Source organism: Rattus rattus, chromosome 14 (genome assembly GCF_011064425.1).
Source record: "Rattus rattus isolate New Zealand chromosome 14, Rrattus_CSIRO_v1, whole genome shotgun sequence".
NCBI lineage: Eukaryota > Metazoa > Chordata > Mammalia > Rodentia > Muridae > Rattus > Rattus rattus.
This window is the reverse complement of record NC_046167.1, coordinates 18310342-18382430: the sequence shown is the minus strand read 5'-3', so window position 1 is coordinate 18382430 and position 72089 is coordinate 18310342. Positions and strand designations below refer to the sequence as shown.

Genomic DNA, 72089 nt, shown 5'->3' with positions numbered 1-72089 from the left:
ACAACTGTTCTTTGCCCTCCCCTTTGCAGGGAGAGTTAATATCATCTCAGATCTTCTCAGAAATACCAATCCCCCTAAGTCCATTGGGAGTTCAATCTAGACAGTGCTATGGAACTAAACATAGTTTCAGCAATGATGTTTGGTACTGACCATATTTTGTCTCGTGAACTTCCCAGCGTGCAGTAGGAAACCAGAATGATGTCTTTTGACTTACAATAGTCCAGCATTTTGCTCTGGTTGAGATAAAGGTGACATTCCACCTGACAAAAGACAGTCAGATTACACGAAGCTTTGTATTAATACGAAATGGAAACACCAAAATGAAAGAACTCGAATTCTTGAAAAGCAAAATATGAAATTTGAAGTAAAAAAAAAAACATTAAGTAGCAATCACTTTAACAAAATGAATTTAATGTGTCTTTCTTGTAAAAAGTTTTGTTTTTAAATATTTACCTGAGAAGAAACAATTCTGTGGACCATTACTTAGATTCTAAGTAATCATTTACTAGTCAATATCATCACAGATCTTGTCAGAAATTTAAATACCAACGCCTCTAAGCCTGTTGAGAGTTAAATCTAGAAAATTACTGAACTAAACTTAATTTGTTTAGGCTTGGCATATTCCAGGGTGGGAACAAGGAAAATATTCTTGCAAACTTGTATAGTATACCACAGTAGAGGCAACACTTCGGCCAAAGGCCCATAATAGCACGTGTGAAGACCAAAGTGATAGCACCCACATCAATATAAGAAGTCCATAAGTCAGCCACAAAGAGGAGAAAAGAGAGTACACAAATCCCTTTGCTCACCTTTAGTTTGGCGCTTTAGTCAGAACACCAGTATTCAAAGGCAAACTACTAATGTTTACATTAGCTTATATAGAAGTGAGTTGGATCTTACATGTAAAAAAAAATTATATATAGCAAAATATCATGTAAGAAAAATAAAAGGAGCTGGTGCAATGGCAGATTAAAGCACTTGCCATCAAGTGCTGATTTCAACTCCTGTGACCCACATGGTGGAAAGAGAGAACCAACCAATTCTTACAAACTTCCAGATATGTGCTGGTCTGTGTGTGTGTGTGTGTGTGTGTGTGTGTGTGTGTGTGTGTGTGTGTGTGTGTCTGTGTCTGTGTGTGTCTCTGTGTGTGTCTTTGTGTCTATGTCTGTGTGTGTCTGTGTGTGTCTGTGTGTGTGTGTGTGTGTCTGTGTGTGTGTCTGTGTCTGTGTGTGTCTGTGTTTGTGTGTCTGTGTGTGTGTGTGTGTGTGTGTGTGTGTGTGTGTGTGTGTGTGTGTGTTTGTGTGTGTGTGTGTGTGTTTGTGTCTGTGTGTGTGTGTGTGTGTGTGTGTGTGTGTGTGTGTGTGTGTGTGTGTGTGTGTGTGTCTGTGTGTGTCTGTGTGTGTCTGTGTCTGTGTGTGTGTGTGTGTGTCTGTGTGTGTGTGTATGTCTGTGTGTCTGTGTCTGTGTGTGTGTGTTTGTGTCTGTGTCTGTGTGTGTCTGTGTGTGCTTGTGTGTGTGCTGTGTGTGTGTGTGTGTGTCTTTGTGTCTGTGTCTGTGTGTCTCTGTGTGTGTCTGTGTCTGTGTGTGTGTGTGTGTCTGTGTGTGTGCATGTGTGTGTTTAAACAGTTGATTTGCTGTTAGAAAGCAGAAAGGAATCAACTCAAAGTGCTTTGCACAAAATCCCCCGATACGGTTTCATCATAACCAGATAAGATATCTCACAAATTCAGATGAGTCTGATAGCTACCAGTTAATTTCCCTCTACCTATGACTTTGGTTAATCCAACTGAAGTTGAATGTGTCAGGACCAAGGGTGCAGCCATCTAACACGCATGGCTGTGCCTTTGATCTTTCCTTGGACTTTATCACTATTTACTGCCCACACTGTGTTTCCAGGGCCACTCCCCCTGAACACAGTTCCCTCCACAGCACCTTTCTTCCTCCAATCTAATCTCATAGACGGGGAAGAAAAGCAACTTGCTCTCAGAAGTCACACTATAACTGCTGCCTCCTGCCCTTGACAGCATTTCCCTCTTCTCCTTCTTATAACCAGTTGGCCAGGTGGTATCCCTAAGCCCACTGGCTTTCTCACACAGAGTTGTAATGAAGAGATTTTTATGTCCTCTAAGAGACTCCACTCTTAGAATTTCCATCCTAGGAAAGCGAAATGAACAGGACTAGGCAACAAGTCAGTGGTACAGGAAGAAAAAAATTAGGAATGAAAGGCCAAGAGGTGGAAATGGCTCACCTGGTTGCACACAGGCTTGTATTTGAGCCCCGGCTTGTTCAGGATCCTCTCCAGCTGCCTGTGGTTAAAGTTGGATACCCCAATGGACTTGGCCAATCCTGCATCTTTACACTTCTCCATGGCCTGTAGAGAAAGAGAGGGTGGAGGATAAGTTGTGCAGTTGTTCCAAGAAGTAGTGTTAAGAGAGTTTACGAGCAATGCTGAGGGAGCCGCTGGCTCTGACTGTCTAGAGGAAAAGAATTGGTGGAGAAAAGAAAGGGCAGAGGAATAGAAAACAAACAAACGAACAAACAAAAAACGAAGGCCTGAGTCCTTAAGAAATAGCTGACATTACAACATGTGCTTGGAAAGACACTCCTAACCTCAGTTCTCCTCCCCTAGTACTTTCCAACCACAAATTCCTCTAGCATCCCCACAGCACCACTTGTGGAAATTATACAGTTCTAGATCAAGCAAGGTACATTGTGCTCTTACAGGTGGACATCATACCTGATCCTCTCTCCCAGTGTCCCCTTCTGTGCTCTTTCTTCCAAGGACTCACCTCCCATGTGTCACAGATATCCACTGTTTCAAACAACAGTTTTCCATGCTCATCTCGTGGGAAAAATGTATCTCCAGGCTGGAATAGAATCATTCATTTTAGAGACCTCTCTGAAGTCAGGTTACTATACTTAGCCACACTGCCAAGTCCTTCAAAGTCTGGACAATAAAGCCTTCTTGAGTGAGTAGGACATTATTTTAGCTACTTTACATTTGGAGTGACAAGAGACCACTCTTTAAAGATTGGCCTCCTCTAATCTTTTATATTTTCCATATAATTAGAAATGCTTTTTTCCCCTGTCTGATGGTGTCTTGTGTGATTTTTGTCATTATTTCAGCCCCTATACTTCCCTATAAAAAATGTCTCTATATTTTTGGTAAATCAGATAATTACATAGACCATATATCATGTGATAATGTACTATGTTCATGACAGTTCCTTATCATGTCTGTGTGTGTGTGTGTGTGTGTGTGTGTGTGTGTGTGTGTGTGTGAGAGAGAGAGAGAGAGAGAGAGAGAGAGAGAGAGAGAGAGAGAGAGAGAGATTATATCAGGATTAATGTGGCTATTAAGAAAACCAGAATAGCTCTTAAGTTCTACTAACCATGACTCTTGAATTGCCACAAGCCCATATTTTCTACCAATAGCAAATGATAGCCCCATATTAAATAAACATGGTGTAGAGCTACAAGATGGAGAAATATTTCTGAAGATGAGGCTACTTCATGCCTTTAAACGTAGTTGCCATGGCTTGGACTTCCTGGTTATATAACATAATCACTTCCACTGTACAAACTAGCTTAAAGTTTTGGTAATTTTATAGCAAGAATTCTGCATGACACAGTTATTTTGGGCTAAGTGCCATCTACAAAGCCCTACCACAAAGCTATCCAAAGGAATACTATTCGCCAAATCTCCAAGGGCTGGTAATATGAGAACCAGATGTTCTAGTTTTCTTTCTGTTTCTGAGAAAAACACCATGACTGAAAACAACTGGAGAGGAAAGGGTTTACTTAACGTCTTACACTTCTAGATCACGACCCATCATTGAAGGAAGGCAGGACCAGGATTCAAAAACAACAAAAACAAAAACACTGAAGCATTAAAAATGGTGGTACACTGCCTACAGGTTTGCTCCCTTCCTCAGTCTTAAGCTAACTTCCTTATACAGGCCAGGACCGCCTGCAGAGAGACGGCACTTCCCACAGTGGGGTGGGCCCTCTCCCATCAACCCATAATCAAGATCATTTCTCAAAGACATGGCCTTTGGCAAATATGAGCTGAGCAACTGAGACTCCCTCAGATGACTTTGGGCGCTGTCAAAAATGACAGCTAAAACTAATGAGGACACCCAGGGTGTGTAACACCAGATCTGCTCTTAGAGCGCAGTTATGAGAGATGATGTCATCTCAGTATGAAGCCTATGTATGGCAGTTTGATTAATCTCCACAATGCATGTACACACCTTCCAAAGACTAAGGCGGACTGAGGAGATGGCCCAGAGGGTAAAGCATTTGAATTGAAAGCCTAATGACCTGAGTTTAAACTCAAAAAGGTAAAAAGGTAGAGACAGGTGGATTACTGGGCAGTCTACCCTATTCAGAATTCTAGACCAGTAAAAGACCTTGTCTCAAATAATCTTTGGACAGCATCTAAAGAACATTAGTGGCTGTGTTCTGTCTTTTATATCCATTAGCACACACAAGCAATGTGCAGTCACACACACACACATGTGCACCTTCATATACATGAACACCCACAGAAAAATACACACACACACACACATGTGCACCTTCATATACATGAACACCCACAGAAAAATACACACACACACACACACACACACACAAAGAGAGAGAGAGACAAAATAGGGACCAAGACCAGAAGTATGCCTTGAATGTAGCTATTGGGTTTTTTCCAGGTTTCTAATGCAGACGCCAGCTAAATTATTTTCTTTCACAAGCAGAAAGTATGGTTTTGAGGCTTCAAAAATAACATTAGGAAATGGGACTTAGGGATTACTGTTTCTAATTTTCACTGGAACAATGATTATCCATATATTTACTCAAGAAGATGAATCTCGAATTGTCCGATAACTGTTGGTTGTAGCAGCATCACTACTGAGAAAATTTTAAGCATAGCAATTGCTCACCTGCAAAGCCATTGGGAAATGAATAATATAAAGATCCACATAGTCCAGTTGAGTGCTTTTCAGTGTCTTTTCCAAGCAAGTTCGGACCAGCTCTGGTCTATGGAAAGTGCTCCAAAGCTGCAAAGTTAAAGAATGATGCTTTAACCTCAGAACGCATCTACTTTGGTTGGGTTACTTTATCGAATGTGGAGACACTTTTATCCACACCTAAAAACAGCCTCCCTGCTTTCCTTCCTTTTCCTTAGGTTTTTCACATGTCAACTTCCCTGAGTGTGTAGTCCAATGCTATGTCACTATGACATTTTAGGTTACTGTCACATATCTATTAAACATGGAATGGAACGTTTAAGAGAGAGTTGTTTTCTCTAATAATAAGGCTCAGTTTTCAAAGTAAGGCACAGCTTGGTCTTAGTCACTCAAACATTCGAATACACAGGGAAGAGGAATTATTCATTCACAATACATAACTGAAAGTTGTAGAGAACCATCTTGGGGCCGTGTGAGTGTGTGCTGGACTTAACTGTGTATACTTCATCTATCCTTTTTGTGAACAGAAACTCTTACAGAGTGCTTAACTGTTTAGAACTTCAGCGTTGTGGAGAGGTTGGAATGTCACATGTCCAAAGGTTAATTATCTTATCTAGTCGAGCCCTCTGAAACAGCCATTCCTTATCATCTCTGTGTGAACTAGCATCTTGTGACTAATAGATTAAAAAAAAAATCCTTTGAGAATATATTAACTTAAGGGAACTACTAGCTTCCACCAATCTGAAATTTAAGAATGTCATCAATTGCATCTTGGGTCCACAGACAACACGCCCATCTCACTGTACCTGTCTCTCTGACGTACCCATCAATGTGTTTTAAATGTGCATTATGAGTTTCTTTGTTCTGTGAAAATATAAAACTTTCACAAAACTACCATTATGTTGGAACATAGAATTTGGGGTAACCTACATCTAAGTTCCTAAGACATGGTTACTCCAAATGGCTCCAGAATAATCTGTCTCTTATTCCCTTTAAGATTCGAAGTATGGCTCCTGTAGCCTGCACACAATAGATTTTTATGTACTAGCCTGCTGTGTGAACTCTATCCCCACAGAACTTCTTTTTTTTTATTTTCCTGGGGGGGAGTGCCTCTGCCTGCCTAAGAAATGCCTCAGGCAAGACATTCCCTCCTTTTCCCCTCCTCAGTGATGAAACTCAGTGTGCTCAGGGGCATGGTGCAAATACCCACATTTATCCACTGGACCTTGTCTTCTGAGCAAGTCTGGTGATAGTGATGAGAAAGATTCTGCTTTTCGTTGTTTCTCTCCCTGAATTAACTTGAAAGAAGTTCCCCAGAATGCCATGTAAAGTCACCCAGGAACATTATAACCTACAGTCCCCTGCTACTGTTGCTTCTCAAATTCTCCTTCAGTTCCTCAGTAGTGGTCACCATTGGGTCATGGTTGAGTTCGGTCTGACTGTACATTTCATGATGGGCCACTCTGCTTTGACCTGAGACTCCGAACAGTATATTTACATGAAAGTCACACATTCTGACTCCACAGAGGTAACAAAGAGGTATTTATCTATTTTTGATCCTAGCTTGAATGCATGAATGTGTGTGTGGGATGGTTTATATATGCTCAAATCAGGAAGTGGCACTATTAGAAGGTGTGGCCCTCTTGAAGTAGGGTTGTCACTGTGGGAGTGGGCTTAAGACCCTCATCCTAGCTGCCTGGAAGTCAGTGTTCTGCTAGCAGCCTTCAGATGAAGATGTAGAACTATCAGCTCCACGCCTGCCTGGATGCTGCCATGTTCCTACCTTGATGATAAAGGACTGAAACCCTGACCCTATAAGCCAGCCCCAATTAAATGTTGTCCTTATAAGAGTTGCCTTGGTCATGGTATCTGTAGTAAAACCCTAACTAAGACAGTGCATGACTAAACCTTGTAGTATTTAAAAATGATGTAAGAAACAGGTATTGATCCAAACACATATTATCCCTATAGTTCTATCACATTAAATAGTCCACAAGCATCCCATATACAAAATACCTTTGAAGTATAGAATATATCTTCTCTCTTCACAGTGCCGTCTTCAATCTTGCTTCTAATGGCCTGGCCCACTTCCTCTTCTACTTCGTACAAATAAGCAGAGTCAAAATGGCGGAATCCATTATCTATAGCTATTTTAGTAGCCTTGATAACTTCATCCTTAGCAACCTAAAAGAGCAACCAAAAATAGTATCTATGTAATGAAAGATATTTCAAATACAATCAATGTTTCTCCAGTGAATCAACTTCTTCTGTCTTGGGGTTGTTATGTATGTGTAGAGACAAGCTCAGTACAACTTCCCTGGGTCTCTTCCAATCAGTCCTAGAGGTAAGCATTCCCCACAAACATGCTCAGTCAATCACTGCAGTACTGACATTGTCAGTCCTGAGTAGTATCTCCTGATGCAGTCCTTTGATTAAAGGAATCACAGACTCAATTGAGGCAGTATAGAAATATAGGACAACTTATGGAAATGGAATACAGGAAGAGAAAGGTGCCTCTCATCCAGGAATCAGCCTCTTACCAGCTGAAAACCAAGAATACCATATCAGTTAGCAACATATGCTATGGTGGCATATTCAGCTATATTATGTTAAAATAACAATAAAATTGGATTAAGTCCAGACATGTATATGACCTTGAAGAAGACACTGTTTCCTTTCCCATGTATTTTCTAGGCATCTCAAATAAGACTGTTACCTTTGTATACAGTAAAGATGTCCTGTTTGATGGATTCCTGTGAACTAGATTCACCTTACCAACTGTGACTCTGCCATATTCATGAACCACTCTGTGAACTCATTTTGTATTAACTCTCTGAAGATAATAACTTCAGTTAAATAGTATATACAGCTATTACACAATCCACAGACCACATGGAAGCTCAAAAAGAAGGAAGACCAAAGTGTGGATGCTTCAGTCCTTCTTAGAAGGGAAAACAAAATACAGGAGGAAATACAGAGACAAAATGTGGAGCATAGACTGAAGGAAAGGCTATCCAGAGACTGCCACACCTGGAGATCCATCTCATATACAGACACCAAACCCTGTCACTATTACTGATGCCAAGATGTGCTTGTTGACAGCAGCTTGATATAGCTGTCACCTGAGAGGATTGGCCAGAGCCTGACCAATACAGAGGCAGATGCTTGCAGTTAACAATTGGACTGAGAACATGGTCCCCAGTGGAGAAATGACTGAAGGAGCCAAAGGGGTTTGCAACCCCATAGAAAGAACAATAATATCAACCAACCAGACACCCCAGAACTCTCAGGGACTAAACCACCAACAAAAGTGTACACAGGGATGGACCCATAGCTCCAGCCACATATATAGCATTGTCAAGCATCATGGGAGGAGATGCCCTTGCTCCTGTGAAGGCTTGATGCCTCAGTGTAGGGACATGCCAGGGCAGAGAGGAAGGAGGGAGTAGGTGGATGCATGGGAAAGCACCCTCATAGAAGCAGGGGGAGGAGGAATGGGCTAGGGGTTTGCAGGGGGGGAAATCAGGAAAAGGGATACCATTTGAAATGTAAATAAAGAAAATATCCAATAAAAGGAAAAAATGATAATGGGTGATTTTTTCCATGAAAAGCCCATACCTATATTTGTCTGTGTCTTCTTCTTGCTTTTAATAGCCCATGTTTAAATATATGCTTTAAAATGTTTTTTAGGACTAGGCAAACGGTTCAGCCAGTAAAATGCTTGCTGCACAAGATGAGACCCTGAGGTGGACCCCCGGAATTCATGTAAAAACAATGGGTGTAGCTGTGCATGCTTTTGATCCAGGCATTGAAGAAGCAGAGGCAGGCAGATCTATCAGGCCAATTTACCCTGCCTGGTGAGTTCTGGGCCTGTGAAGGATTCTGCCCCAAATAAACAGCAAGGTGAATAACATCAGGAGAACAGCACTTAAGGTCGATCTCTGGCCTCCTCATGCATACATCCACATGCATGTGCATGTGTGCACACACATACACACACATGCATACACACATACATACACACATATACATTCACACATACACACACTTATATATACATACATATATATACACACACATAATTATATACACATACACATATATACACACACATACATACACACATATACACACACATACACACAGAGCTATTGTAAAGAAAAATAAGAAACTATTTTATATCTGTAAGAAATTTTAGATGATTTTCAATGAAGTTACAAAGGTTATATAGCATCTTATAGCTCTCTCTCTCTCTCTCTCTGTCTCTCTCTCTGTGTGTGTGTGTGTGTGTGTGTGTGTGTGTGTGTGTGTGTGTTTTCCCAGGAGTAATTATTTTCAATTCTACAAGACATATAAAGATCATTCTCTAATTACATCTACATTGATACGAACAAGTGGCCAATGGCACTGCATGTCAATGCGTTGCATTCTAGCCCAAGACTCTCTTATGTAGAATAAGTTGTAAGAGGACAATAAAATAGCCATGGCTGCTCATAAAATGGTCCTGCACTGAAGTCAATTCTATAACAATGCTTAACAAAATGTTCCTTTGCTCAGAAAGCTCAAACCTTTGAGTCATGGTCAGAGTCCTCTGTCTATTGATTCAGGATCAGAAAGGGGGGCGGGGAGCTAACAACATTCTTCAATATCTTGAGATTACATTCTGTTGAAAACATATCTCATGAGTGACTGGCATAAACAGGAACTAATTTTAAAAAAAAAAAAAAGCATCTTGTTTTGCTGAATGATGCACCAAGGTGCGTTTTGATCATTGGTTGCAAGAGGAAGTGTGGTTAGAAGTCATTTCCACTGAATCTTTTGCATTAGATCACTGTTAGGGGAGCCTAAAAACTGAGTTATGTGTAAACTTGACTGCTCTGGCTTTATTTATTGACTGAGCAGCTTAGCAATACAGGAATAGCTGGATACAGATGGAGGCTATGTCATGTGTTAATTTGACCTGCATTTGTACAATTCACAAAAAGTGAAGCTGCATCTCATCAACCCCAGAGCCTGGCTTCCCTACACACCTTCTTCTGGCCTCAGGGCCATATGTCCATACTCACACAGAGACACATACATTCACACACCGAAATTAAATCTTTGAAAATATGAGCAAGTCTGATGCTACTTCAAAACTCAATGGAACTCGAAATGTTGCATTTAATGCAAATAAAATTAAATGATAATGCTGTAAATTACTAAGAAGGTTTACATAAGCTAGCAAATGTCACATGGAAATATCTATTCCCATAAATATTTGTTCTGGCTCTGTTGTAAGAGAAATCAGTCTTAGGGATGAAGCTCACATTACCTCTCCTGGATAAAATTGCCTCTAATACCCTTGGGTTTTATGTGGCAGCTTTACCGTCACCATCACTCTTTGTTGTTGTTAATTGTTGTTTTCAGCTCAAAGTAAAAATTCAGTACTTCAGCTATTATTCTCTATACATAATTTACATTCCATAATGTTAAGAAATTCCACTTGTGAAAAATATAACCAAAATGAGTCTGTTTTCAATACAGCATGGATCTGATTCATCTTAACAGCAAAGAAGATAATAAGAATAAAATGGAGGATGGGGAGGGGAATACCCATAGAGAAGGGGACCCGGAGGGGTGAGGGGGATGTTGACCCGGAAACTGGGAAAGGGAATAACTATCGAAATATAAATAAGAAATACCCAAGTTAATAAAGATGGAAAAAAATAAAAAACGAATAAAATGAATTATAGAATTTTTCTAATATTTTTATTATTTGTGCATGCATATGAGTGTGCGTTCATGCATGTGTTCGTGTGTGTGTGTGTGTGTGTGTGTGTGTGTGTGTGTGTGTGTTGTACATCTGGAGGTCTGAGGGAGACCTTTGAGTGGCAGTTCTCTCTTTCTGCCATGTGATCCCGGGAACCAACCAAAGTCAGTTCATCAAAAACCCTACAAAACTTTTCAGGAATTGTTTTCTCTGGTGTATTCAATCTACCTAAAACAGTATAATTCACAGTTTTCCATTCTTTTTTTTAAAATTATTTTCTCTCACGTGTTTTGCCTGCATGCATGTCTATCTGTGTATCCCTCGTTGTCTGCTGCCAGCAGAGACAAGAAGAGAATGTTCGATCTCCTGGGCCCCGAGTTACAGACAGTTGTGAGCCACCATGAGGGTGCCGGGGCTTGAACCCAGTTCCTCTGCAAGAGGAGGCACTCCTCTTAACCACTGAGCTCAAACACTGAGTTCCAATTTAAACAGTTTTCCCTGTGGCCTCTCTTGAGCCCAGCCCTGCCCTTCTCTAAATTGTTCTGAGCCCTACAGATGTATTGAGACTACAGCTGCTGTGATATCTTTCCTCCTTACCTCTCTTTCAAGTATGTATGCTATGAAGTAAAAATTCCTATCAAAAGAGGTCAAAGTGTCTCTATGATCCTGTCTTCTGCAAGAGAAAATCGTGACTCAAGCTTAAAGTGCTAGTCGTTGCCACTCACTGAGGACTAGATCAGAATGGAAAATGTTTCCCAGAACCTCCTGTTGTGTTTTGATTCAAATGTCATGAATAGGAACATGCAGCAAGGGTTTAAGAGTCGCCTTGTTAAAGTAGAGTTCACCTCAAAAATAGTGTTCTATTTTCTTTTTAGGTAAATGTTTGTGAAGCGAAAGTAGGAAAGAAATCCTATTTCAATATAGGTCTGGAATTTGTGCTGTGGATTTAACCCCTGCTCCCCAACTGCTCATTTGACATAGACCACAACTCAGTAAATTCTACCACAAATATTTCTCTCCGGCTCACGTCTACCTGAGAGGAGTAGTTATCTGAATTGCAGAAATAATCCATGTGGCTAATCATTTTGTAACAAAACTCAGAGCAAAGCAGTAGCACTGATTACTTTTCATTTACTGCCAAACAGGCTGAAACTAAAAGAGAAGCAGAGCCCAGAATAAACAACATTGTCCACATGATAAATCTCCAAGGGACAATAACAAGTCTGACTCCTCTATTACACATGAAGAGCTCTAATCTGCAGACCCTGAGGCAAACAGGAGCAGATCTGAAAGCACATCCTTGATCTCCTATAAACCCTTAAGCCCAAGACCCAATTGTTACCTTCTCAGGCACAGTGGTTCCAAACCCCAGTACAGGAATGAAGTTACCATCATTTAGTGCTACACGCAGAGATATGGAATCCATCGCTTGTTACTCATGTAACCAAGCAGGTCTTGGGTCTTCTTTTTGCACAGGATAAAAGCCAGCGAAATTGTTACAGCTCCTTAAATATCTCCTGGAAAGTTAAACAATGGCATGTGGGAGGAGTCAGCTTAAAGCAATAGTCCACAGAGACGAAAACTAGAGGCTTGCATGCATGTGAGTGTGCACGAGTGTCCAATAAATTAATGAAGCATGAAAATGAAACCAGGAATTTCTTGTAGAAGGAAAGGTTCTGTTCACAATCCAGATTTACTTCTGTAAATTGTTAAGGGGAGACTGACGGATTGTAATCAATTACATGTTACCTAAAAAGTAACTTCAGCTACTGGGCTCTGATTTCTCATTTGAAAAGGATATCTCTTCTTCTTTACTTTCTAAACAGTAAGAGTCTCATTGTAACATTTCCACAGACACAATGTTTCTTGATCACCCTTACCTCTCCCACTGCTCCTTCTGTTCCCTCTCTGCCCCCCTAAATTGTCCACCTTCTCCTTTCATGTCTTTTTCAAAGACCAGACACCATCTGTAGGGATGCTTGAACTATTTGCCTTTCTGAGTTGGAGGTTTTATGTTTAAGAAGATGATTTTCACAAAGCTCCATCCATTTTGGTGCAAATGATATTATTTGTCTCTCCCAAATAAAACTCTATCTTAAATAGGTACCATACTTGGCTTTATCCATGTATCCATCGATTGGCACCTGGGCTGATTCCACATCCTGGACATTGTAAAAATAAAAAATAAAAAAGCACTTTCAAGAGAGTGGATGTATACTGTGATGATTTGCATATGCTTGCTCCAAGGAATGGCACTATTAGAAGGTGTGGTCCTGTTTGAGTAAGTGTGTCACTGTGGCTTTAAGACCCACATCCTCGCTGCCTGAAAGTCAATATTCTGCTAGCAGCCTTCAGATGAAGATGTAGAACTCTCAGCTCCTCCTGCACCATGCCTGCCTGGATGCTACCATGTTCCTGCCTTGTTGATACTAGACTGAACCTCTGCACCTGTAAGCCAGCCCCAATTAAATGTTGTTTTTATAAAGCTTGCCGTGGTCATGGTGTCTATACATAGCCATGAAACCCTAACTAAGACACATAGATATTTTTACTATACTGACTTTGATTATTTCACATCTATATGAAGGAGCAGAATATCTGCACCAAAAGGAAATTCTGTTTTTAGCTTTCTGAAGCTAAATTTATGCTGATGTCCATAATGGCTAAAATAATTTACCTTTTTACCAGTCATGTAGAAGGCCACCACCATCTCCCTTCCTCATCAGCATTTATTGGTTCATATTTTTCTTAATGTCAGACATCTGATTGGTAAAGCTGATAGGACAGCTTTGATTAGCATTTTCTTGATTGCTTTAAACAGTGAATAATTTTATATTTCTTTTGGACATTCTAGAGCTGTTTACTTTTCCATTCATGGTTGGCTGAATTATTACTTCAATTATAGATTTTTCAGATCTTTAAATTTTCTAGATATTTATGCTTTAGGAGGGAGTAACTGGTAATGATTCCCATATATTCCATAGGCTTTTCCTTTACCTTATTGATACTTTCCTTTTTCTTATGTTATATTTTTCCATTTCCCCTGTATTTGAAACTGAGATTTGCATAGAAGTTAGGAAAAATATCTCTTCTACTTTAATGTAAGGATTGTATTAGTAGCCAGCATTCTCTTCAAGACTTCTTTCTCAGGGCTGGAGAGATGGCTCAGCGGTTAAGAGCACTGACTGCTCTTCCAGAGGTCCTGAGTTCAAATCCCAGCAACCACATGGTGGCTCACAACCATCTGCAAAGAGATCGGATGCCCTCTTCTGGTGTATCTGAAGACAGCTACAGTGTACTTATAAATGGATAAATCTTTAAAAAAAAAAAAAAAGACTTCTTTCTCTATTCCATTCAGAGAAGAGAAAACAATCTAAAATAACAATCCAGCATTTTTATTTGCATTTTTATTCTCATTTCTTGTGCATTGGTGCTTTGCCTACATGTATGTCTGAGTGAGGATGTCAGATCACTTGGAAGTGGAATTATAGATAGCTGTGAGTTGCCATGTGGGTGCTTGGAATTAAACCTGGGTCCTCTGGCTGACTGGATCAATTCAGCTGTTCTGGTCCAAACTCCTCTCCGAGCTGACTGATTCAAACTTCCTTCTCTGGCTTGTGCTGGTTTTACCTGTTCCAGTAATACTATGCTCCTCCCTCCTCCTCCCTCCCCTCCTCCTCCTCCTCCTCCCCTCCTCCCCCTCCCCCTCCCCCCCCTCCCCTCCCCCTCCCCCTTCTCCTCCCTCCTCCTCCTCTCCTTCTTCTTCTTCTTCTTCTTCTTCTCTCTCTCTCTCTCTCTCTCTCTCTCTCTCTCTCTCTCTCTCTTTTTTTGAGAGTTGGGCAGTTGGTATATCCCATCTCTGACTTATCTGACTCATTTTGAGAGTTGAGCATATCCTATCTCTGACTCATTTTTTCAGTGCTTTCTCTGTTCTGTCACTTTGTCTGCCCCTCAATTAGACGTCACTTGTAAACATGGCTATTTTTTTTTTATAAGCTAACCTTACGTTCATTGTTAGATGTGTACAAAGGCACATCTGTATTCCAGCCACATCCTACTGTAATCCAGGTTGTGCCTGCCTTCCAAGCCAGACCATATCTTTGGATGGGATCCCTTGCCAGAGCAACCATGTTGCTGGATTAAAATTCTGTAGTGAGCCATATTGGATTTGAGCCTGGCCATTTTGTGACTGTTTAGCTCAAAGTGGCTACGTGACTCTTGGCCACACATACTCCTCTAAGAGCCTCTCCCATGAATTTACGGCACAGGAAGATAACATTCACGGGATGCTTCAGCCTAAGTAAAACTCAGTTATCTCCTCAGTCAACACCCGGTGTCTCCACCGCCTGACCTCATTGTCTACCAACTGACCTCTTTGCCTCCAGCTATCACTGCCTATACCCTCATCTCCCCCTCCTTCATGTTTCACAAAGGTCACTCCCCCTACCTGAAAGCCTTAAAAACTGTAACGTTCATTCCAATAAACGAGACCTTGACAACAGAATCTTGCTTGGTCTCCTTCTTCTCTCGCCCCCCATTAGGCCCAAGGGTAGCGCCCCTTCGGGCCTGAATAACTGGGTCCCCGCTGGCGGGGACAAAATTCCTCTACAATGAGGGAAAATTCCAGCGTGACCATCTTTCACTATGTGGCATAGACAGCCATACTTCCTTAACGAATGGGCTATGCTTCATGACTATGGAGGTTCCCCAAAGCAACTGAGGAACTAGATAACAAACTACAACCTCTGAAAGCAATGCACACAGCATGAGATTGTAAGCAAGCTGTGACAGACATTAGCTCTTGCTCTGAGCACTAAGACATGCCACTAAGCTGTTGGCTCAGGAAAAATAAATAAATAATAAAGATGCGCCTGAATAAGAGAGGAATTCCAAAGAGAAAAAGACAGGTGGATACAAGGACTATCTATTGTACAATGAAAAGAGATGACAGTATCCTGAATAGAAATCTAAACTGTGAGGATCAAAGGAGTTGGCCAAGTAGTGGGGAATATAAAACAGGATGATAGCAGCTTAAAAACAAGATCTCATAGAGGTCTTTTGTCAGACCCTCCTGGGCTCCCTAAGTGTTTGCCCCCTGCTGAGCCTTGCTGATGCATGTGGAAACTTTTGTTCTTAAGAAAAGAACATTTTGGCCTTTTTTGTTTGGCTAATGGGCGATGGGCGGTAACACCATTGAGTCAGTTCCTGGGTTTTTTCCTGAGGGCATAAACATGTTTTTCCACTGTGCTTCCTGGGTTTTTCCATCCAGTGGACTTGGGGTATGTATTCTGTGAACCTCAGTAAAGCATTGGCATTCTCATAGCACAAATGAACCGAGTCTCTGTCTTTTGTTAAATCCCTCAGGCCTACGCCCAGTTCTTGGTACCATGGCAGTGTGGGCACCATCAGTCTTTCCAACTTGATACATGAGGCAAAAGCTTATGTATTCACTAGGGTTTAGTGAGTAGAATTACTGCTCATAGTCGGGTTTCAATGGAATCATCATTGCCCAACCTACTGAAAATAGGGCCCACTCTTAGCTGATGAGCTACTGATAGGTGATGGCTGGTTTGGGGAAAGACATGGAGTTTCCATTAAGTGTGTGACCCCTGGTAGGTGAATTATGCTGAGTGTATAGGCAGTATAAACTCTACTCAATGAGTTCCAACATTTTTTAATTAAAAATGAAAAGGAATACATGAAGTTAGGAGAAGTTAGCATGGCTCTAGGAGGAATTAGGGGAAATGGAAGGAATAACCATGATCACAGTATGTAATATGAATTGTGACATTCCCAAAGGATTAAAAAAAAAAAAAAAAACTATATTGCGTTAAAAGAAAGAAAACACAGCCAGGCATAATTGCTCACACCTTAAACCCAGTACTCAGGAAGCAGAGAGAGGCAGATCTCTGTGAGTTTAAGGTCAACCTGCTCTACACTATAAGTTCTAGAGAGAACTCTATAAATCCAGAGCTTTGTAGAGCGACCCTGTTTCAGAAAATGAAGGAAGGAGGGCAATAGCACATACTACTCCCATTCTACCACAACTATTCATTCTTCCTGCTCTTGAGTCTTCTCCAAATAACTGTCAAGAATATTAAAGAGCTGATATTTTAATCTGACTTGCAAACTAATAAAGTAGCTTGATATGTTTTGATATGTATGGCAGTGAAAACTTTTAACATTCTCAGTTAGTATGGTAGTGTGAGTGAAAATGCCCCTAAAGCTCCTAGGGACTGGCACTATTGGGAGGTCTTGCCAGAGTAAGTGTGATCTTGTTGGAGGAAGTGTGTCACTTTGAGGTCTCAGATGCTCAAGCTAGCCCTAGTATTCTAAATCCCTGCTGCTTGTAGGTCCAGAGGTAAAACTCTTGACCTCTCAGCGACCTCTGCAGTACCACAACTTCCTGCATGCCTCCATGCTTCCCACCATGACAACAATGGACTAAACCTTTAAACTGTAAGCCAACACCAATTAAATGTTTTTCATTATAAGAGTTGTCATGGTTAAAGACAAGTAATAGCTTGTTACTCATGACAATATCTGTGGCCAAAATCAGGTCCCTTTTGAGATGGTTCCTGCATCTCTAGTTTCCAGAACATGAAGTGAAGCAATTCAGTGGCATTTGAACACTCAGTGGATTTAGAAGAAAGAAAAAAGCTTTTGAGCATTGGGAACCCAGCTTATTTGCAAGGGATGGTAAGCATAGATGCCCCTTTGACAAGAAGGAGATTTGTTGCTTACTTTAGTAGACACACTTCATATTTCCTTGAAGGGAGCTACAGTCACTACATGCCATGACTGTTCACTATACAAACTTCTTGAACAACTGACATAGAATGTGAAATACCCCCGAAGTGGAGAGACCCTCACTCAAGTCTCAGGATGATGCGATTCCCCCCCCCCAAGAACTCACGAGAGACTGTCCTTGCTGTAATCTCACAAGGTTTATTGATGTGCACGGGGGTCAAGACTCATATCCCACACAGGGGTAGAGGAGTTCGACCCCAAGTAGCTGGGAGAAGAGGTATTTAAAGGAAAAAAAACATAATCCAAGGGGGTAGGGATGGCGTCATTGGAAAATGTCGAGAATACCAGTAAAAAAAAATCACAAGGAGAAACTCCCTGTTTCTCAAGATTGTTCTTTAAGATTTTAATCTAACTTTATGGTCAGCTAGTTCCTGGAAGAGAGTTGTTGAACCAGCTGGTGTAATCATCAGTTATATGGTCAGTTAAGTTCCTGGAGCAGAGTCACTGAGCTGGTTAATCTACATTTTTGACTCTACACTGTTTGCTAGGGGGTCTGAATTTTTTCCTGGTCTTTCAAATGGACAATTGGTCCCTCTGCTTGTCACATGTAAAATAACCTAGAAAATCCTAACAGGTAAAGGGTCACACAATTCTACCTCCACACTCCAGTAGAAGACAACGTATCCAACTTTATTTGACAGCACAAATTGACCTTGACAGTTGTTCGGTATGGTTGGTTTGGTTTTGGTTTGGTTTGGTTTGGTTTGGTTGTATGGCTAAAGAAAGAGAAAGGGATATGTGAAGAGTTGGGGGACTGGTAAATCTGAACACAACTTACACAAAATTCTTAAAGAATTGATTTTAAAAAGGAACACATACAGAAAATAAATTAAAACAAAGACAAAGGAAATGAATTGGTATTTAAAAGAAAAAAATGTAAGAGACCAGGTAGAATTACTATCCAATAGATACCTACTGATTTCTCTGTCTTTTTAAGTGTTGTTTTTACTTTCTAATTATGTGGATTTGGGGGGGGGGGGCTGACTGCTTTGTGTGTCAACTGAACACAAGCTGGAGTTACCACAGAGAAAGGATCCTCCCTTGAAGAAATGCCTCCCTGAGACCCAGCTATAAGGCATTTTCTCAATTAGTGATCAAGGATGGGAGGGCCCAGCCCATTGTGGGTGGTGCCATCCCTGGGCTGGTAGTCCTGGGTTCTATAAGAAGGCAAGCTGAGCAAGCCAGGGGAAGCAAGCCAGTGAGTAACACCCCTCCATGGCCTCTGCATTAGCTTCTACCTCAAAGTTCCTGCCTTGTGTGAGTTCCAGTCCTAACTTTCTTTGGTAATGAACAGCAGTGTGGAGGTATGAGCTGAATAAACCCCTCTCTCCACAACTTGCTCCTTGGTCATGATGTTTTGTGCAGGAATAGAAACCCTGACTAAGACATGGGTCAGGTAGGTTCACATGATTACATGTGCCCATAAAGGTCAACAAAAATACTCAGGTGTCCTAGAGCTGGAGTTACACTTGTATCGCGCCAGTGTGAGTGCTGGGAATCAAACAGCAAGAGCAGCCCACACTTTTAACCTCTCAGCTGCCCCCGCCAGTGGGGACCCAGTTATTCAGGGTTCCGAAGGGGCACTACCCTTGGGCCTAATGGGGAGGCGAGAGAAGAAGGAGACCAAGCAAGATTCTATTGTCAAGGTCTCGTTTATTGGGATGAATGTTACAGCTTTTAAGGCTTTCAGGTAGGGGGAGTGACCTTTGTGTAACATGAAGGAGGGGAAGATGAGGGTATAGACAGTGATAGCTGGAGGCAAAGAGGTCAGGCGGTAGACGATGAGGTCAGGCGGTGGAGACACCAGGTGTTGACTGAGGAGATAACTGATTTTTGCTTAGGCTGAAGCATCCCGTGAATGTTATCTTCCTGTGCCGTAAATTCATGGGAGAGGCTCTTAGAGGAGTATGTGTGGCCAAGAGTCACGTAGCCACTTTGAGCTAAACAGTCACAAAACGGCCAGGCCAAATCCAATACAGCTCCCTACACTCAGCACTCTCCAATACACTCACCCCCTCCCCATTTCTCATTGAATGCTTCTATTTTATTTTGTTCATAACCCACTTATTCTAATAGACTTATATACTCAAAATATTTGTATGTTTCCCAGTTTATTACGAAAACAATGCCTGAAACTCAAAAAAGAAAGTTCAAAAATAAACCCAAAAATAAAACTTCAACAAAGCTTAATTAGAAAAAAAAAATGAAAGAATGTATGTCACTGCCAACTAATAAAATTATCCAAACCTGCTTAAATTAAGTTGATAATATCCATTTCTTCACAATCAAAAAGGTTATTTAAAATAATGTTCAATAACTTGAAGAAAAAAACATTCAAAAAGAAAACAGTCCAATTGTTGAAATTTATTTTAATTTTTGTAAATAAAAAAAACACATGAAACTTGTATAAAAATCAAGGACACTACATCAAATATTTCCTTTTATTTTGTAAATTCTCTGTAATTTTTCTGTCATTTTTAATTATCAGGAAAGACAAATGTCCCTCTTGTGATTCATAGTTTTGTGATATTAGACAAGCACAAGGCAACAAGGATACTGCTTCTTAGCCACTCCACCAAACACAGCTACACACTAACTGGAAGGAGGAAAGTCTCCATAATGTTTAGCAGCTCATGTTCAATATTCTTCCAAAAATGGATAGTCAGGGTGATCCAGAGCACTGAAAGAGAAAAAGAAATACGTGTTTGTTCTGATAGACAAAATAATGGGTGTCCAAAATTTGAGGACCCAGCAAAACTTCAGTGGACAGTATCTGGCCATATGAAATGGGATACATCAGTGACTGAATTGTGGATCAACTGATTTCTTTCTTTTTAAAATTGTGTTGTTGTTGTTGTTGTCATTGTTGTTGTTGTTGTTGTTGTTGTCATCGTTGTTGTTGTTGTTGTTGTTAACATATCTGTGCCAAGACAGGCATATGGAAGTCAAAGGACAGCTCTGTAGAGTCAGTTCTCTCCTTCCGCCTTCCAGGAATTGAACTCAAAGTTGTTGAGTTTGCAATACAAGTTACTCTACCCACCGAGCCACCTTTGTCCCATCCTCCTGGGCCCCATCAATGTTTGACCCCTGCTGAGCCTTGTTGATGCATGTGGAAGCCTTTTGTTCCTAACAAAGGAACATCCTGACCTTGCTGTTTGGCCTGGGCAGTACACCTGGGTGGTATACCTGGGTCCATAACACTGTTAAGTCTGTCCCTGGTTTTTGTTCCCGTTTTTTTGTTCCTGAGGACTTAAGCCTGTTTTTTCCACCGTGCTTCCTGGAATTCTCCACCTGGTGCACTTGGGGTACATATTCTGTGAATTCAGTAAAAGCTTGGACATTCTCCTAACACGAATGACGAAACTATGTGTTTTTCTTAGAACTTGCAGGCCTATGCCCAGTTCTCAGTATCGTGGTAGTACGGGCACCAACAATCCTGTTAGCCCCATTTTGTGATCTCCTATATTTCAAATTAGTAAGAATATTTGCTAAAGAAATGGGCTTGTGACAGGAGAAAAAGGCTGAGGAACGTTTGGGAACACAGGGTGTTCTTGGAAAAGGATTGCCACAGGGCAAATGCCCTTCATTGGACAGAGAGAAGAGGGGGCTGAAAGAGATTCTTTCCCTAAGGTTTACACTTATCTTTGAGTGCCCATCTTCCACAAAGTTTAGTTGAAGTACATGTTACACGGCTTTGGTATAGACAAAGTCAGAATAGGCTTGATATATTACTGTGTTCCTTGTTGAATTATCTCTTTTGATTTTAATTCACATAAATGAGAAAACAGTTTCCTGGGCCTCTTAATATATCTTGAGCCTGTTAGTCTGCTCTCTGGGTCTGATAGACAGGTTAGTCCTGAAGACATTTTCTTTGGCCACAGGTCATAAGGGGATGATTTAAAGCAGGTACACAATGACGAAACTTTGATCTTTAGACATGTTTTCTGTGTTTACCTTAAACTTACTGAATAAAAGAGGATGACATCAAAGTACTGCCACAGCCCCACCCCCGTTTCCACCTCCTGGGTGCTGGAAATCATTAATGGCATAGGCTACTGTGCCTGGTTTTCTACAGTGCTGGAGATCAGAGTGAGAGCTTTGTGAATGCTTGAGAAGCATTGTATCAATGGAGCGACAACCCCAACATGACCAATTTTGGGTTTGTCCTGAGTCTGACTACACATTATGAACTTCAGGAGCAAACTCTCTCTTCTGAGGTCTATAGAGGTCTATAGTGAGGCATTTGTCCCACACCTATTCTGAAAACCAGGCCTGTCTTCTGTAATGACATTATACTGAAAAGTTATCCTACGTTGTTTGAGCTTACTGGGAAGCTGGCTCTTGAAGCAGAGTTTTCCATTCCCTTATTTAAGACCTAAAGTATTTTGTCTCAACCTTTCCTCCAAGGCCCCTCACCTAGGGTCATTACACTACCACCACCACCACCATCACCACCAGTACCACCACCACCCCCTGCCAAACTCTTACAGGGAAAGGAGAAAGCAATGAAAGAACCCACGAGTGAAAACATCATGCCTTTGAGAACAGATAGAGGTTTCCAGAATATAAAAGTGCCTATAGTGGGAAAGAGAAGCCAGCTCAGCCATGGGAACTACTTCAGCTTCCCCTGTGACCTGCATATAATAGACTTTCACATACCGTCCTGCTATGGGAACTCCAGTTCCCATAGAACTTTGTTTACTCCCATGAGAAGAATGCCTGCACCTGCCAAGGAATGCCAAGGGCAAGATATGTCCTCTCCCATCCTCAGCTGTGCTGCTTAGAGTGCTCAAGGACGCTAGGCAGACAGCCCCCATCCAGCCAAGAGACCTTCTGTCTCCTGAGCTCATCTAGTCATGAGAAATACTCTGAATGGTTTTCATTGTTTCTCTCTCCTTGCTTTGAACTCTGAACTACCCAGAAAAACATTTCAAAGAATGCTAGTGATGATACTGTTAAGCAGCAGAGCCTGGAGTCTCCTGGTTCTTTTATATCTTGAATTTGACTTCAATTCTTCACCACCAGTCACTGGTGGATCTTGTTATTCCCCAGTTGGTTTCTGCTGGATGTTGTAAGCACCCATTTTGATAATGCAATCTCTGTCTTTGACCATTTCTTCTAGTGGGAATTCTCATCCAAAGGGTTTGACTACTGCTCTGGCCTCTCTATTAAGGAACTCTGGTTGATGACCTTGACTTCCCTGGGTGGTTTTTGCTTTCCCCAGTTTAATAATGTTACCTTTCTGCTGCTATTTATCCTTTTTGCCTAGACACCTCATCTGAGTGGACCCTGTGCTCTAATCAGGACTTTTTCTATTGAGAACTCAGGCTGGTTGCTTTAAAAGCATTCTCTCGGTCAACTTCTGGATATTTAGAGTGCACAGTTCAATAATGTTTGCTGTCTATTTATCACTATTCTTTTACTTTGACTTGCTGTATATGTAATAAACTCACCCATTCAAAAGCAAACATTTAGCTACACTGACCACTCCCTGGATCATACAGAACATCTTCAAGGCTCACCTACATGTTACAAAATGCAAACAAGCTATAAAATGGTCTAGAGGAGTCACTTACAATGCCATTTGAGAATATCGAAAATTTCTGTTGAGGCTGTCAATTGTTTTCATGTCCTCTGGGGTCAATTCAAAGTCAAACGCCTAGAAAGAAAGACTAAGTCATAAATAAATAAATAAATAAATAAATAAATAAATAAATAAATAAATGTTGCAGAAAATTTTAATCCCAATACAGGGTTCCTACCCTGCCTTTGATCATTTGGTCCCCCAATAAAAGACACGCAACTTTTATTATTAACAATAAGCCTTGATTAGCACTAGAGCTTGGCAGATATCTACCCTCTATGGTATTAAAATCTATTACCCTATCTATAATCCCAAGTAATTACTTACTATGTTTCATCTGGACTGCTCTTAACTCCGATTGGCCAGCCCTCAGGGCCACATTTTCATGAAGTCACCTAACCCATGGTGGCTTCTCCTCCATTCACCTTCTTCTCTCCCTCATGGTCCTCCTCCAACCACCCGAGTTTGGGAACCCTAAACCCCACCTATGTCTCTTCTGCCCAACTATTAGCTGTCAGCATCTTTATTCACCAATCAGAAATAACTTGGGGACAAAATCACATAACTCACTTGGCTCTACTGCAGACTCTCTTGTATCATGGCAACTAGGTCTTTGGGGCCCCACACTTAACGTTACAATATACAGCAAAAGACCAAACCTCAACAAACAAAGAAATAAACAAATAACAAAAGTTACATTCTAGTTGGGGATATAAAGAGATGTAACAAAAGGTGGCTTTAAGAGAAACTTTTCTGTCACCATTGGCTTCCAGATGGTCTGGGTCTGAGAACATTTGGTTGACTATTCCTACCCTGATCCACTTCACAAAAGAAAAAGTCATCAATTGCAAATCCTCATAACTAAGGCAGGAACAAAAGGACTCCCAGATATATTTTCATATCTAGATTAAATGCTAGATTGAGATTCACCAAAATTTTTTTCTTCACCACCCTGGAGTTTGATCTAGCTTTAAATAGAATGTAATCTTACGGCATAGCGTAACTCCTCTCCAAATCTTGACTGAGTTGAAGAAAATTGTCCCTTGATAACTTGTTCAATCATACTACTCGATTACCTCATAGTTCTCAAACATTATCTATGTCTATTCTTCCTTATCCAAAGAACCGTTCTGACTATCACTGAGTTAATGGGTCCTGTATTAATCATTTTCTTCCATTTGAGCACAACTCTCTTACTCCAATCCATCTTTCTTTGTATTTGATAACATGGAGTTCCCAGTAAAGCATATTTTTTTACAGAATAAAGTTTATTCAGGGCATGGAGAGGGGGAGTTGAGAGGGTAACAGAGACAGGGAAAGGCAGAGAGAGAGAGAAGGGGGAGAAGAGAAGAGAAATAGAGGCAGGCCATGAGCACTTGGAGAGAGAGGGAGGAAGGAATTGGGTTAGGGATAGGGTTAGGGTTAGGGTTAGGGATAGGGTTAAGAGCAAGACCTCAATAAAATGTTTTAATAGAAAAGCAGAGATCTTTGGTTAAAATATTTCAAGATCTTAGGATATAGTCATAGCTTAGTTAGTGAGATCACTTGGTTCACAAGCATGGGGAGGAACCTGAGTTCAAATCTTCAGCACCAATACAAAAATAAGTCATGACTGTGTCTATATCCCCAGTATTACAGGGTGAAGGAGACAGCATGAACTACTCAGGCTTACTGGCTGTCAGCCTACACCCAGATCAGTGAGAAAGCCTGCCTCAAGACAATAAAATAGAGAGTAGAGAAGAATACCCACTAAAGAACATACACAACGGCACATACACAACATGCATTCACATCAAAAACAAAACCAAAATATCCTGCAGAGTCCCTACATCTGCATCTGTCCACCTACGTACTATGTATAATAGGTGATTCCAGTAATTTGGGAGACAATTTCATGTAGCCCAACTGGCATCATATATAAAATGTATGTATATATGTGTGTGTGTTTGTGTGAAAATTAAATATATAGCTATCATTTGTCTTATAATATTAATAATAAAATTAAATATATAGCTATTCATTTGTCTAATAAAAGTATCTGTGGCCGTTAATGTTCATTGTCAACTTGGCAAAAATCTAGACCCATCTGTGAGATTGATCTTAGGATATGCCCATATAGGATTATATCAATTGATATGAGAAGACTCATCTTAATTGTGGGTAGGATCATTCTCTAGGCAGGGCATCTTGGATGCATAAAGCAGAACAAGAAGAGCTGAGCATGCATTCAACCCTGTCTACTTTTTAACTGTAAATACAATATGGTCAGTTCCCTTGGGCTCCTGCCACTAAGATTCCCCTACCACAATTGACTATACCCTTGAACTATGATTCAGAGTAACCCCTTTCTTCCTGGAACTGCTTTGTCCAGGCACTTTATCACAGCAACGAAAGAGAAACCAAGACACTGTCCATCCATCTGTTTACCAGGAGTCTATCTTAAAAATGTGTTCTTTAAGTAACAAAGCTGCCATAAAGATATCTATTAACATGTTGAATTTTAAAATAAAATTATTTTTCTGATTTAACAATAAAATGCATACTCATGTATTAAATTCATTCATGAGAATAAATTTAACCATCAGCCACAACATTTTTAATAAAATGTTCCAAATGCTTACTGTGATGGTTTGTGTATGCTCAGCCCAGGGAGTGGCACTATTAGAGGGTGTGGCCTTGTTGGAGTAGGTGTGTCACTGTGCATGTGAGCTTTAAGATCCTCCTCCTAGCTCCCTGGAAGTCAGTATTTGCTAGCAGCCTTCAGATGAAGATGTAGAACTCTCAGCTCCTCCTGCACCATACCTGCCTAGATGCTGCCATGTTCCTGTCTTGATAATAATAGACTGAACCTCTGTAAGTCAGCCCCAATTAAATGTTGTTCTATATAAGACTTGCATTGGTCATGGTGTCTGTTCACAGCAGTAAAACCCTAACTAAGACACTTACCTTTTATAAATATTGTACTCATGATGAAATTTTTGGCTCTCATTTTAAAATAATTCAAATACTTGAATCTATGGTGAATATTTCTCATTGAAACCAGCAGCAGGTAACAGTGTTCACTGTCACCTCTCTGCACCCCTGAGATCCTCATGGTAAAAGGGGAGTAACAATTTCATGACTTACCCTCTGACTACCCATTGTGTGCTGAGGAATGTACCTTCAAGCATACACGCACACAGAAACTAAATCAAATGGTATTTTTTAATCTTATAAGATTAAAAACAAAATAAATTTAAAAACCACTTATTGGTAGGAGAGTTCTAGCTAGTGCAGACATAAGAAAGGATTTAAGCATAACTTTAATCATTGATTTCTTTATGTGGTCAGTCTGTAGATTTATCTAGACTTTCCTCCCAAGAGACACACCAATGTTAACAGTGAAAGTGGCCACATGTAACATTCCACATTCCAGAAAGCACAGTAACATATAACTAAATAGCTGTAAGCTAATGAAAACCTCACACAGAGGAATGCCCAGTACAATGGAGTTAAAAAACAAAAACAAAACAGGAAACAAAAGTGTATTGGAATATTTCAGTGGTTTAACCAACCAGCAATCCTACTTGGACTTAGTCTGAATCCAACTTGTTGTCTTTAATACAAACGGGAATTTGTAAAGCAAAGAATGTGAAGAAGAAAAAAGGAGGTATTCCAGGTTAGCTCTCTACCATCTAAAAGGACTCCCAAAACCAAATGAGGCAATGGAGTTGAGATGTACCGTGTTAAAGAACTTGTAAAAGGTGAAGCCTAGTGCAGAGGCAGCAAAACCCAATCTTTCACCCGGCACTTTCTCTGTTGCCTTCGCAAGCACACAGAAGCCATGTGTCTATGGCACTCAGAAGCCAGGCACTGGGATGAATGAATGGCAGGTACTCCCATTTGAAGGAAAATACCTCCGTGTCTCATTCTGGAGAGAGGATCTTGGGCTTTTACCTGGAAGTTCTCTTTGATTCTCTTCTCATTGAAGCTCTTGGCCAGAACCACCACCCCCCTCTGCAGTTGGTAGCGCAGGGCAACCTGGCCTGGAGTTCGGTTGTGTTTCTTGGCAATGGTCATTAAGACAGGATCCTCCAGGAGGTATGGGCTATCACTGCTGACCCTGAAGAAGAAAGAAAAGAAAAAGAACACACACATACTCAGAGAAAGATGAAAAATCTGGAATAGATGGCCCATCCCCCTTACCCATATTCCCAGAGACCAGTGACAAGCATAAATAAAATTCAGCATATTTAAAGCAGAATCTTGTGACTATTCATAGGGATCTGTTTTTTTTTTTTTTTAATTGTAGCAACTGTAAACAACTAAGTTGCCCATGGATAGGTGAGAAGATAAACACTTTGTAGGACATGTGTCTATGCAATGGAATATTTCAGAAACACAGGCACTCCCCATTATGTTTGGGGGATCTGGAATGGCGCTGATCCCTAACAGGCATTAAACATACATATATGAAGTGCTACCTTTTCCAAATTCAGTAAGTGCACCTTACATTTGGTGGCATAACAAGGCTAGCATGAACTTTCTTTTTTTTTTTTTCTTTTTTTCGGAGCTGGGGATCGAACCCAGTGCCATGTGCTTGCTAGGCAAGCGCTCTACCACTGAGCTAAATCCCCAACCCCTAGTGTGAACTTTCTTTTCCTTCTTGGCAACTTCAGGGATTGAAGATTCATTCTGAGCATGGGTCTTAGCAACCTCCGTGCATACATTTTCTCTTTCACTGAGCTGAGAACTTTCCCATTCTCACAGGAAGCAGGTGCTTTCCTTTGTCCTGGGTCTTTATATGTAAAATAACGGCCAATTGAGTTCAAGCCCTACTGTGCTAAAACTGTTGTCCGAATAAAGCAGACATGTGACAAGTGACTAGCAAGCATGGAATATATCTGGTAAAGACTCTCAGCATAATATGAAATTTAAAGTTAAAAAAGTGCTTATCTCTAGAATTTTTCCTTTGATAACTTCCAACCACCATTAATTAATAGCTGAAAGTATGGGAAACAAAATTAACAAGCAGTAAGTCATGGAGATTGCTATAAAATTTAATGAATTCCAGGTAGTTGTGATCACAGTGGCTGCAAAAGCATAGATATGTGAATTCTAGATAGGGATGGTGGGTGGCACATGTCTATACTTCCAGCATCCTATCTATGGTTCCCATCCATGAGCTTGCAGCCAGTGTGCTCTACATAGCATGCCCTATTTCAAACCTCACACAATAGCACAGGATTTCTGTAGAATAGGCAAAACTTCTCTATAGCAAAAGAAATAGTAAAGAAACTAATTGTCTAAAGGTGATAAAAAAGAAAACTGACCCCAAAAGAAATAAGAACTTCAAAAAACATATACAAATTTACTACTACTACTACTACTACTACTACTACTACTACTACTACTACTATTACTATTAATTAACCTCTGTTTCATTTTGTTTTACTTTAGAAAATCAAGCTTCCACATTAATCATTACACTCTATTTAAAGCAAAGGATAAAAGACCATGTCTTCAATGGCCATCAAAACACCTTTTTTCTTGCGCCCCATCTAGGTCATGGTTTCTATGGCTGTGATAAAGCACCAAAACTAAAAGCAACTTGGGAAGGAGTAAACTTATCTTACACTTCCACATCATGGTCCCTCATCCAAGAAAGGCACAGCAGGAACTGAAGCAGAGGCTATGGAGGAATGTTGCCAATGGCTTTCTCCGTCTGCTTTCTTACACAACTCAGGATCACAGCAGGCTGGGCCCTTCCACGTTGATTAGTAATAAAAATACCACACAGTCTTGCCAATAGGCCAATTTTATGGAGACTTTTTTTTTTATTAATTGTGATTCTTTATCCTTCTTACCATGTAAGTCTAGGCTTTTGTGAAGTTGATAGAAAGTCCAGCAATGCGTGCATATACAAATTCCCCATCTCTTTACCTACAAATAGGTATGAGAATTCGCTGATAAGCAAGCAGTACTGTCTTCCTAAGCCTATGGATTTTTAATTATTAATTACTTTTAATTATTAATACATTGATTTAACTTGTTAATTATTGATTGTTAATACATTCATTTTAACTTATTAATGTACATATAATCAGACCCTCATGACCTCAGCCGCATTCATCCTTTGTAAAGTCTTGAATAACATGCTGCCTACCAGGCAATGTCAATATCACTTTAAAAGACGGTCATATTGTCTCCTGAGAATTCTCTCTTTTTGGCTTCCATAAAACATCATCTCTGATATTATGAGAGAAAAATAGTTCTAAGCCCCTCCTAAATTAAAAATTAGATGTTGTAGAAACGTTTCTGGAAATGGTATGTCTTTTTTTTTTTTTTTTTTTTTTTTCAGAGCTAGGGACCGAACCCAGGGTCTTGAGCTTGCTAGGCAAGCGCTCTACCACTGAGCTAAATCCCCAACCCCTCTGGAAATGGTATGAATGTGGGTTTTGCATTCTACCCACGTGTCAAAAAGGCTAGTTAGTACATATGCCGTCTAATCTCTGTACACTGTGTCTTTAAATCCCTTTTGGAGTTATTTGTTGAGGAAACAGGTAGACACAGAGAAAGCCAGAGTGAGAGAACACTAATGAATTTGAGGTTCAGCCAAGGTTCACGAGAACTGGCTGCACTTTTGGGTTGAACTTTGCCATGGGGTGAAAAGTTAATCTTTATCAACGTAAAATTATTGGCCAGAGGAAATAAAGTCCACAAGTCTCATTACCAGCTTGGGTCTCTGTGGGATCCCAGAGCACTGTAGGCAACGAGAACAATGTCTTTGGACTTGCAGAACTCCAGGAGTTTGCTCTGGTTGAGATACGGGTGACATTCTACCTGTAAATTTCCAAAAGGAAACGTCATCAGAATACATGTAGCGACAATGTCATGCAGGTTTGAAAAATGCCTTAAGGACTGCCCTGCTTCTATACTGACTTAAGTACAGTATGTTTCAAATTGGTCATTTTTTTCCCTGAAATACTTTTTCCCCCTGTCCTTTTGTAAGCATTTTCAGACTAAAATCTCCTGTTTCTGATGAGTGGTCTCTGTCACTTTCTATAGAATGAAGCCTAATGCCCTAATAGAGTACTGACTGAGTACAGCCCTAGGGGAGAAGACTGCAAGCTGAGCCTGAAATTCTTTGCCCTCTAGGCAGGAAAGAAGTTGATGTCTTGCAGAAGGATCAGAGGGCTCAGGAGAATAGATGAGGTGAGCGGGTAGACTACACTGGATGAGAAAAATCCGTTCTTTAATGCCCATGGACTCAGTGGATTTTAATCTTCTGTTATCAAGGTCTCTGCTCTGGTCCTTAACATATAAGATGTTCAAAAGCAATATTCCAAACTGTCACAGTGATCGGCGACTAATTTCCCCTATTTGGGGAGATTTTATCTTTCATAATGAAGTCAAAGGAGAAAGAGAGGAAGAGTGGAAACTAAGACCCAGGGTTAGAGTTGGGGCAGAAAAGAGAGTAAGAAAGGGGAAGAGGACATGGAGAATACAAGAGAGAACCTATTGGTGTAAAGAAATCTTTAACAGTCGTACCACCCAGCTGCAATGGAGAGACTGTCCTTCCTCCCTACTTTGAACTAATCAGTTATTAAAAATAAATAAATAAATCACAGCTAGGCATAGTGGCAAACACTTAGCTACTTGGGACACTGAGACAGGAAGGTTACATTTCAAGGTCAACTGGGGCATTCAGAGAGATCCTACCTCAAAATAATTCGTTAAAGGATCCAGGATATAACTCAAGGTTACAGGATTTGCCTACTGTGTGTGAGGTCTCTGTTTCAATCCCACATAACAAGGAAATAAAACGACATGATCATGTTTTAACCCTCAAAATATTTAGTGATACTGAGCATTGCTAAAAGTGTAGGTGTTTTAATAGTATTCTAGTAACATTAACTTCTTTTAAAACGATGTGTTTTTAAAATACGGGGTCAAAATGGCAGAAGGCCTGCTCAAGTGTGGTGATGGCTGTATGTGAAAAAAGTCACTGTGCAATGCTTGGTACCTTTTGTAGCTTTAAATTTTGCAAAAGTTAAGGGGTCTTGAAAGTTATTTTAAAAGTATTTTCAATCTTTTCTAGGAAAAAAAAAAAAAACCCACCACGAATTGTCTAGATTGCCACCAGAACCATGCAGCAGCAGTAGGATTTTGCTGGGCTTCACTTCAATCTGTTTTTCGCTTTCTAGGACTTTATATGATTTTAAGTACAGCACACGGAATGGGCATTATTGGGCAGCTTTTCTAAGAGCCATGAGTTTAGTCTTTCAAACTTGCTTTCATGGGTTTCCAGCCTTGGCGCTCCAGATGAAGCTGACGGTCCAGATGAAGAACGGGTCCATTGTGCTACGAGTCCATGACACTTAAGAATAAAATATGCTAGTACATTTATGTAAAAACCTTCCCTCTGCCCTTAGAGGCAGCCCCTGAAGACCCCTTTTTCGTGAAGCTGTTTTACAACAGTTTATGTTTGTTTCCAGGATACGACGTATCGCAACGTCTAAAGGAAATAAAACACAAAGGGAAACCAACAGTTTCCCTTTCGCCACTTTGTTTTTTTTGAAGACCTTCTCTCGTCACCAGGCTGACCTTAGACTCAGTCTGTAGCTGAGGGAGCTTGAACTCGTGATCTTCCTTCCTCCGGCTCCTAACTGCTTGAATTGCAGGCCCTTGCTGCTGCCCCCAACTTCGTTGTCCTCGCTAAGCCAACTCGGGCTGAGTTTTCAGTTTCTTGTGACAGAAGCATCACACCTGAGCAGGAAGCGTGTTATTTGATATGGTTTTCTACGATTATTGAAGCCACAGTTTTTTTCCTTTGAGCCTCGGTAGCAAGAATGAATGAATGGTTCCATGAATCCATTATATATTTAAACATTTCTCTATTGTAAGATATATAAAATAAGTTAATATGAGAATATTCATCAAAAATGAAAAAACCGAACTAGAAAGACGGTTCAGCAGTTAAGAGTGCAGATGGATCTAACAGTGGACCTGAGTTCTGTACCCAGCATCAAGGCCAGGGAGGTCACGACCAGCTACAATTTTAGCTCCCGGGGAACCTGACACTCCTGGCTTTTGTAAGCACCTGAAGAACTTTCCTCCCTCCCCCACCCACCTCTCTCTCAAGCACCCGTTTGCACGCGTGCGCGCGCACACACACACACACACACACACACACACACACACACACACACACTTAAGAAAACGAATCGTCTAGAAAAAATAAGCAAAAATAAAATAAGCAAAACCAGAAGCCACGTGCATTGCTGTGAAACTGTAATCACAGTGCTAGAAACCCTAAGCCAGGGCTGGAGAGGTGGCTCAGCGGTTAGGAGCACTGACTGCTCTTCCTAGAGGTCCTGAGTTCAAATCCCAGCAACCACATGGTGCCTCACAACCATCTATAATCAGGTCTGGTGCCCTCTTCTGGTGTGTCTGAAGACAGCAACAGTGTACTCACATACAGTAAATAAATAAATCTCTTTTTTTTTTTTTAGTTTTTTTTTTTAAATCTTAGAAAGAAGGAAAGAAAGAAAGAAAGAAGAAAGAAAAAGAAAGAAAGAAAGAAAGAAAGAAAGAAAAGAAAGAAAAAAGAAAAAGAAAGAAAGAAAGAAAGAAAGAAAGAAAGCCTAAGCCAGAAAAATCTCAAGCCTTATTTAGTTTAGCCTGGACTGTGTACCCAGACTACAACTCAAAAACTGAAAACAGAAACAAAATGAAAATCAAAATGCGATACACACAGGTGAGTATATGCTTCCCCACCCCCACCCCCGGATTTTAATATTCTAAAAATAGATTCCTAAAGGTGGCTAAAGCAAAAGATATTAAAACCTGGATCACCTTTTGTGTGATTATCAGAATATTTTTAAGACTATCAAAATTTTGTAATACTATGAATAACCATTCACGTAGTGTTCTTGATCTCTGTGTGGTGGCGGGGTTTTCTGTGGTCCGATCTATTCGGTGTTCTGTGAGCTTCTTGTCTGGTCTTAGGCCTCTCTTTCTTGAGCTTTGGGAATTCTGCTCTATCATTCTGTTGAGGGTATTTTCTAGGCCTTTGAACTGGGAGTTTTCTTCTTCTATTCCTGTTATTCTTAGGTTTGGTCCTTTTCATAGTATCCCAAATTTTCTGGATGTTTTGTGTCAGGAACATTTTAGCTTCAGCACTGTCTTTGACCAACGTATTGATCTCTTCTGTCATAACGTCTATGCCCGGGACTCCTCCATCTCCTGGATTCTGTCGGTGATGCTTGTATCTGTTGCTCTGTTCTTTCCCTAGGTTTTCCGTCTCCAGGATTCCCTCAGTTTGTGTTTTCTTTATTTCTTCTATTTCCATTTTCAGGTTTTCAATAGTTTTACTCATCTGCTTCACCCTTCTGATTTTATTTTTCTGTATTTCTTTATATTTACCCGTTTCCTCTTCGAAGGCCTCCGCCTGTTGGACTGTATTTTCCTATGTTTCGTAAAGGGATTTAGTCATTTCCTCTTTAAAAGTCTCTATCACCTTCATAAGATTTGATTTAAGGTCATTTCCTTGTGCTTCCGTTGTGTTACAATATCCAGGGCTTACCGTGGTAGGATAGCAGGGCTCTGGTGGTATCATTTTGCACCGGCTTTTGATTATGTGCTTATGCTGGCCTCTGGATGATAGATAGCATTGGTTGTCCCTGATGGTAACCAGCTTCCAGAGATGCAGGCAGAGCTGGTGGTCCTTGATGACGACAGGCCTCTACGGTTGCCTAAGTAACCATTCGTGACTGCAAGTATTGGGAAGGGGTTTTTGTACCAGTTTCCACATGTGTATGTTTTATTTGTTTGTTTTTTGTAGCGTTGATGGTGTAAGGCCTTGTACATGCAATGCAAACAATCTACCACAGGGACACTTTCCCAGTGCCTCGTGTGTCTTTCGAATAGTTATGTGGATTAGGGTCTGTGCGCTGGCTCTCCCTTCGCTCCCTCTTTTTGACCTGCCATGTGTTCCACCACTTTGTAGCCATGTATGTTAGGTTCAACCTGAACTCAGCCACCAAACCCATCTACTGTTTCCTATTCCTCTTGGAATAGAGGGCTCTTGCAAGATCCCGTTCATTCTGACTTAGCCTCTTCCAACACTTTTGCTTCCTGTGGTTTCCATGTATCGTTTTCCCTCAGCCTAACACACAGTCCCTGTTCCATCTCCTGGCCAGAAGCTCTTGCCATGTTTACTGTCCTGTCCTCTGCCTTTCCTTTCCTTTTTTTTTTTTTTTTTTCTGTCCCTATTTTTCTTCTTTAACTGTGGAGTCCACTATATGTTTGTTGCTTAACTGCTCCTAAACACGATGTCTGTACTGCAGTACCTGATGTACTCAGGGTCATTTTCATTGGAGAAAAGCGATTTTTCCCCTCCCAACAGAGATAAATGACAACTCCATAGTTAGCCTTTACCCTAGTGGCTAGACTTACATTCATTCATTCATTTTTAATATAACAAAATAAAATATAAAACAAAAACTGTCCCATCAAGGTCGAGCTAGACAGACCAACAGAAGTAGCCCAAGGGAGGGCACAAGAATCAGAGACCCACTTGTTTGCACACTCTGGAATCCCATAAAAGCTCGACTGGAAACCATAATGTAAGCACAGAGGACATAGTGCAGACCTGTGCAGGCCCTGCGCAAGCTACCTCAGCCTCTGTGAGTCACAGGAGCTTTGCTCATGATGACTTAGAGGGCCTTGTTTACTTACTGTCGTCTACCTCCTCTGGGAGAGGCAGGTGAAATCAAAGGACACTTGAGGGGTAGTATGGGAACCTAATAGAGTGGAGCCTTCATGTATAAATAAAGCAAAATTTTATATATATTAATTTATATTTATATATAAAACATACATGTATGAATATATAAATAATTAATAATGTAATTATATATAAAGTACATATAATACTATCTATGATTATTATATCACATATATTTATTATACATTGTATATTTATTATATTTACATATGTTGTATATTTATTATTTATTATATATTACACAAAATATGCCATTATTAATAATATATTCTATTATTGGGTATTAATAATATAATTGCTATTATAATAATGCAATGTTAATAATATTTATATATTATATTATATATTACTATACAGCTTTTGCACAGCTAAGGACGCCATCAATAGGACAAAACAGCAGCCTACAGAATGAAAAAAGATCTTCACCAACCCTACAAGTGACAGAGGATTAATATCTAAAAGACATCAAAAGCTCAAGTAATTAGAAACCAACAAACCAAATAACCCAATTAAAAAATGGCATACAGAGCTAAACAGAGAATTCTCAACAGAGAAATCTCTAATGACTGCAAAGCACATAAAGAAATGTTCAACATCCTTAGTCATCAGGGAAATACAAATCAAAACAACTCTGAGATTCCACCTTACACCTATCAGAATAACTAAGATTTTAAAAAAAAAAAAAAAAAAACAAGCAACAGCACATGCTGGCGAGGATGTGGAGCAAACGGAACACTCCCCCATTGCTGGTGGGAGTGCAAACTTGTACAATTACTCGGGAAATAAATTGAGTGGTTTCTCAGAAATTTGGGGATAATTTTATCTCAAGTCCAGTGCTGGGCATACGCCCAAAAAATACTCCACCATACCACAAGGACACTCACTTGCTCAACTATGCTCATAGCTTAATTTGTAGCAGCCATAAACTGGAAACAACCCAGAAGAAGTCCCTCAACCAAAGAATAGATAAAATGAGGTTCATTTACACAGTGGAATGCTACTTGGATATTAAAAACAAGGAGATGATGAAATTTGCAAGCAAGTGGATGAAATTAGAAAATATCATCCTAAGTGAAGTAACACAAACACAAAAGAACATTCACGGCACATACTCACTTATAAGTGAGTGTTAGCCATAGAATACAGGATACCCAGGCTACAATCCACAGACGCAAAGAAGCTAAATACCAGGTGGGCCCAAGGGAAGATGTTTGAATCTTACACAGAAGGGGAAACAAAATAGTCATTGGAAGTGGATAAAGGAAAGAAACTCAGTAAGAGAGGGGAGGAGGGGTGATCAAATGTAAGGAGAGCCAGAGAGAGAGAAGAGAGAGAGAGAGAGAGAGAGAGAGAGAGAGAGAGAGAGACAAACTAGGAGGGCAAGGAGAATGAACAGAAATTGGCAGGGAAGGGGGTGGGAGTGTGTCAGAGAACTCAGATATGGGAGGCTCCAGGAAGTCTATCAGGGTGACTTACCTAAAACTCCTAGCAGTGGGGGATATAGAGCCTGAAGTGGCCACTCTCTGTAGTCAGGCAGAATTCCCAGTAGAGAGATAAAAAATGCCAACCTACCCATAACACTTTCAACCCAAAATTTGCCTTGCCTACAAGAAGTGTAGGTACAAAGATGGAGCAGAGACTGAGAGAATGGCCAACCAATGAGTGGTCCAATGTGAGATCCATCCCATGACAAGAACCAATCCCTGACACATTAATGATACTCTGTTATGCTTGCAGACACAAGCATAACTGTCCTTTGATAGGCTCCACCCAGCAGCTAATCAAAACAGATGCAAAGACCCACAATCAGACATTAGATGGAGCTTGGGGAGTCTTGTGGAAGAGTTGGGGGAAGAATTGAGGGATCTGGATGGAATAGGAACTCCACAGGAAGACCAACAGAGTCAACTAACCTGGACCCTTGTGGCCTCGCAGAGACTGAACCAACAACCAAAGAACGTACGTGGGCTGGACCTAGCTCCTGCTTCCCCTGTACATATGTAGCTCGTGTGCAACTTGATCTTCATACAGGGACTGTCTGTGACTCTGTTGCCTGCCCATGGATCCTTTTCCCCTAACTGGAATCCTTGTCAGGCCTCAGTGGGAAAGGATGTGGCAGGGTGGGTTGGTACCCAAAGGGGACCTTCCCATTTTCAGAAGAGAAGGGGAGGGAGGAAAGGGGAGGAGTTCTGTCAGTAAGAGGACAGAGGGCTATAAAATGAATGCATAAATAGATTAATGGAAAAAATAAAGTATATATTATTATTTAATATATAATAAATATTATATATTATATAATACATAGTATATATTTTATATGATTATATATTATACAGTATATAGTACACTATTATATACTATATATAGTATATACTATATAATATATATTATACAATATATAGTACACTATTATATACTATATATAGTATATACTATATAATATATATATATTATATATTATCTTGCTCCTCACAAACTGACAGCAAGGCTAAAAACAATACACACACAGCTCACTGAACATGGAGAAGTCAAGCCGGTACCTACATAGAGGCTTCACCCCTATGTTCCAGTATTTTGTTCCAGGGAGGTACTCTGCATACTACCAAAGGAGAAATGTAAACACCAACCTCGCTACAATCCCTTTGTTCTACAGTGGTATCCCACCTGTAAGATATACTAGTGCAGTGATGGTACAAAATCTTGAGAGAGTAACCAAGCAGTGTGTGATCTGACTTAAGACTCATGCCATGAGATGGAACCCATACCAGACACTGCTTGAATGACCAAGAACTTAAGACTAGATAGCCCAGGGACCTAAGGTAAATCCAAAAAATACTGAAGAAAGAAAAAGAAAGAAAGAAAGAAAGAAAGAAAGAAAGAAAGAAAGAAAGAAAGAAAGAAAGAAAGAAAGAAAGGAAGGAAGGAAGGAAGGAAGGAAAAAAGGAAGGGAGAGAGAGAGAGAGAGAGAGAGAGAGAGAGAGAGAGAGAGAGAGAGAGAGAGAAAGGCAGGCAGACAGGCAGGCGAGGTGAGGGGAGGGGAGGGAAAGGAAAAGAAAAGAAGAAATAAGATGTAGAGATAAAACGACTTCTAATAACATTCTGCTATACTCCTAGATCGGACCCTTGTTCAACCACCATCAGAGAAGCTTCGTCTTGCAGCAAATGGGAACAAATATGGAGACACACAGTCAGACATGCTGCAATGACTGAGAGATCTTGGAACCCATAGGTCAAAATGGGATATCTCCATCAAGTCCTTTCCCTCAGAGCTCAAGGAAGCCAAAGGAGAGGAGGAAGAAAGAGTTTAAGAATCCTTTTCATTACCACAGGATGGGAGAACTCGTCCATCCTGTGCCCTTAATGGCCATCCATGAGGCAGCGACACAAAACATTGGTACATCTATCCCTAACCACCTTGAGCTTCGAACTAACAGAGACGCTTTCAACACATCTTCACCTGGGTGTCTCATAGAACCCTCAGGTCCATGTGGGATTTAGAGGGCCTTGTTCTTACCACTCTAGTTAACCTGAACCATCACTGATATTTCCTGTCTCAGGGCAAATAGTCATGATCCAATTAGCTAATTTGAAACAGAAAATTTAGAAGCATCAAGTATGGAAGAAGCTTGTGAAGAACAAAAGGTAAGGGATGGTCAAGGTGGACTAAGAGCTCACCTGGTTGCAGGTGGGTTTGTATTTCAACCCTGGTTTGTTCAGAATCAGTTCCAGCTGTTTGTGGTTGAAATTGGACACCCCTATAGACTTGGATAGACCTGCGTCCTTACACTTCTCCAGTGCCTAGGGAGAAAGAAAACATGTATTATATTCTGTTCTTTGGTGTTTCTCCTTGAACATTTTTGAACACTTATATAACGATTTCAGCTTCTCAAAGCGATGTTGTAACTTGAACATAGCCTTGACTAATGCTCTCACCTGCTATGAATATGTACTTGTCTGCTCGTTCAATAACATGCACATGGAGAACAGCAAATACACACAAGTCCCCTTTTACCTCCCTCCACACCTGTTTTGATGCCAGACATACAATGATTTCTTCAATAAATGCCATCATAGTCAAAGACAAAGAATTCACAGATCTTGCATTAGTACAAAACATGTTGTTATATTTTTCCTATAATGTTGAAAGCTCTATATGAGATAGGATGTATAATTGCATGTTTCATTCTCAAGTATAGCTTGCTCTGTACTAAGACAGATTACGCTTCTCTACACTTGTGTTTCTCTGTCCTGGAGTAGTGCTGCAACCCTTGAGTTTCTTTCTGTTGACCACCTTTATCCGGCTTCAATCTTTGATCAGCTCTATCAGGCAAAGAAATTACAACATCAAACTATAATTGAGATTAAAAATTAAAGTCATGCTACACAACTCTTACTTTACAGCTGAGATTACAGAAATAGAGAAAGGTTTGTTTACATCCCAACCACAGTTTCCCATCCTTCACTCCCTTCAGTTCTTCTCCCCCACCTCCCCTCTCCCCAGATCTACTCCTCTTTTATTTCCCTACAGAAAAGAGCAGTCCTTCCAGACATATCACCCAAACATGGCATAACAAGTCACAATAAGACTGGGCATTATGATATGTCTTCGGTTTGTCAACTAATGGAAAAAAAAACCTCTCCTGATTCTTTAGATTGAAAAAAAAAAACAACCCTTCTGATTATTAATTAATTTGTTTCTACCCTGCCCATAATTCCTTGGGCATTACACAGCAGTACATACCTCCCAAGTATCACGAATGTCCACTCTATCAAAAATGAATTTTCCATTAGCATCCTTTGGCAGAAGTTCCTCTCCAGGCTAGAATGAGGAGAATAGAGAAGCTAACAAACACTTTCCATAATAGTCCATTTCTAGTTCCTAATGCGCTAACTCACCCAACACTCAGGAGATTATATTAATCACTTTGTGTGTATTGTGCACATGTGTCTGTAAAGGGAGACACGGCAGAAAATTGAAATTATCTAAGAGATTATAGCAGAACATCTTTCCCCTTGATTGCCTCCACTTTCTTTCCCCTTCCCCCTTGCCCCCCACTAAGAAGTCCTAAACTTGACCAATTATGAGAGCTCCTTCAACAGAAATTTATTTCATATCCCAAAAACAGAATAGTGTGAAGGCTAGAACTTATGCTAATCATGAGGTTTTTCTCCACTTTGTGATGGTCAATTCTGAGTTAATGAGTCTATCAGATGTAATCAACAAACATGTACCATGATAAAATAAAGAAAGAGAGAAAGAAAGAGAGAGAGAGAGAGAGAGAGAGAAAGAAAGAAAGAAAGAAAGAAAGAAAGAAAGAAAGAAAGAAAGCAAGCCACAAGGCCCAAAGGAGCCCAATCCCAAATTTGAACCCAAATTCTGATCCCTTTGTCTTAGTGTCAAAGGTACACATAGGCAAGAACATTCCTTAAGAAGGTGGAGAAAGCCCAGACTCTTAATCACTTAGACAAACTCCACTGAAGAAAAAAATATGTGGTAAGAAAACCTTTAAATATAGTATTACTAACCAATTCAATGTTTAATACAAATATTTGTCAGTTAAAAAAAGGAAGGTGGAGAAGCCTCTAGAGTCTCAGCTGTTTCCACATTTGGGAAACTCTGATAGCTAAAAGGCAGTGAAGTCCTTAAACTTCAACCTTTCAGAATACTAGAGGTTGGGCGTTAAGAAGTTTCACCTGTGGGTCACTCAGCTGTCAGAAGTTTCACCTGTGGGTCACTCAGCTGTCATGGAGAGTCATAAGCATTTACCTCAGATACAGATTGATGCAGCTCTCTTGAGGAGAGCTCAGAAAAACTCACTGGCCTGACATAATACAACAGTCAAAGGCATAAAAATCTAAAACTGACCTTCATAGCAATCGGTATATGAATAATGCAGAGATCCACATAATCCAGCCCAAGTTTCTTCAGCGATCTCTCCAGGCACTGACGTACCAACTCTGGTCTAAGGAAAGTAATCCAAATCTGCAATTTCCAAACAAAATTATACTTTATGATGAAAGGATAGGGATGCTCTATCGTGGTCTTGGCTCAGCTAAGAACAGCTGGAGCTAAATGTTTAGTGATCTTTTATTTTAAAAAAATCTCAGATAATATATTTTGATCATGATTTTATTCTCACCCAACTTTTCCCAGATCCTCCCCCATAACCCTGCCCAGGTTTATGCTGCTCTGTGTAGAGCACATCGTCAATAGAGTACTAACATTTACTTCAATGGTAACAAAGTGAAGGGCTTTAACAGGATCTAGAAAACAACCAACTTAAGTATTTTGAGATTTAGAAGCGTGGGTCTCAAAGGAATGAAGAAATGATGGGCTACTGGGGATGGAGTCACTGTCCTTAGTAAGTCCAGAACAAACTCCAAGAAAGCCAATCTAAAAACAAGTTGTCACCAGTGTTGATAAGGAGGAGACATCATTAGGACCTCAGCTCAGATCATGTCACGAGTGATCTGAGAGAATGTGACAAATTTCAGTCTAGTCAGTGCTGATTTGAAAAATGATTTTTCCCTTTGTGAATCTCAATAGCATGTGGTAATCTCTTTAAGAAATAGTTACTCAGATTCCAGAGAGGCCAGATAATCCAACAGAACTGTTTTCTTATTTTACATCTAAACAGTGTCTGATACTCAAAAACACTGAGTAGCTATATTCCACATTTAATACAAGTTAGAGCAAAGGAAAATTTTTCTTTTTTCATTTTTTTCATTTATGGGTGTGTGTGTGTGTGTGTGTGTGTGTGTGTGTGTGTGTGTGCTCTTCTGTATGTGCACATTCATGGATACCATAGATGTAAAGAATATCACAGATATCAAGAATTACTTCTTTTCTACCATACACATCCCAAGGTCAAAGGTTGCCAAGCATAGCAACCCGCATCTTTTTCCACTGAATCATTTTGCTGGCCCTTATATGATGGGTCTTTGCAATAAAGAAATTATGCAAATTGATACCAAAATGATGGTTTCTCCCTCCCCAGTAATATATCTAAATTGGCAGTGGCCTCCAAACATTCTGGCCCCAAGTGTGCACCTTGGTGGTGTAGAATAAATCCTCCCTCTTCACAGTCCCATCAGCCATCTTGTCTCGGAGGGCCTGTCCAACTTCTTCCTCATTTTCATAGAAGTATGCTGCATCTATGTGACGGAAACCCACATCAATGGCTACTTTGGTGGCCTCGGCAGCCTTGCTCTTTGGAATCTATGAAACAAGAATAGGGAAGGTTGGGGATGTGGCCAATTAACAAAAAACCATTTATCTCTTCATAGTATGTTCTCCGAGTTGCTGCCAGTGCCATGGTTGATCTTTTTTGATGACGAAAACCCTGATAATAGACTTGCAATATATCTGAAGATACAGACTACAACAAGACTAACTTCTAAATCATGACTAAATGGATTAGTGATGTAGGATTCACATGAAGCATGCGAGTGCAAGTTTCACTCAATAAAGATCAGCTATGGGAACTAGCTAGCAGGAAAGCAAGCATAATGGAAGAAAATTTCTAAGGCACCCAGGAACAGGACAGGTGTACATACTCACAGGTATGGTTGGGGTGACAGCTGAAAATTAGCTCCTATTACCCATCATTCCCAATTACACCCAAATAGGCTCTTTAGTTCATGCACGTTTCTTTTATACCCTTCATTTTTTCCAGTCCTTGCAATCAGCACTTATACAATAAGCATTTACTGAGTGGCCTCTTTTTGCCTAACACTATGCTAGATTCTCAAGTCCTGGATATTTTTCCATAAACAAAAGGACTGCTTCCCCTTCTTTTAAGAGGTATTTGAGAAGAGGGTGGAGAAGGTGATTAATACACAAGGAAGTATGAAAAGTGGGTGTGGTAGCCCACAGCTACAATCCTAGCACTTGGGAGGTGGAGAGGCAGGACGATCAGATGGTCAAGATCTCCCTTATCTATAAAGTAAGTCCAATGGCATGTATAGGAGCTTGTCACCATCATCATTGTCATCATCATCACCACCACCATTATAACACTGCTGTCTATACATGCTTCAAATACCTCTATCTTATTGTGAAAGCCACACAGAAGTGGATCTTTAACTGTTGAAGACTCCTACCATTGCCAAGATGAATTTTAACACCAAGTAGAAGCTTAATCACGAACACTGGATTTGTTAATTATTGATTTATAATTATATAAAAGAATATGCATAAATTTATATCATACATTATGTTGGTAAATTTTCATAGGCTCTTAAAGCTCATTGAGAAGCTGACTCTGGAAGCAGACTTTCCTCTCCCCTAACTTCAGACCCAAGTATGTTTGTGCTAATTCTTCTCCAAGACTCTCTGCCCCAGGTCAGGTTGACCCACTGGCTTTGTACCATGAAGAGGGAAAAACTCAAGTGGTATTGAAAACATGTGTCTTAAAAACAGCTAGAATATAAATCATTCCTGTCAGAAGTGACTGTTGTTTATCCCATGATATGAAAACAAACCACTACTTCGAGAAGGAGGAGAGGAAGTAGAAGAGGAACAAGAAGAGAGAGGAGGAAAAGGAACAAGAGGAGGGGGAAGAGGAGGAGGAAGAGAAAGAAGAGGAGGGGGAGGAGAAGGAGGAGGAGGAGAAGGAGAAGGAAAAAGAGGAGAAGAAGGAGAAAAGAAGAAGAGGAGGAGGAGGAGGAGGGGAAGGAGGAGGAAGAGGAAGAAGAAAGATGTGACACTGACATGAAGGGTCAGTCATGGGAAGTTCATTCATGAAGAAAGAAAGCTAAATCAGGAACTCCAACTTACCACCTTGACTTCTCCAGTGGATTCCTGCTGGATTCTGCAGGCATCCAATTTGATGTCATCTCTATCTGCTGCTTTTTGTTCAGTTACTTGGAAGCCTCACCTAAAAGGGTACTTCATTCTGCCCAGGAGGGAACTACAACAGGGAAATTCCAGCTGGCTGCCTCAATGGTACTCTCAGAGTTCATTTCTACTAGATGTTTGTCAACCCCCTGATTTAATAATGTTTTACTACATATTTGTTTCTATTTCCTCTTCATAATTCTTTCTCTTACTTTTGCCTGTAAATACTTAGTAAATTGCTCACTCAGAACCAAAAGTATGGCCATCATAGGTGATATTCCAGACCAGTAAAATGGGTATATTTATTCCTTTCTATTCACTCTACTAGACACTAGTTTGTTTATTCTACGATTTGTTTACTGACAAAAATTGACCCACTATTTTTGCATGAAGGAAATTTATATGAGTTTGTCCCTTTGCGCACATCAAAACTGGGAGGATTGAAGAGCAGGATGCTAGATTAATACCCAAAAAAACACAGTGAGAGAGTAGCAGATGCCCAGAGAGCTGACAACTACCTACCTGACCCACTACAAGGACCACACCTCACTGAGATCCTGTTGGGAGGCAAAGTCAGGACAATAATATTTACAGATTTTCCTCGAATTTCAATCAGTGTGTACTTTAATGATTTAATCTGCTATCCTGTGTTTGTGTTCCTCCCAGGAAACAAACTTGGCTGGACAAATGAAGTCACAAGACACACAACTTGGCAGGCTTTTGTTCCAGCAATGACCCATAGAAGGTCATTGGTGGAGTTAGAGTCACAGACAGGATAAAAACTTCTACTAGATTGTGAGGGAAGCTTCTGTTTGTTCCTTTCTATTTCTCAAAGGCATGTGCTACCTTTACTTTTGTAAGTGAGGGCATTATGAAATGCTTCTGTTCTGTTCCCTGAGACACAGGTTTGTCTTTGACAATAGTAACAGATGTTGGCTAAAAGCTACAGAACATACTATATGCTTAAATCTATCACAAAGGATCAATATACCATTGGAAATAAGCTGGTTCTATCAGATGCTAGTATTTTACCATCCTTCCACCAACATTGAGTATCTTGATATCTTTGTTATTTGGAGACAAACCTTCCTAAGCCACCCCCAAAGCTTCTATTTCCTGTGACTAGACTTTGATACTTTGAATTCACTGAAATGAGCTGTTGAACGGGTATATAATGTGTTTGATAAGAAGTGTGACCGAACCCCCATTGTTACTTTATGTTTAGTAAGCCTTCAATACTAATCTATGAATAGAATGGCTGTAGCCTCTCATGGACATTTTTTTAAAGTTTGACTGCACTCTAAATAGGTATCTTTATGCCTGCTTATAAATGCATCTCTCGGGTTGGGGATTTAGCTCAGTGGTAGAGCGCTTGCCTAGGAAGCGCAAGGCCCTGGGTTCGGTCCCCAGCTCCGAAAAAAAATAAATAAATAAATAAATAAATGCATCTCTCAGTCTTCATCAAAGAAACCTTGTTTTTCCATTAACAGTGACTAATATCAAGACCCACAACTAGTCAAAGTCGAATGTCTAGGTTTCTGTGAAATACTTAGCCATAAATGGAATATCTATGTCTTACCATGTCTTAAAGAGGCTCGGAGAACATCATAGGAAAGGAGGTAGAAAAATAGTAAGAGCCACAGGTTAAGGGAACAGGAAAACTACCATATACGTGTCTTCTGGATGTGACAGAACCCCTAGTATTCAGGAGCTGACAGCACCTGTGGTTGTCTGTGCAAAGCTTGAACAAGTCACTACTGCAGCATGCACAGAGGATGGGATGACAAGACCTCACCCCTACCTAAACTGCTACTGACAGTTGATGGCTTCTTGGAAAGAGAGAATTTATTTCCTTCAGGCATATGACCCCAAATAGGTTGGCCATGTTCTATTGGATGGCCTTATATTTATAGGAATTTAATCAGTATTAATGGACTGGGTTATTAAAACAAAGGCCAGGGGTTGGGGATTTAGCTCAGTGGTAGCGCTTGCCTAGGAAGAAGGCCCTGTTGATCCCCAGCTCCGAAAAAAAAAAAAAAAAAAAAGAACCAAAAAAAAAAAAAAAAAAAAAAAAGGCCATGATGTTTGGAGGAGATGTGAGAATGTCTGAGAGGAGTTAGAGGTATGAGGTGAGTCATGGCTATGGCCAAAATATGTTGCGTACATGTATAAAACTTTAAAAACCTGTTCAAAGAGTTGAAACTCCCTAACGAATATATCTTTGTCTAAAACAAACAAAAACAAATGAACAAACAAAAAACCTCATAGCAAAACTGTTATCCAATGTCTCCACTGTTAGCCATTTTCTCCCATAGCTATTCATCATGGGAATGTCTAGCCAAGAGCAAAATGCTGGAGAAGAGCCTGAGCTATCAGAGCTAAGAATACAAAGGTTAATAAGAATACTTACATCAGGGATTCAATGCACTCAACCATGTAAGTACTCAAAGTATATGGTAAGCATCGAGATTTGTTGGGAAATTATACTAACAAAATGAAAAATAGTCCACTAACAGAATCATCTACTTCCAAGTCTACAGAACTAACATCTTGTCATCTCGCCACATACTGAAGGTGATCACCAAGCATTAACAGAAGCAAGCTGTGTGCAGTCAAAGAAAAGTGCAGAATCATCTATCAGGCACAGGTCTCCTGCCTTCTTACTTACTTCCAGAGTAGGTAGTTTCCAGCCCTGTGGTTCCAAAATATCTACTTACCTCCTTAGAAGCAAATGTGCCAAACCCAAGTACTGGCATCAAGTTTCCATCATTCAGCTTCACTGAACGACTATGTCTGAGATCCATGATATCCACAGCCCAGTCGATTGGACTCTGCCCTTTCTTCCCTTGACTAACCTGAGCTGAATACAAGGCAAGGCTCCAGCACTCTTTATTTCTGTCAAGATGGGCGGGGTCAAGATTGCAGAGGTTCTAAAATAAAGTTGGAGTGAGTCCATTGACTTTCTTGTAATCCCTTCATGACTCTGCAGAAATATCTTAAGGGAAACACACAGAGAAAGTTCACGTGTTAGAAGATGCCGGATTTTTCAGCACCTCAACTAAAAAGCTAACTGACAGTCTGCCTCTGATAATTAATTACACCAGACTTACATTATAAGATATAAAATTATCACCACGGTGTTTGTTTCTAAACATGAATTCTGCTACAGAACCTGTTCCTCTCCTCACCCTCTGTTTGTTTTATGAATCACTTCAAAAATTACATTATAGAATTTCTCAAAGAGAGTTTGATGTCTGGGCCCAAGCTCCTAGAATATCAAAATTCCTTTGGAATCTTCACCTTTAATTTCATTATTTTCCTCTCTGTCGTAAGACTTCATTCAAAATTCAGACTCTCTCTATTTTGCTTCTTTAATGGATAAAGCTCTGTATTGTTGCCTTTGTTGAAAATTGTTGAAATAGTTGTCTATTTCCAGAAGAGCCTACTCTCCCCCACCACAGTCGCTATTAACCTAGTATGTACTTTGGCTCGTTATGTGCAGCATATGTGCATGAGCCTCATGACTCCCACAGGCTTGTTATGAGTTATATTCTAAAGTAATTCAAAAACTCAGCTAGGATCAGAAAACCCTAAACAGCACTTTGCTTGGGGTCACAGTTGGGTCAAACTTCCTTGTCTTGAAATTCTACAAGTGCTTTTCCAACAGCATTATAATCTGTCTTGTTATTTCAGTCCATCCCCATTGCTTGGTAGGGGATTAATCCTTTTTTATCTTCATCAGAATGTTTATTAAAAATATAGACTGTGCTTAAAGTCATTGTGGGTGTATGCTGACTTCCAAACAGATTCTTCACAAGTAACACTTTGAACAGAAGTCGTAAACAGAAATGACTATTAATCCTTTTGTTGTGTATTATACGCCAGCATAAATTTAATGAGCACACACTTTGTCTTTCCTTTTGTTCAACTATGAAACTAAACACAAATAACACTCTGTTCCATGAAGTGCTGGACACTAGTATAGTCCTGACCACAGAATAGTGGTCACCAAGGAAGAAAAGGCTCATTCTACACACAGGCTTCTGCCTGACTTAGAGCCTGGAAGACGCTGAGGCAAGGTGAGTTAGGAATATACAAAATTTTACTTAGTCATCTAGCTGTATAGAAGCTGAGAAATCATGAAATGTCATAAGTCCCTGACCATTTTTACCTTCATTCTGGGTGTTCCTTTCCTGTCATAGTTTTTCTCTGTGATGCTTATTACAGTATGAAATGTTCTTGGTTTTAGCTAATTTTAACTCATTATAAGAATTTAAGACATACTTAATGTGTATTTTAAAAAAAAGGTTGTACTAAGAATCTCAGAAAGACAAATATCATGAGTTCTCTCATCTAAGGTTCCTGCTGTCCTTAGATTTCTTTCATAGAGATATATAAAGTATGATAGATAATCATACTTATCGTATGATTATTCTAAACATATGATAAGTACATTTACAGAAATTTAAGATAACTAAAACACAGAATGCTGAAAATCAGACTGAGAGATCCAGCTTTCCCTTGATTAATCAAATAGGTCCAAATTTTTCTTTAGGGAAAAGGGAATGTCTCCCAGTCCACAAGCCACCTAGAGAGAGGGTTTCATAAAGCACAGAAAGAAAAGCTTGCGGTAAAGGCAAGCATTTCAGTCACACCAAGCAACAAGCATAGCAGCCCACCTTCTATCAAGTGATAATGTTGGCTTTGGATGGCACAGCTAACCTCATCTAAAGGGAAAAGAGACCTAAGGAGAGGCATGCCAAAAACCCTTTTCCCAAACTCAGAGGGAGTCAACAATAGTCAGGCTTTATTTACTTCTACGGTCTTACGGAAGCTGAGAAACCGTTGAATGCTAATAAGATTAAAGTTTCAGTTAAGCGTGGTTGACTTGAACCCAATAATAGACTTGGAGTCGCCAATACTGTGTTGGTATCTCCGACTGTTGTCGTCTGTTGTGTGAGTTTAAATCTGTGCCTGCCTAAAGGTCGTCTTAAGAATCCGTCCCTAACTCTGTCTTTCTCTGTATCCATTGTGTCCATCTGTGTCTAGTTCATCGCTTGGAGAAGGAATAAAAGATACTTTACAGAAAACTCTAGTTTCACAAAGGATTAAGTCACTGACTCCAACTGTCCCCAACTGACCCAGACAATAAACAGTATTACAAACATCATTGTTTACCAAGCAATATCTATATGCTGTGTTTAACATTGATGGTGGATATTCATTTTATAAGATTGTTTTCAACTGTTTCTGTTGTTGTTTTCAGCCAATGATTATGAGAACACATGTTCACGACACTGGGGCAGGAACTGGGAAGATACAGAATGTGAGATTACAGCTAAGCACTGGCTTAGGTTGTAAAGTCAAAGCTGATTACTGGGAAATCCAAGGCAAGTAAGGTCGCTTCTTACATTGTTCTCTTAAAGGCAGATTGAATAAACAGGATGGGTGTGCAGGGGTAACAATCTTACATCTTAAGTGATCTCAAGATTTGTTATTAACTTGCGGTTATAAAGGCCAGCGAAGTCCAAGTCTCTTAGAATATGAGCTGGTGTCATGGCACTGTGTTACCACAGTTAAAACTTCATTAAGATAAAGACTATAAGCTCTCTTTCATTTGTGGCGCCTAGATTTTACATATCTGTATAAAATCCTTTACATGAGGGATCTCTCTGTCTGTGGCATGAAAAGTAGAAGTAAAATGTGCAGGGAGACAGAGGAAATTCCTGGGGATGGGAGTGGGGGTGGCCCGGAAGAGGGTTCAAAAATGGGGGAGAGGGAGTTTGAGGGAATATTCTCAATGTAAAATTATGCACGTAGAAAAACTTTAAACAATGAAAATAGTTTTAAAAAATAGACTAAGCAAAACTTGGGTAAGCAAAACTCTAGGTATCCAGTTCTTTCTCTATTCAATATGTCCACTGAGTCCAAAAAGGCCTGTCTTTTACCTATCTACTCTATTAAAGCTATACCTTGATGTCCTCCTTCCCCTCCCTTTTTCTCCTCCCTCCTCTCAAAATCCTCTAATCAGCCTACCCTATTGTTTATTCTAACTCCAATAAAGCCATCTTCAAGTTCTCCCTTTTGTGGTCTCAAAAATTCATTCAGCAGGATCAACAACGGCAAGATCAACAAGCTACAAAACTGTGTTCCGTTTCCACAGCAAGAAGAGCGACAGAGGCATATTATTGTCAACTTTTAAAATGTCCTGCTCAGACTCCCCAAACGACCTGAAGGTCTGTGGTCATTGCCTTAAATCTTTAGCCACCTCAGATTGCAGAAACCACAGGTCTGACCTATAAATCCCTTTCTCTGGATTATCTTCTTCCAAATGAGGATGATCATCTGTGAATAGAACTCACTGTGGGCCCTCAATAAGTGATGACAGTGTTAACTCAAATGCCCTTACTGAGCCAGAACTGACATATTAATCAAGCAACCATATTTTGACCAAGGCTGCTTTATCTGGTTACCACTCACCAACTGCCTCAGCTCTTCCTCTGTTTAAACCTGAAGCTCATGTCACTTCTCAGAAGCCAGATTTAGGGTCCACTGGATCCATTATCTGCTCCTCTCCCCCACTGGGACCTCAATAGTAAATCTGTCTTCCTTGCTTTGGGCCGTAATGGTTTCGTTCACTGATGTGTTGTAGTAAATCTTTTGGATATCACACAGCTGGGGTTTGTCTTTGCCCCACCTGGGCCCTGGAGATAACTCTGATAGGAGCAAAACCTGATCCTAAAGAATGGCGAGAGTAAAGACAAAAGTGTGGATGTCAGGATGGGTAATGAGTTAACAAGCTACAGGCAAGAAAAGAACAAAATCCCATACATATTCCTGAATATGTTAAAATCTTCATTCAAATCCTATCAGGATCTATAAGCGCCAGGAAGACCCTCCCCAAAACTCAACAATCCATGAGTACTTCGCCTTATAGATTATCTTCATGTTCTAAGTCTATCCATTCTGTCCTCTTGTTCTATTGACAATTGTAGGCTATCTGTTATGGTGATGACACACTTTGACAAACTTTACCTGACTGGCTGGGTTCCTTTCATCACTGAAACACATGTAAAAGAACTTCTTGCCATTCATCTGCCTCCTAGTAGTCCAAACTTACAGGCCCACCCCCAAATTTAAGATATATAGAATGAAAATATTTTCATTTCTCCTGTGCCTAAGTGAACCATCCTGACGTTCCTGAATGTCCCGGCCCTAGAATTGAGGTCTGACAGGAAATCCTGCTGATTATGGATGCTGGAGGTGCTGTGTTCCACATGATTGCCTGCTACCTGAAAAGTGGGTATCAGACACATGTGCCTGGAGATACAGACAGTTGTGAGGCACCATGAAGGTGCTAGAAATTGACACAGACAGACAGAGACACAGAGACACAGAGACACAGAGGCACAGAGAGAGGACAGAGAGACACAGAGAGACAGGCACACAGAGAGAGACAGAGACAGACACAGACACAGAGAGCACAACAGAGAATTGTTTGACAAGTGACTAACAACTTTTTTCTTGAAGGTCAATCCAAGAAAGAAAATTATTTCCCAGAAAAACTTTCAGGCAAATCAGGCAAATCGGTATATATATGTGTGTGTGTATGTGTGTGTGTGTGTGTGTGTGTGTCCCCTACTGAACCAGGAAAGTGACTCTAGGTTTGTATAAATATTTAAATTTCAGATAAGCTTATCTTACTTGAAGTATCCTAGGGCAGTGACTGCCTGAAGTATGGCACTTCAGGATAGGAATCTCATAAAGAAATCATAATTTTATGAAAATAAAATTATATGACTTGTCAGGGTAGGTTTTTTGATCTTGTTGCCAAACAGCTTTGTAACTGGGTGCCTCCCCTGGGGAGTAACCATCTGCACATTTACTGTCTGGCAGAAGCAAGAAACTAAAGCCTCACATTCTGAACTGCGTACATAAGAGAGCCGACCAGCCAGAGCTCCCAGGGACTAAACCACTACCCAAAGACTACACAAGGACTGACCCAGGGCTCCAACTGCATAGGTAGCAGAGGATGGCCTTGCTGGGCACCAAGAAAGGAGAAGCCCTTGGTCCTGCCAAGGCTGGACTCCCCAGTATAGGGGAATGTCAGGCGGTGGGGATGTGGAGGGGAACACCCTTATAGGAGAAGGGGGATGGGATATGGGGCTTATGTCTGGGAAAACAGGAAAGGGAATAACATTTGAAATCTAAATAAAAAATATCCAATAAATAAATAAATTAAATTAAAAAGAAAAAAAAAGGACAGCAAACTAGGAATGGCTTTGAAATCTCAAAGGCCACTACTAGTATTCAGTCTCCTCAGAGAGGCCCCATCTCTGAAACCTCTCCAAACAGTGCTACCAACTGGGAAACAAATGTTTAAATGCCAGAGCCTAGGGGAGATATTATTGGTCAAACTACAACAGCTGGTTGGCAGATTTTGTTTTGTTTTGTTTTGTTTGACTTTTTTGTGCTATCGTACAACAAACACTTTAAGAACATTTTGAATAGAAGCTCAGCTATTTTTTTTTTAAGATTTTTTTTTTTTATGTGAGTACACTGTAGTTGTCTTCAGACACACCAGAAGAGGGCATCGGATCGCATTACAGATGGTTGTAGGCTACCATGTGGTTGCTGGGATTTGAACTCAGGACCTCTGGAAGAGCAGTCAGTGCTCTTAACCGCTGAGCTATCTCTCCAGCTGGAGGTTCAGCTATTATTAACTTGCAATTTCTAACTCAAGCTGGGCCAGAAGGCCATACAGAAGACTAATGCTAGCAATGACCACTGAGAATGCAGTCTGAGAAATTAATAAACACCCTTAAAGGAAGGTGGGGTACAGGGTTGACTCTGTATGTTGTCATAAGGAAGAGTGTATGCATATTCCAACTACTTGCTTGCAAAGTGGAGCCTCTGCTAGTTGCAAAGTGAATAGAGTCTGCATGGTGGGTGTGGAGACCCCTCCTCACCGGAATCTTGTGGCCTTGACAATTTTAATGAAGATGTTAATGTGCTCATCCTGCAGGGTGATGGTCAAATGATCCCAAAGATTTCTATCCTGATCCGTGAAGAAACATGATGACATCACAAATTTCCCATCATGTTAAGCAACCCAGACACCATCAAGAAACCCTATTTTGCTTTCTTTGTTATTGCTGGCGCCACTGTTGTTTGAGACAGGGTCTCCCATGTTAGTCCAGGCTAACCTTGAACTCCCATGATCTTCCGACTTTGGTCTGTCAAATGCTGATACTAACACATTGCACTGTGATGTGTTGCTAAAATTTGGTGCCTTACCCCATCTTACCTCACTGACCTCATGTGGAAGCTAAGCAAGCAAGACTTCTCAACAGAGGGCTTTGTGGAGAATAATTACAATTACATGATTTCTCTGAGGCAAGTATTTAGCTGAAAACTTAATTGTATCATGAAAGCCAGAAATAAATCATACAGTTGCTGAGGCAAAGGTAATACAGCCTGACACTAGCTAAGGTTAACATTTGTTTTTAAAGACGGGGTTTCACTGTCTTTAAAAGTCCAAACTAGTTTCAAAGTTGAGCTTCTCCTGCCTCTGACTCCAATGTGCTAGCAATACAGGTAAGTACCAGAGTAGGGCAGATTTTAATCAACAACACACCACTGTAGTAAGGAAAAGATGCTACTGGGTAAAAGATCTTAGATAAAGAGAAAATTCAAGGATGGTTATGGCGGTGATTTGTCGGGGTATTAGAGCAAGGTGAAGGTCTACTTCCCAACCCTGCCTAGGAGGGTTTGGAGTCTGGGTTTTTATTGGGGTACATACTTGTGGCATAGACAGATCTTTCATGGAACTGGGAGGGAGTCTCCCAGAATCAGTCCATTAGAGCTTTATGGGGGAATAATTACAATTACATGGTCTCTCTGAGACAAGTATTTAGCTGATAGCTTAAATATCATGAATAGAAATGTGGATTTACCAGATTTGGGTAATCAGGACCAACTATCCTTCTAACACACTGAGTGGGTAGGTTTCAATTCTGTTTGGTCCTAACTGAGGCTGTGGAGGGACTCAATGTTACAGAATTTGCTGTGCTGCAATATGAACCACAGGTTTGTTTACCAACCCAAAGGTCACTCGCAAGAGCCAATTATTTCCTAACTCCCGAAAAGAAACTGAGCTCGACCTCAGCCAACATCCATGAGTACAGAAGTGGCCCAGCACGCATAAAGCCTTGTGGGGGAGGTAGGAGCAGTGGTTGTGGATCCTGTGGAGTTCACAAAGTGAGAATGGCAAGCCTGTGGGGTGATTACTAAGGCAATGAGTCAAGGTAATTAAATAACTAGCACTGATCAATGTTAAGCTCTGAACTTCGCAAGGAGACTGGGAAACAAGAGTGCTGTTTCCAGATGTGGGCTAGGCTGGAAAAACAGTAAATTCCTTAGATAACCCTAAGTTTTCTCAAGCAGGCACTTTCGAATGGCTTTGAAGGTGATCCTGGTCTTTACCCACTCTGGCTATCTTTATGAGAGCAATTATTGTTCTTTCAGCAGTGGCAGATATCAAAATACACCGTCCCCACAACAGTCTTCTGAGAAATTCGGTTTATTTTACCAATGTGGACTTATTAAAACTAAGCCCATGACTGTTCTACCAAAAAGAATTTCAGAATGAGCCAGAATTAAGCATAGTTGGAGATAATTAAACCTAGATATAGGTGTACCGGGAAAGAACATGGCACATGGAGAGTATAGGTGTAGGCTTTTCAGGACCTCTACTTAAATGCCTTAGCTGTAGTATGTATACCATGTTGGCGACATTTACTTACCTCGCATCTTGAAGGATTTCTAGGAAACTTTTGTTCTTGCTTTCTTTCGTTTTCACTTAGATACGTGCACTATAGAGTAAATCGGGAGGTATCTTGAAAGGTAATAATCATCGAAAGGTAAGAGCCACTAGGAATATACAATGGAGATAGAGCGTGTCTTCTTACTAGAAGGGATGCTTCTGTAATGGCTTTTAGAAAATTGTGGGTTGACGGCATTGAGCAAATGCTACTATGTTGGAGCTCTTGGCTCCTAGGGGGTGAGAAGTTTCAACCAAACTCCTGGGTAAGGGCCCCCTTTTCCTTCTCTGGCCCACACCTTTGTTTCTATCTTGCCTTGGTAGGTATACTTCAAGAGCAACACAGGCTTCGCCCTCGCAGCAATATTCTTCTGTAGCCACTCTAAGCATTCCTAAGGAATGTTGGAAATAGCCAGTGGACTGTGAGCTCTAATTCTCCTGGAGTTCTCTCTTGGAATGACTGGGATCCTCCCATTGCTGTCAGTGAACCCACTGAGTGCTGTAGAACAGTCGTTATTTTCTGGAAGACCTAAATGCATTGGTTAAGCCCAAGAAACTTTCAAAGAGGTTTCACCAAAGAAGGGACTGAGTTCACGTAGTTCTGCAATTCTCAAAAAAGAAAAGAAAAAGAAAAAAACCAATAACCTCAGATTGTGGGCTATTCACAATTGTGGGAATATTTCACAGTGGTGCAATACCAAGCACCTACCTAACCCACCCTAACTAAATAAAAATTTAGAAGCAGCAGTGAGACTCCCTTGCTGGAATAACCCATCCCACCCCGCCTTCATCACCCTATACAAACAGGGCAAATGAAAACACATTCTTCCAGGGTCTTTAAAATGCACAAAAAGACACATACCCAGGGGAGGCTCCACCTCCGACCCCTCATCTCCTCCCACTAGTAGCACCATATGATAAAAGTTATCAAAAAAAAAAAAAAAAAAGTCATCCAAGTGTTAGGTCCAAGATCTCAAGATTTAACTTGCTATAGAAAACCCATCACAGACTTCTAGGTGAGTCTCAATTCAATCAAATTGACAACGAAACGTTACAGAGGCAACTTCTCAGTAAGCCTATACCCTGCCCCCAAAACAGGAGGGAAAATAAGTAGTTCCCGATGCAGAGCCTCACTTCCAATCCTCACTTCCTGGACACGCCCAGGAAGCTGTGAAATTACCCCTGTCCTTAGCCACACGCAAATGGAAGTGATGTGTGTTGGCTGCTCCACTGTCTTCTGCTACCAGGGGGGAGGGAAAGCAGGGAGTATGAAAGGAATGAAGCAGAATGAAAAATACTCTGATTTGAAAGGAATGGGAAAGTAGCCAATTAAACACATTTCCAGGCTTGCTTGGATGCAGTCTGCTTCATACATACCCTGGCTTTTCATTTCTAACACCACATAAATAGGATATACTAGTATAGACCTACAATCTCAGCACTTGGGAGGTAGAGATAAAAATGTGTGTGTGTGTGTGTGTGTGTGTGTGTGTGTGTGTGTGTGTGAGAGAGAGAGAGAGAGAGAGAGAGAGAGAGAGAGAGATAAAGAGAGATTTTGTAATTTTGATATAAAAATTTTGACAATTAGGATTCACTGTCACTCATTCATATATCACGTATTGTTACACACATATTCACTGTATCTTATATTATATAAGTATAAAATAGGATATCTAGAAAAAATATTCCCTGCTATAGTTTGAAAATGTGCCCAAATATGGTATATTAGAAACTGAATCTGCAGTGCAGCTGGGCCGGGGAGGAGAACCTCTTAGGAGGGGTTTACAACGTGAGAGCTCTGCTCACGTGTATGGATCTGTGTTGCTACATGACGAGCCAGCAGCATGGGGTCTCCAGTCTGTTCTTCCCCCAGGTGAAAAACAGTGTTACCAGCCTCAAAGGGACGCAGTGTTCAGACACAATCTTGGAACCAGGCCCTCCCTAGACACTAACCCTGTCAGCACCTTGATCTCAAACTCGTTAGCCTCTGAACTATGAAACACCTATTTCTGCTGGCTATAAATAACTCAACAGTAGTGTTCTTTTACAGCAGCACGTGACCAACACTTCACCAGATGGTCAAAGAAGTAGGGAAGTAAGCTGAGAATGTGGGTATATTAGAAACATTTTTTTCTGGTGTATTGTTGTTGTTGTTGTTTAATAAGTCAGGACAGAGGAAGCACATACACACACACACACACACACACACACACACACACACACACACACACAAATATGCTCCTATCTCTCTCAGCTTGCAAAACATTCCACACCCATGATCTCAGAGATCCCTAGGGAAAGCATTCAATCAGCAGCAGCAGCCCTGGGTTGGGGCAGGGGGCAGTGAGGAGATTAGACTTATAACTCAGCATACACCTTCCTAAGGATTGGTAGCCAGAAAGTAGCAGAGGTACATTTAGGTCCTGACCCTCTGGCTTCTGGACTCACATCCCAACTCTACCATTCCGAAGTTGACACTTGACAACAACTTTAGCCCTTCTCTCTGTGGTCCCTGTTCCCTTCAGACATGATCAGAGAAAGAACGTTTTACAACATGGTCAGCTTCCATCTACATCTGTGTTCTATAATTTTCTTCTGTGCTTTGATTACATAACTCAGTCAGGACCATTGAAGAACTGCCATGAGGCGCCCGGGGCACTGTGTTAGGTTCCCTTTGGTGCTGTCACAGTTTATCACGTGATTGCTGGCTTATAGAAATGTTTTGGCCAGAAATTTGACATTCTAGCATGGGTATCAGCAGCGCTGTCCTCCCTCTGGGATTTGGGGAGAGGAAATTGCTTCATTTCTTCTCATTCCTGGTAGTCCCATGCTTTCTTTGGATTGCAACTGAAACCCTCAAATCCCTGCCTGTGTCTTTGGCTGTTTTTCTTATGTCAAATCTGCAGCCTGCTTAGAAGGGCGCCGTGGTTTACTGTTGAGGCCATCCGGATAAGTCATAGTGTTCTCTCCTATCTCGAGACCCTTGGGTTAGAACACATCTTTAAAATCTATAAGCTACTATCACAGGTTCTGACAAATTAGGTCTAGGTCATTTTGAAGATCATGAATCAGCCGATTGCAAACATTCAACTAACAGGATGCCCAAAATAAACCTCATAATTTCCCTCTATTGTCCTGCAGGGCGAGACAAAAGGATTATAGAAAGTCCAGATGGACCTTGTTATAAACTGTTGAAAAGAAGTCAGAGAAGGTCATCCACTCCGAAACCCATGGTTTACAGATGAAAAGCCTAAATAAAGTACCGTTAAATTCCACAGTATAAGTCATCCGTTAGGATCATAATGCCATAGTAATGAAATCTACCGCACTACAGTCGTTATAAGAAGGGGGAAAAAATAGAATCATGTCCAGCATCCTTTATGTGTGTCAGTCTTACTGAGCTCTATAAATGCTGCATTGTTGGTATTGTTTATCACAATTGCTACCAGGCCAGGATGCTGAAATGAGTTTCTCAGCAGAGTAAATGGTAAAAGAGCTAGAAAAACAGCTAGAACTACCTCTCTGAAGTTCCAAATTCTCAAGGCAGTGCACTTTCCCACATTAAAAAAGAAAGAAAGAAAGAAAGAAAGAAAGAAAGAAAGAAAGAAAGAAAGAAAGAAAGAAAGGTGCCCCTAGAGAGAGAGGAGAAGAGGAGAAGAACCAAGATGGGGGCAGAGAAGGATGACTCAGATCTGTGTGGCCTTAAATGGCCACAGGTAGTTATGAGTATTTCTTAAGGGCTGGGTTTTCGTAGGTCAATTTATCTTCTCTAGGTGGGCGGTTTATATCAGTTGGCTCTGAGTTTACTGTGTGGACGCTTTGTGGACTGTAAGTCTGCTGAGGTGAATTATTGAGATAAATCTGATTGTTACGTTATAAGTTTCTGGAGTTTTGATTTGGTCAGGCTGTGGTGGGTAGGGACAGTGACTGCAAGGAATTTGAGCTGTGAGTCTTCCTCTTAGCACTGCTTTCATTTGTGTCCCAATGTTGTGCCATCATTTTCGCTAAATTCTCAAAAGTAAAAAAAAAAAAAAAAAAAGTTCCCCTAGAAGCAGAAAAGCAGAGCATACCATCTCATTCTGGCATGGGTCCGTCCTCTCTGTCACTAGGGTGATCCTGGGAGCCGTCCCACTGTCCTACCTAACTCTCTATATGAATGCACAATCACTTTCATTCTAGATCGCTTGCTTTCCAGAAACCCCAAATAACACTATTCTCCGCCAACCAACAACACTCATCACACTCTAGCAACTGTTCTGAGGGCTAGATGCACGTGTCCATGTGTATGCCCACAAATGTGTATGCACGTGCAAATACATGTGTACAGACACACGTACATAGATACATAACTAAGGTTTTCATCTAAGCCTGACTACAAGAGAACAGGGAACGAGATATTTAAATCTGTCAGGAAGAATTGAGGGAGGATTTACAGGGTAACTGGGGTTAAGAGAAAACTACAAATGAACTGCTAGAACAGAGGGTTCCAAACGCAGGGAGACAGTTGTGGGTTTAAACACAGGCCTGTACGCAGGAGCTGTCTTCCTGAGCTGCTCCGTTATCAGTGGGTCATGGAGGGGCGCACTACCGCTTACACAGATGGAGAAAATACTCCCCTTTTAAATGTGCACCGATGTTTTGCCTGCACATGCAAACTATGCGTCACTTTTATGCCTGGTGACGGAAAGGCCAGAAGAGGTCCTCGGAACACCTAGAACTGGAGTTTCAGATGGTTGTGAGCAACCACATGGGTGTGAGATATTGAACCTGGATTATCTGAAAGAGCAGGAAGTGGGCCTAACCAAGCTACTTCCTGGCCCCAGAAAAATAGTCTTATCTTTCAGGTCCATCTTGGTACCTACTAGCAGTTTGTCCCTGAAGTTCCCTAATAAGTTCTTATTAACTCTCACTCCGTGACCCTACTCAGAAGTGACTATCTTCTTTGTTATGGTTGACTAGCCACTGTTTTGTCTTCTGTAACCTGCTTATGCACACATTCAAGGACAATTGTGAGGTCACCTTAACTACCTAATGTTGGCAAAACAGAATAATAGTTCCTGACTTGCTTGTACAGATACTCAACGGTCTTCTTGGGGTTTTCCCCTTTAAAGTTATTCTCTGCCCCTCCTTCATGTGGCAGCGTCTAACTTGTCTCAGAGACTCATATCCAGCTAGGAGTATCAATAAGTTTAATTATAATCTGGCTCGAGGCTGCAGCCTTTCCCCATGGTCTCAAACACCATGACAGTCCCATGTGTGCTGGACTGGGCTGTTTGTCTCCTTTAGAAACTTGCCAGGATGCTTGGGGGTAAGAGCATGTAGTGCTCTGGCAGATCTAAGTTTGATTCCCATCCATGGCTAACGATTGCTGATGACTTGAGCTCTAGAGATCTCAGTGCCTTTTTCTGAACTCCCTGGAGATCTCTCTCTCTCTCCCCCCCTTTATTTCCTCTTCTCTTCCTCTCCAACATGTATTAAAAATCAAAAATCTTTTTAAAGAAAGAAGTACATGTATACGTATGTAAACAGATACACATAGTCATACAAATACACCACACACACACACACACACACACACACACACATCCAGTGACGGCAAATTAAAGTTTGCTTTAGACTGAGAGATGCTGGTGTGCCTGGTTTGAACCACGTGCCCAGGTAACATGTTCGTCTAACGCCTCATCAGCTCCGGCAAAGGGAATGTCCTGTATGTCCATAGTGGGTGGTCTCAGTCTTCAAAACAGAAATCTTACAGCCTCAAATGTGCTCAACTTACAGTTCACAAGCTTCTAGCTGTGATCACGACAAATTAGCCTATTTGATTCCATGTTTTCCTCCTTTGACTTTTCTGATGAGGGATGGGTTGAATAACATAGCAACGATTGTCTTCTATATGATATCTATATAATTTAAAGAAAATTCAGATACTTTTACCTCCTCTGCCATTGGCAAAGTGGCAAAGCAGCACTGGTAAATGTTGGCAACAGAGTGAAACTGTCTTCTTTTCTCCTGTGTGCTGATCATTAAAGGGAACACTTCCATGGATATACTTGCTGGTGGGAGTGCACACTTGTACAGTTTTGCTGTCTTATATTCACAGAAGTTTCCCACTGTCTGACTTACAAATCTTTTCTCCTAGTTTACTGTGCGTGTGTGTGTGTGTGTGTGTGTGTGTGTGTGTGTGTGTGTGTGTGTTGTGGAAGTCAAAAAACAAACAATTCTATGGCATCTCATCTTTTACCACTTTATATTGGTTCTAGAAATTGAACTGTGTGTTTCAGTACAAAAGAATGCTCTAACCAAGGAGTTTAAAGCAAGTGCCTTCTTTTTAAATGGCTCTCAGTAAATCTTAGCTAATAGTGCCATCTTGTGGCCAGATTCAATATTACAGCACCACACAGTTGGTCCTGAAGGAATTGACCACTGAGGAGCCCTTCCTCCCACCAGCCTATGTCACAGAAAGTCAAACTAAAGTTTCCAAAGCAGAGTATTTAGTCCAAGGTGCACAGTCTGTGACTATGGCTATAATTAGAATGTCTTCCATCTCTAAGCTCCTTGTCAATCATTAAATCAGCATGGCAGGCTGTGGGCAAAACAGTTTTATTGAGCTTCTTACTCTGAGGCTTCCTAAAAGTGCAAAGCACTCTGTGGTGCTTGTCTTCTAGGAGCTGTCATCCAAGATAGAAGAGAGGTATCTGCTTCGCAAGAGGCTCAACAAAAGCCATCTCTCGTTTAAGCCTTGCACAGATGGATAGCATCACTCAGTTTTGTTTTGTGGGGTTTGCTGAAGATGGCTTGACTGATTAACTTTGAGACAGACTCTCATACAGACCAGGCTGACCTCAACATCACTCTGTAGCAGATGATGCCCTTGAATCCTGATCCTTCTCCCTTTGCCTCTCAAGTGCTAGGATGCCAGGCTTACACCAGGAGACTGAGCCCCATGTTTCATCCACGCTGGGTAAACACTCTACCAACCCAGCTATGATCCAAGCGCAAACTGCAGCCTTAAACCGTGTCTGACTCAACAAAAGATAAGGAGACGTTTGCCTTTCACAAAGCAGTGGTGACCACAATACTGACTTCTGGTTCATCCTCATCACTAATAAAGTGGTCTTAATAAAGAACCAGGGAACTGGCCCAGGGAGATGGGTCAGCAAACAAAGGAGCTTGCCACCCAGAGTGACATCTGAGTTCAGTCCCTGAAACCCACACAGTAGAAGGGAGAAATCACGAAGTTCAGAAAAAAAAAATAGGGCAGGGGTCATGGGAAGCATTGCAGAAGGAAGTATGAGGTGAATACTATCTAAATATGTTGCACTCAAGTACGAAATTACCAATGAACTTGCAATTATTAAAACAAGTCACAAAAAAGGGCAACAAGTAGGCAGACCCACACCTCTCCTGCTGCTCCTAGAGATCCCCACAGTCTCATCTCCAGCTGTAGCAGAAAAACCTACTGTGGTCTCCATTTCCTCTCTTACCTCACCCTCAATGGAGGACAAATATCTTCTCCTTCAACTTTCCTGTCACCAAAGTCACCTATTATGCCAGCGTCACAACGCCAGCAGACGTACCCTGGGAACACACCAGCCAAGCAGGCCAGGAAAGCAGATCCATGGAAAATATTTAACAAGCCACACAGAGTCAACACATTCTCCCTAAGTCCAGGTATTAAGCAGAAGCCAAAGATCAGAAACACTCACCCAACAGAGACAAAAACTAGAGATTACTACTCAGACTCCCAATCCCGGATATCTAAACATCAGCAGAGAAACACAATTAATAACAATCAAGACAGGACATCTCTACTGGAGCCCAGCTACCCTTTGGGGGCAGGCACTGAATATTCTAACATAGCTGAAACCCAAGAAAAAGACCTAACAATAGGCTGTATGAAGATAATATGACCCTTGAAAAGGACGCTAATAAATCCCTTAAAGAAACCCAGAAAAACACAAGCAATGCAAGGGAAAGAATAAAATTGTGCAAGATCCGAATATGAAGATAGAATCAATGAAGAAAACCCAAACAGAGGGAATGCTGGAAATTAGAAAATCGGGAATTTGAACAGAGACTACAAAGGCAAGTTTTACCAACAGAATACAAGGGAATACAAAGGGAAGCATCTCAGGTGTTGAATTTTCCTAACAGTTGTGATAATGTGCTGTGGGCGATGGAAATTTTGAGTATGTTCTATGTGTGGCATAAAACCATGAATTGGTGGAACTGAGCGGTATGAGCATTGGGTTGTTATGAGGTCTTAAGGAAACTTGCCAAGTTTGAGACAGGAGAATCACTGGGACAAGTTCAAAGAAAAACAATATGTAGCTCTTCGTTTGCGTGCGTGAACACACTGTGACTCTTCAGAGTTTGGGTCCGTGGGATAAGAATTGGGATGTCTGTGTACTCTGCTCCTTGACCAATAAAATCTCAATTATGAAAAAAAAGAATATACAATAAAAAATATGGGTACATGGGTCAAAGAAAATGTTTAATCTAAAAATTTCCTGACACAAAACATCCAGGAAACCTGGAATAGTATGAAAAGACCAAATCTAAGAATAGAGGAAAAATAAGAAACCCAGCTCAAAGGTCCAGAAAGTATTTTCAACAAAGTCATAGAAGAAAACATTCCTAACCTAAAGAAGGCATTCCTAAAGATGCCCATAAAACTACAAGAAGCCCACAGAACAGCAAATGGACTGGACCAGAAAAGAAAGTCCCCTTCCCACATAATAATCAAAACACCAAACATACAGGAAAAAAAAAAGAAAAAATATTAAAAGTTTCAAGGGGTAAAGACCAAGTAACAAATAAAGGCACACCTATTAGAATTACACCAGACTTCTCAGTGGAGATTTTAAAACCTAGAAGGGCCTGGACAAAGGTGCCTTAGACTCTAAGAGACCACGTGTGCCAGCCCAGAATACTATTATAGCCAGCCAAACTAAGTCACCGTACATGGAGAAAATAAGGTATTTCATGATAAAACCAAATTTAAACACTATTTATCTACAAATCCAGCCCTATAGAAACTGATATAATGAAAATTCCAACCTAAACAGATTAACTACAACCATGTAAAACACAGGGAATAAACAATCCCAGGTCACAAAAATCAAAGTAAGGGAACCTGTGTGTGTGTGTGTGTGTGTGTGTGTGTGTGTGTGTGTGTGTGTGTGTGTGTGTGTGTGTGTGTGTGTGTAACACACAAAAAACAATAAAAATAAAGGTAACCAACAATCATTAGTTATTGAAATTTCTTAATATTAATGGTCTCAATTCCTCCAATCAAATGACATAGAAAAACATAATGGATGCAAAAACAGGACCCATCTTTTGGCTGCATCCAAGAAACAGACTTCAACCACAAAGATAGAAATTATCTCAAGGTAAAGGATTAGAAAAAAATAGTCAAAACAAATGGATCTTTTAAAAAAAGTTGGTATAGGCATTTTACTATCTCACTTCAAACTAAAACTAATCCAAAAGGATAGGGAAAGATACTACATGTTCATCAAAGAAAACAAAATCCACCAAGGCGACATTTCAATTTTAACATCTATGCCCCAAACACAAGGGCACCCATCTTTGTAAAAGAAATATTTAAATCACATAGTGACTCTCACATACAGATAATGTAAGATTCAACACCTCACTCTCACCAGTGAACAGGTCATCTAGACAAAAACCAGGGAAATACTGGAGCTAACAGGCATTATAAATCAAATGGATCTAACAGATGTTTACAGAACATTTCACTCAAACACAAATGAATAAACATTCTTCTCTGTACCTCATGGAACTTTCTCCAAAGCTGGCCACATGATCTGATGCAAAGCAAGTCTCAACAGATACAAGAATATTGGAATAACTCCCAGAATCCTATCAGATCATTTTGGATTAAAGTTGGATATCAACAACAGAAAACTTAGAAATTCACGGAAACTGAACATCTCTACTAAATGAAAAATAATGGGTTAATGAAGAAACAAAGAAAGAAATTAAAGACCTCCCAGAATTTAATAAAAATGAATACACATGCATACCCAAACCTATGGGATACAATGAAAGCAGTTCTAAGAGAAAAGTTCACAGTATCTACAAACATAATAGATATCTACATTTTTAAAAAAGATTGCAGAGCTCTCATACTAGCAACTTGATAGCACAACTGAAACCACTAGAACAAATATAATAAATAAATTAATAATAATAATAATAAATAATAAATAAATCACACCCAAAAGGAATAGAAATCAAGAAACTTAGGACTGGAATCAATAAAATAGAAAAGAGAACAAAGAGTTGGTTCTTGAGAAAAATCAATAAGATTGGCAAACCTTTATCCAAATTAACTAAAAGGCAGAGAAAATATTAAAATTAATAAAATAAAAAATGAGAGAAGGGACATAAGAACAGACACTGAAGAAATACAGCAAATCACAAGCATATATTTCTAAAACTTGCACTCCACCAAACAGAAAATCTAAAATAAATAGATTATTTTCTCAATAGATAACACCAAAGTTAAATCAAGATTAGATAAACAAGTTGAAGAGATCCATAAATCCTCAGTGAAATAGAAGCAGTCGTTAAAAGTCTCGCAACGAAAAAAGCCCAGGGTCAGCCAACTTTAGTTCAGAATTCTACCAGACGTTCAAAGAAGAGTGAGTGCTAATACTCCTCAAATTATTCCACAAAATAAAAACAGAGGGAATCTTGCCCAATTAATTTTATGAGGCCACATTTATCTTGAAACCCAAGTCACGCAAAGACCCAACAAAGAACGAAAGTTATAGACCATTTTTCCCTTATGAACAAAGACGCGAAAATACTCAATAAAATATTTACAAACAGAATCCAGTAACACATCAAAAAGATCATTCAATATACTCAAGTAAGCTTCATCCCAGAGTGCAGGACTAGTTTAATATATAAAAATCAATAAAAGAAATTCACTATATAAACAAACTAAAAGAAATAAAAACCACATGATCACCTCATTAGACTCAGGAAAGGCCTTTGACATAATCCAACACCCTTTTATGATAAAACTCCTGGAGAGGTTAGACATAAAGACTTACTTCAATATAATAAATACAGTTTATAGCAAGCTGGTGGCCAACATCAACTTCAATGGAGAGAAACCGAATTCACTTCCACTAAAATCAGGAACAAGACAAGATCATACATTCTCTATTCCTATTCAATATAATATGCGAAGTCGTCATTACCAGAGCAATAAGACGGTTGAAAGATTTCAAGGAGATACAAATTGGAAAGGAAGAAGTTGAAGTTTACTTGCAGGTGATATGATAGTATGTGTAAGTAATCCTAAAAATTCAACCAGGCATCTCCTACAGCTGATAAATACTTTCAGCAAAATAGCTGGATACAAATTAACCCACAAAAATCAGTAGCCCTTCCATATATACATGGCAAGCAAATTGAGAAAAAGTCAAGGAAACAACACCTTTTGCAATAGCCTCAAATAATATAAAATATCTTAGGTACTTCTAACCAATCAAGTAGAAGACTTATATGATAAAACTTTTAAGTCTTTGAAGAAAGAAACTGAAGAGTATATCAGGTGATGGAAAGATCTTCCATGCTTATGGTCTCCCTATTAAAAGTAATTTACAGATTCAATGCAATCCCCCATCTAAATCTTCACAGATCTTGAAAGTACAATTCTCAACTACACATGGATAAACAGGAGAACAAAACAGCATAGCTAAAACAATCTTGAACAATGAAGAACAAAGGGAGGTCTCACCATTCTTGATATCAATTTATACTGCAGAGATATAGTGGTTTAAAAATAGTATTTACGTAAAAACAGGCCCAAATCCACAAACCGATGGACACCTTGTTTTTTGACAAAGAAGCCAGAAAATGCACATTGGGGGCAAAGACAGCATCTTCAACAAATGATGCTCGTCTGACTGGATGTCTACGTGTAGACAAAGGCATATAGGCCCATACCTAGCACCTCAACTCCAAGAAGAGAAAATGGAAAATAGCCTTAAACACATTGGCACAGGAGAATACTTTTGAACAGAACAGCCGTAGCACAATCATTAAGATCAGCAATTAGTAAGTGGGGCCTCATGAAACTCAAAAGCTTCTGAAAGGAAAAGGACACTGTCAACTGGACAGAGAGGCAGCCTACAGAGGGGGAAAAGAGTTTTACCAACCCCACATATATATCAAAAATACATAAATAACTCAAAACCTTGATATCAAGCAACCAAATAACACAATAAAATTGGGTACAGACCTAAACAGAGAATTCTCATTAGACGAAATGCAAGAGATACACTTAAAGAAATGTTCAACAATCTTAGCCATCAGGAAAATGCAAATCAAAGCTACATTGAGATTCCATCTTGCATCTGTCCAAATGGCTAAGATCAATAGCACAGTGACAGCTCATGCTGACAGGGATGTGGAGTAAGGGGAAGACTTCCCCCATTGGTAGTGGAAGGGTAAATCTGTACAACCACTATGAAAATCAATGTGGTGATTCCTCAGAAAGATAGGAATCAATTTACTTCAAGATCCAGCTCTCCCACTCTTGGTATACACCCAAAGGGCATTCCACCTAATACCTCCTAATGAGATAGAACCTCAGCTGGGCCTCTCTTGTCACCAAGCAAAGCTTCTAGGACTAAGACCAAGTTTCATCCAACTGCACTGTTTGCTGAAAGAGTCCCGTGGAAATTCCGCCAAAATCCAGACTGTTTCTAAGACAACCGGCTTCTCTCCACAAACTGACGGCAAGGCCCTATTGTTGAAGACGACACCCACACAACTCACTGAACGTGGAGAGGTTGAACTGCTGTTTACATGGAACTGTCACCCACATGTCCTCATGTCTATGACATGGAAAGGTACTCTGTAGGCTCCAAAAGAAAGAAGTAAACACCAACCCAGGTGCAAAACCTTTGACCTAAACTCTGTCCTGTCTGCAAAATACTCTAGGGCAATGATGACACAAACCTTGTGGGTGTAACTAACCAGTATCTGATATAACTCAAGGTTCATTCCACGAGATGGGACCCACATCGGACACGGCTTGGATGACCAAGAGCCACGGTCTAGATAGTAGCCTAGGGTAAAACCAAGTACTACTAGTCTATAAATTAATTAATTAATTAATTATTAATAAATCCTAATGATATTCTTCTCTACTCACAGATTGGTTCCTTATCATTGTCAAAGAGGCTTCCCCCTGCCTCAGATGGGAACAAATACACAGACACACAGCCTAGTGGGTGTAAGACCTTGAAACACACATCTCTAAATGAGAAGATTCTCATCAAATACCTCCCATCAGAGCTCAAGGAACCTTGTGGAAGAGGAGGCAGAAGGAGTCAGGGAGACAGAGGGCATGGAGAATACGAGAACAAAGCCCTCTGGAAAAACAGAACAAAGTTCACATGAGCTCACAAAGGCTGAAGCAGAAATCACGGGGCTGCACGGGGCCGCACCGGGGCCTCTGTGTATACATTATAGCTTTCAGTTGAGGACACGTGAGTGTGTAACTGAGTGCATCTCTGATCCTTGTGCCTTTACTTGAGGCTCTTTTAATTTCTGTCGGTTCGGCTTGTCCAACTTTTGGTTTTGTTTTTATCTTAAAGGAAATTTAGGTATGTTGCACTGACATAGAATGCAGAATGCTAGCTAAGTGAGCCAGTTAGTACTGTCAAACACCAGGAAGAGTGATCAAAATACCTACGGCTAGCCAATCATCCGAACACTGGGGAGATAGAAGCAGGGACTCTTTTTTTTTTTTTTTTTTATTAACTTGAATATTTCTTATACATTTCGAAAGGTTATTCCCTTTCCGGTTTCGCGGCAAACATCCCCTCCCCCTCCCCTTCCTTATGGGTGTTCCCCTCCCCCTCCCCATTGCCGCCCCTCCCCAACAGTCTAGTTCACTGGGGGTTCAGTCTTAGCAGGACCCAGGGCTTCCCCTTCCACTGGTGCTCTTACTAGGATATTCATTGCTACCTATGAGGTCAGAGTCCAGGGTCAGTCCATGTATAGTCTTTGGTAGTGGCTTAGTCCCTGGAAGCTCTGGTTGCTTGGCATTGTTGTACATATGGGGTCTCGAGCCCTTCAAGCTCTTCCAGTTCTTTCTCTGATTCCTTCAACGGGGTCCTATTCTCAGTTCAGTGGTTTGCTGCTGGCATTCGCCTCTGTATTTGCTGTATTCTGGCTGTGTCTCTCAGGAGCGATCTACACTTCTGCACTTCTTTGCTTCATCCATCTTGTCTAATTGGGTGGCTGTATATATGGGCCACATGTGGGGCAGGCTCTGAATAGGTGTCCCTTCAGTCTCTGTTTTAATCTTTGCCTCTCTCTTCCCTGCCAAGGGTATTCTTGTTCCCCTTTTAAAGAAGGAGTGAAGCATTCACATTTTGATCATCCGTCTTGAGTTTCATTTGTTCTAGGCATCTAGGGTAATTCAAGCATTTGGGCTAATAGCCATGTATCAATGAGTGCATACCATGTATGTCTTTCTGTGATTGGGTTAGCTCACTCAGGATGATATTTTCCAGTTCCAACCATTTGCCTACGAATTTCATAAAGTCGTTGTTTTTGATAGCTGAGTAATATTCCATTGTGTAGATGTACCACATTTTCTGTATCCATTCCTCGGTTGAAGGGCATCTGGGTTCTTTCCAGCTTCTGGCTATTATAAATAAGGCTGCGATGAACATAGTGGAGCACGTGTCTTTTTTATATGTTGGAGCATCTTTTGGGTATATGCCCAAGAGAGATATAGCTGGATCCTCAGGCAGTTCAATGTCCAATTTTCTGAGGAACCTCCAGACTGATTTCCAGAATGGTTGTACCAGTGAAGCAGGGGACTCTTAAATTCAAGATCATCCCATGCGATGTATTGAGACCCTGCCTTGGAGGGCATATTAGATGATGCCAATGCTGTGTTTGCGGGTAATAACCCAGGCCCCAGGCACAAGTCAAAAACAAGAAACAAAAAAGAAAGTCCTTCCCAAATACCAGTGTTCTATATCAATAGTATGATGACAAACTTGAAACAAGCATTTTTTCTGGATTTATAACCAGAAAGAATCTCCCACGCTGACCAAGTAAACACCCTTGGATCAGGTAACTAGGTCCTGGGCAGTACTCACTGATTCTTCCGGAAAATCAATACAGTTTGGTCCACCAGAGGGCGCACTCCAGCGAGGCTCCCTGATTCAAGAGGCAGCTCCGATGTCTTACTATTCAACATCTTACTATGGCCACTTCCTTTATCTGTAATAAAATAGACAAACTTCATGTCCCTCGGCGTCAACATCTATCTCTACAAAACAGGATCAGCAGTAACACCCCTTAGCCATGCTGAAATCTTTGAAATGTGTTTGGTTCATCAAGTGAGCTGCCCTCAGCATCACTTTGTGGTTATTGTTTCTCAGAGACATTTGAGTCCCGGAGTTAAACAATGGCTCCACCTGAAAAAACGTTGCTAAGATCTTGTCCTGATCTCTCCTCGGCACCCCAGTGATCTCTTGAATGATTTCTGACTACACAGAGAGAAGATGGCGTAGACAACAGATCAGGTCTGTCACAGTGTCCTTGGAGCCGCAGCAAGTGTGCCACACGTGTCCTTGAAGAACAAGTGACACTAAATCAAGGTTGAAGAAGTAAAAATGCAGCGCAAAGCTCCCTGGGAAGTCTGGCCAAGGACCCACAGCCACCGGGCCTCTGAGGTGAGGCTATTGCGCCTAAACCAGGTGGGTGGTATTTTCAGACCTACGGCTCTGCAACACTGGGATTGGAAAATGGACAGAACATAACCCAGTCAAGATCAGACCCAGTATCCCTCTGCGTTAAGGTCTCATTACTTGCTTCTGAGTCCGGATGAGTGAGATCACCAGGCCTTAGTTCTCACTGACTAGCTTTTCAAACCTAACGACCTTTAGCAGAACAGATACTCAACATGTCAGAGAGCGTTGTGAAAACTGCCTCATTGTGTTCCCCGGAATGAGTTTCAATATTGCCTCAGTAGTTGTCTTCAGATGGACGCTTTTGAGATTTAGTTCTTCCTGTCTTTCTCGTAATTGAGAAGAATTAGAAGAGAGAGCTTAACAAGGCACAAAACAATTCCATATTTCTCCATCTTATTTGCCAAGATTTGTCTTCATCCATCCATCCATCATCCACCCATCATTCAGTGTAATATTCATTTTGTAAGCAGACACTCCAATAATAAAGTATAGGAGTTGGGTGTGGTGCCTTTGATCTCAAAATTTGAAAGCAGAGGAGGATGGGTCTCTGCGAATTGTGAATTTTAAGCCAACGTGGTCTAGAGACCAAGTTCCATGCCCTGTATTTCAAAAAAAAAAGAAAAAGAAAAAAAAAGCAGAGAGGGAAAGAAGGAAGGAAGAGAAAAAGAGGAAGAAAGAAGAAAGAAATGGGGGGGCGGGGCATATGGAGATGGTGCAGTATTTGCAAATCTAACCTTAGGGTCTCCGGAAAAGCTTTAAGATACATAGAGAAGGTCAGAGGAGAGCGTCCCTGGGAGGTACAACCACAAGGAAACACAAAGACAAAATTGCACGAAGGGAGAAGCTGACCCACAAAGCAGCTGCAGTAGCTCACGCTGTAGAAGTAGGTCCGTTAGGAGGCTGCACTTTGGGGTAATATGCGCTCTCCAGTGAACCACTCCCTAGTTACATAGCCAATTTTGTTAGGCCGTTTCCTTCTCACAGGACAAATAATTACATGCACTGAGAACCACCTGGACACTCTAAGAATTCCTAAAATTCATTCTAGCCACACTTTTTTCCATTGACGTGACCCGAGGGGCATCCAGCTCTCTGTGAGCCCAGCTATTAGTCCTAGGCTAATGAGAAAATTCAAAGGAGGGAGGGAAACTACTTTTTCTATCGCTGGTCCCTGCAGGCAAATGTGGAACCTAGAGACCATCTAGGCCGAAGCTGCAGGGCCTGTGCCTCCCTGGCAGTGTAATTAGATAGAAGAGCACCTATGGCCTCATTAACCCTCTACCTGTGGCCATTAGCAGCCAGGTAAGGTAAACACCCTCACTGTTTGCCAGGGCTTCAGATGGCCGCCTCATCGCAGTAGTTAGGACGGGCTAAAGTGAGCGTGGTTGATAGGCCCTCTGCGCCTGGAGCAGGACCCAGCAAACCCAGACTGAGGCTATTAAAAGGTTCTCTGTTTCCATGAAAACTCCCAGGCCTAGTGCTTCTCAGGAATCGCAGAGTCTTTTTGGTGGTGGTGGTGGTGGTGGTGGTGGTGGTGGTGGTGGTGGTGGTGGTGGTGGTGGTGGTTGGTTGGTTGGTCGGGTTGGGTTTTGTTGTTGTTTTCTATTTTGTTTATTTTGGGTTTTATTTTTCAATTGAAAATAGGTCTTTCTTGCCATTCAAAGTATATTCTAATTATGGTTTTTCCCTCCCAAATTCCTCTCGGATCCTACCCCATTCCTCCATCCACTTAAATCCATTCTCTCTCTCTCTCTCTCTCTCTCTCTCTCTCTCTCTCT

General features: G+C 40.7%; 2 protein-coding genes across 2 annotated transcripts in view; both read right to left on the bottom strand.

The window, feature by feature from the left end:
- LOC116883694 (3-alpha-hydroxysteroid dehydrogenase) overlaps positions 1 to 12219 on the bottom strand; it is a 14263-nt gene extending 2044 nt beyond the window's left edge. The window contains exons 1-6 of the mRNA XM_032884907.1: positions 12062 to 12219; positions 6984 to 7151; positions 4941 to 5057; positions 2790 to 2867; positions 2249 to 2371; positions 151 to 260 (exon numbers count right to left, since the gene is read on the bottom strand). Coding sequence (XP_032740798.1) covers positions 151 to 260; positions 2249 to 2371; positions 2790 to 2867; positions 4941 to 5057; positions 6984 to 7151; positions 12062 to 12145 — 680 coding nt within the window. The 5' untranslated portion in view covers positions 12146 to 12219. The remainder of the gene's footprint in view (positions 1 to 150; positions 261 to 2248; positions 2372 to 2789; positions 2868 to 4940; positions 5058 to 6983; positions 7152 to 12061) is intronic.
- Positions 12220 to 19873: 7654 nt separating this feature from the next.
- Positions 19874 to 46578, bottom strand: LOC116883766 (aldo-keto reductase family 1 member C15). The gene is made up of 9 exons (XM_032885012.1): positions 46440 to 46578; positions 41935 to 42102; positions 40750 to 40866; positions 39625 to 39702; positions 38559 to 38681; positions 29826 to 29935; positions 27050 to 27215; positions 23106 to 23188; positions 19874 to 20209 (listed from the first exon to the last, which is right to left on the bottom strand). Exons 1-9 carry the CDS (start codon positions 46524 to 46526, stop codon positions 20167 to 20169), a joined length of 975 nt encoding a protein of 324 aa, XP_032740903.1. The 5' UTR covers positions 46527 to 46578; the 3' UTR covers positions 19874 to 20166.
- Positions 46579 to 72089: the final 25511 nt, after the last annotated feature.

Bases quoted from the DNA above. Each gene is read 5' to 3' on its own strand.
- LOC116883766 (XM_032885012.1), bottom strand. From the start codon at position 46,526: ATGGATCTCAGACATAGTCGTTCAGTGAAGCTGAATGATGGAAACTTG. The intron at 42,103-46,439 runs GTAAGTAGATAT...CTTGTTTCATAG, and splicing joins GCACATTTGCTTCTAAGGAG to ATTCCAAAGAGCAAGGCTGC. The intron at 39,703-40,749 runs GTCAGTTTTAGA...TCCTCATTCTAG, and splicing joins ATATACCGATTGCTATGAAG to CCTGGAGAGGAACTTCTGCC.